This window comes from Rattus norvegicus, chromosome 7 (genome assembly GCF_021556685.1).
Source record: "Rattus norvegicus strain SHRSP/BbbUtx chromosome 7, alternate assembly SHRSP_T2T, whole genome shotgun sequence".
In the NCBI taxonomy this organism is placed as follows: domain Eukaryota; kingdom Metazoa; phylum Chordata; class Mammalia; order Rodentia; family Muridae; genus Rattus; species Rattus norvegicus.
In genome coordinates this window covers 10572673-10644761 of record NC_141540.1, presented here as the reverse complement: position 1 = coordinate 10644761, position 72089 = coordinate 10572673, and the positions used below count along the sequence as shown (strand labels likewise).

Sequence of the window (72089 nt, the reverse complement as noted above, 5' to 3'; positions counted from 1 at the left end):
CCAATGCTTTAAAATACTTATACTATACTTTTAGACATATTATATGTACATTAGAATAATTTAAAAATTATCAAGTTACCTAATGAAGAGTGGAAAATAGTATAACTGATCTCTCTTTCCTCAACATTGTAAAAATAAGTCTAGAACATTTTTTACTCTAAACACATAGTTCAAAAGATTTTAGAGGTAATATTGACTTAGCTTCAGATTTACATTTTGTAAAACTATGTGCATTGTGGTTTAGGAAACTCAAAACTTCCAAAAAATTGGCTCTGATGACTATATCATTGGAGATGCAACCTGCATACTTATAGACATATTCAGGTATTCTCTTAATATTTCATATTTCAGGGTCTTTACATAATGATATTCTTCTCCCCATGTGAATTTCTTTTAAAATACAAAGACCAGAGAATAAGAAAAGAAAATCTTTTTTGAAATACTAAGGGGTTAGCTAGAAAAATTTAATTTACAAAATGGCTAATTTTTAATACAACAGTGCTATACAAACAAATAGATTGTAAAAGTAGCATTTACAGGGAAGGAGCTATCCTTTGCAATAACTGAAAATGTCGTTTAAAGGCTCTGTTTCTATCAGAGTATAACATTAAACATAGGGTAGGAGAACAATCCAGTACTTACTGTTCGCTTTCTGTTTTAGGTGTCTAATTAATAGTGACTTTTGTGACAACATTTATTCTATTTCTTTGTTAAAGGAACTATAAATACACCAAATATATATATAAAATATTTTTACTTGGCATGCAGTAGAGTGGGTTTCATTCTGACATTTTCATGGATATACATTATTGTATATTGCAATATCCATAGATCCTGCTTCATCATCTCTCCTCTTTCCTTTTCCTTGGTCTCCTTCTTACTCTCTATTTGCTTTTATCTCACACACACAAACACACACACACACACACACAAGAGACAGAGACAGACAGAGACAGAGAGAGAAATACAGAGACAGACAGAGACATATGGACAACCAGAAACACAGACAGAGACACATACATACAGAGAGACAGAGAGAGAAACGTACACAGAGAGGGCACACACACACACACACACACACACACACACACACACACACTTAAATCTAGATTCTGAATATGAGAGTGTGATATTCAGGCTCTTTCCCATCACACTCCTTCCTTCCTTATTTCCTCCATACCCCTCATAAGAACCCCTTCAGTTTTCACATTCTCAATATGTTATTGCAAATGACATTGTAAATGCTTGAGTAAATTGGAATATTTCCAAATATATGGAGATAACAAACTTACTTCTGAGCTCATCTTGAAAATGAAGTTTGATATCGTACTTTTTTAAATAGTTGTGATTTCAGAGCTAGCAAGTTGGTTCAGTAACATTTGGTTTCATCTTGTCAGAGACAAACAAGATGAATAAAATTTGTGGTATCTCTTCAGATTATATTTCTTTTTTCTTAGAAACTAGTAATATTAAACTTACAGTATGCTGAATTTCAGTTACTCTAAGAACTTTGAGACCAATTGTCAGATTGCAATAGAGAGCCATGATTTTCTGTTCCACCTTGGGCAAACAGAGGAAACCCTGTGCTGATGGGGTCTTCTTCCATTAGCTTCTTCATATAGCACAATGAACTTCCTAAAACATTTTTCTTTATTTACACTGACATTTTAGGTGAAGATTTTGTAGCAAAAGAACTCTAAAATAAGTAATATTTTGTTTAGGCTTAAAAGAATTTTGTTGTCATTGCTGTTGCAAACGATGGCTTGAATAATCAAAAATAAGGAAGATTTCTTTCTGTGTACCTTAAAAAATGGATGTGGATCTGGCCTCACTTTATCTGTATCTCTCTGTCAGCCCATGGGAATTGGTGAAGAAAGCATGAGTCATTGATCTGTTCCTTTTTGTTAATATTAATAGGAAGTTCACAAAAAATTCAGAGACAATGAGGCAGGCATATGAATAATATGCTATGCAATTTAAATTTCTTTTAAAATATTTTATTTTACTTTTAATAATGTGAATGTCAGAGTTGTGTATGTATATGTGAGTGTGTGTGCCTATATGGTCCAGAGGCATTGGAGCCTTCAGGTTCAAATACTGAGAACTAAACTCAGATCCTATGGAAGAACAGGATATGCTCTTAACAACTAAGTAATCCATCCAGCCCTGAAGTTTATTTATTACTCTCTTTGATTGCATAAGTTCATACTTTCTTCTGGACATATCTTCAAGAGAGTTGTCATTCTTACATTCTTTGAACTTTAATACTCCAGGGAAGTTTTTTTGATGGAACACAATGTAATATTATTTTGATTTTTTGTATGACTTAAAGGTATTTTGAAATGCAGTGTTGGGGAACCAAGCATTTGTCTGTCTCTCAATTTTTATCATTCTGGAAAATCCTCTCAATGTTTTCCATGATAATATCACAGAGAAGTTTTCTTGAAGTTACGTTTACAGCCTTCTAGCTACTCCCGTCCACTATATCACTTATTTTAAATACATTTTTCCTATACTTATGTATATATAAATTTTATTTTAAAATTTTATTAGATATATTGATTTATTTACATTTTAAATATTTTTCCATTTCCTGGTTTCCTCTCCACAAGCCCCCATCACCTCCCTGTCCTCCATACAGGTATTACTCCCCTCCTATCAACCCTCCTTACTGTGCCCCACCCCTGACATCCTCCTGTACTGGGGGTTCAAACTTGGCAGAACCAAGGGCTTTCCCTTCCACTGGTGCCCCCAAAAGTCTATTCTCTGCTACATATGCGACACCTGCCTTGGTCAGTCCATGGGTGTGGTTTAGTGATTTAGTCTCTGGAAGCTCTAGTTCGTTGGCATTATTGTTCTTTTGGGGTTGTGAGCCCCTTCAACTCTTTCAGTCCTTCTTCTAATTCCTCCATAGGGGGTCCTGTTCTCAGTTCAGTGGTTTGCTGCTAGCATTCACCTCTGTATTTGACATGTTCTGGATGTGTCTCTCAGGAGAAATCTATATACAGTTCCTTTCAGCATGCACTTTTTAGCTTCATTTTAGTTTTGTTGGAGATATATATATGGGCCACATGTAGGACAGGCACTGAATGGCCGTTCCTTCAGTCTCTGCTCTAACCTTTGCCTCCATATCTCCTCCTATGCATATTTTTGTTCCCCCTTTTAGGAAGTGGGGGCATCTGCATTTTGGTCATCCTTCTTCTTGAGCTTCCTGTGGTCTATGGATTACATTTTGGGTAATTCGAGCTTTGGGGCTAATATCCACTTATCAATGAGTACATACCATGTGTGTTTTCCTATGATTGGATAACCTCACTCAGGATGATATTTTCAAGTTCATTCCATTTGCCTATGAATTTCATGAAGTCATTTTTGACAGCTGTGTAGTACTCCATTGTGTAGATGTACTACATTTTTTGAATCCATTCCTCTGTTGAAGGGCATAGACGTTCTTTCCAGCTTCTCCATATTATGAATAAGGCTGCTATGAACATAGTGGAGCATGTGTCTTTGTTGTATGTTGGAGCATCTATGTACCCAGGAGAGGTATGCCAGTGTCCTCAGGTAGTGGAATGTTCAGTTTCTGAAGAACCTCTAGACTGATTTCCAGAGTGTTTGTACCAGTTTGCAGTCCCAACAACAGTGGAAGAGTGTTCCTCTTTCTCCACATCTTCACCAGCATCTGCTCTCTCCTGAGTTTGATCTTAGCCATTCTGACTGCTGTAAAGTGGAATCTCAGGGTTGTTTTGATTTGCATTTTCCTGATAACTAAGGTTGTTGAACATTTCTCTAGGTGCTTTCTAGCCATTTGATATTCCTCAGCTGTTTTTTGTTTTTAGCTCTGTACCCCATTTTAATATGCTTATTTGACTCTCTGAAGTCTACCTTGTTGAATTCTTTGCATATTTTTGATATTAGCCCTCTATCAGATGTAGGATTGGTAAAGTTCATCTCCCAATCTCTAGGTTGCTGTTTTTTCCTAATGACAGTTTCCTTTGATTCACAGCAGCTTTGCAATTTTATGAGGTCCCATTTGTCAATTATTTGTCTTAGAGCATAAGCGGTTTTCCCCAGTTCCCATGTGTTCGAGATTCTTCCCTACATTTTTTCTATTAGATTGAGTGTATTTGGTTTAATGTGGAGGTCCTTGATTCACTTGGATTTAAGCTTTGTACATGGTGATAAGAATGGATTAATTTGCATTGAACAGCACCATTTTTTGAAAATTCTATCTTTTTCCATTGAATGGTTTTAGCTCCTCTGTCAAAGATCAAGTGACCATAGGTGTGTGGATTCATTTCTGGGTCTTCATTTCTGTTCCACTGATATATCTGCCTGCTTCTGTACCAATAACATACAGTTTTTTTGACTATTGCTCTGTAATACTGCTTGAGGTCTGGGATCGTGATTCCCCCAGAAGCTTTTTCATTGTTGAGTATAGATTTTGCTATTCTGGGTTTTTTTTGTTATTCCAAATGAATTTGCAAATTGCTCTTTCTCTCTCTATAAAGAATTGGGTGGGAATTTTGATGGGGATTGCATTGAATTTGTAGATTTCTTTTGGCAAAATGGTTATTTTTATTATATTAATCCCGCCAATCCATGAGTATGAATTCTCTATTTGAGAAAATAATTATGAACTGGATGCTGAAAATGTTGTATTTTCAATTTACATTACACTTCATAATTACTCCTTATGTTCTTTTCAGATACAAATAAAACATAAAACGTGTGCATTTAATTTATTAAGGGCTGGTGTTTGAAAGGTTTTAAAGCTAGAAATAATTGTCAATGCAAACTAAATTAAGGATTAAAAAAATCCCCTGAATTAAAATGTAAGATACATTATATGAGAATATTAGTGATACATTATATAAGAATAAGTCATATATTCATATATTCAATATTCATGTAGGAATATTGAAAATTCAGTTCATGTTCATGAAATTATTTTTCCTCTGCCTTTGTTTTGGGGATATTTCCCTATTTTATTCCATTAACCCACTAATTAAGATAAGTGTAGCAATGACACTCTGAATAAACTACCTCAAAAGGAACAAAACTGTATGAGATCCCACATATTAATATAGGGATAATTCATATAAAAGGTTGAGGAAGGAAAAACTTGATTTGATATTTTCTCTGATCATATCTATAATTGTGAACAGTATGGTTCTTATTAATTTTTATAAGGAAAATGGAAAACATCTATGAGCAAAGCAGCATTTTTGAAAATTCCTATCATGTACCTTTCTCCTCCATAATATATAGTTCTCTCTTTACTAAATCAAGGTGATTTCTTAAGCAGATGCTGCCCTGCGGCTATTTTCTTTTAGTGATGGTAAAACGCACTACAAAATAGGATTTATGAGATCTACAACTTTTTCAATATTTTTTGATTCTTTGTGAATTTCACACCATGTACCCTAATGCCACTTATCTCCCCTTCAAACTTGCAACTCCTCCCTGCAAAAAAAATAAATAAATAAATAAATAAATAAAACAACAAAAATATTCCAGCATGGAAACTGCAGTATATCGCCCTTTTGCTTAAACATCTTTACTTGCAATGAGTCATTGGTCTTGTTCAAGGCCTCTTGCTTCTGCTACACTGCTAACTGGGTATTAATACTTATCGGAATTCCTTTCAGATAATCTGTTGTTGCCTTGTGCCATGGAGATCCCACAGCCTTAGACCTGCAGTGTAGTGAGACATATTGGATTTGGGCCTGGCCACCTTGTGACTGCATAGCTCAAGGTGGCTATGTGACTCTGGGCTGCATGGCCACAGAGGTTCAACCTTGAAATGACTGCCATACAGACATGAGATTGATGAACTAAAGCCTCTCCCAGGAAGACCCTGGGAGGAATGACAGGATGTTTCAACCTGAGCAAAACACCGGATGTCCCTGAGCAGATTCCTGAGAAGGGTTCGACATTTTCGAAGAACATGTCCCTGGAAGACTGTTGCCTCTTTGTTATAGGAGGATATCTTGCAGTGTAGTGATTCACCTTGGGCACTTCCCAAACTCCCCCACCCTAAGCTTCAGTTCCTGCTTCTATTCCTGCCTCAGAGCTTTAAATGCTGTACATTTCTCTCAATAAACGAGACCTTGACAACAGAATCTTGCTTGGTCTCCTTCTTCTCTTCACCCTCATTTGGCACACAGGTAGAAAGCCTCTTCGGGACCCTGAGTAACTGGGTCCCCGCTGGTGGGGACACTGCAGAACCAGCCCTCTTTATGTGCTCCAGAATTTCATAGTTGGTGTTGATGTTGGGGTGGGCCAACTCAGAACCCTGGATCTAAGCCTGAGTGAAAACTGAGTTGGTCAACCCTCCAGCACTCCCACACCAGAAACACCAGGTTTAGTTCTCTAGCATTTCCCAGGTGAGGAGGGGTGGGAACTCTCAGGTTCTAGGAGCTGTCTCAACTGCCTGCTTCAAGTGGAGGAGAGGAGGCATAATATTTTTTTAAATATTTTACATAGTGACTTGCTCAGATCTCTTTATCCCTTTCTCCTGACATTTGTGGCTCTTCTTCATTCCTAGTTTTTATTAACTCTCTTTTTTTTTGCTATCTAATGTTTCAAATTTAATTCGAGGGGGTTATGTATATTATACACTCTACTCATAAGTTGATGGAACACTTCTCAATAATGTATCCAGTTCTTTTTTTTTCCAGGATACTCAGAGAGTGACTGGTATCATGTTTTAAAACAGTGAAATATAGTTGGGCTGCAAAGTTTTATATTTTTTCAATGTACACGGAGAGTTTTTGGATTGTCAAACAACATTCCAGTATGAATAGCTCTATAGAAACAGTATATGAACAATGATCCATACATGATTAACTTTATAATCGGTAAGGCAAAGAAACTTGATCTTTGTGACATCAGATCATGCTCCACATTGTCTGGTTTCATTGGCTTTCTGAGACATTATTTCCTGTGACTAATAAATCTTGTGATCTGAAGAGTCAGATCAACATGGTCACCAGTGTCATGTTCTCCTGCCCAGCTCAAGATGCATGCTGGATTTTTCAAACAACCTTGGTGACCCCTTGCTCCCCCTGCTCCTATGAAGGTGCACCCCAACACTCCCTGCCTTGGAATTCCCTTACACTGGTGCATCAAGCCTTCCCAGGACCAAGGAACTCTCTTCCTATTGATGTCCGACAAGGCAATCCACAGCTGGAGTCATGGGTCCCCTCCAAGTGTACTCTTTGGTTGGTAGTTTAGTCTCTGGGTTCTCTGGGGTTTCTGGTTGGTTGATATTGTTATTCACCTACTCCTTAATACTAATCATTGATATTTTTCATCATTGTGACATCTAAAACATAAGAAGATTTTATTTTGTCTTACAGTTTAAGGTGATATATTTCTTAATAGAAGGGAAGGAATAGTTGGGGATTAGCTCAAGGCTGTGGTATCAAGGATATGAACTGTGTAGATACTTATGTCAGCAGTCAGGAATCAGAGACAATCAAACCTAGGCTAATCCATAGTATACAAAGTCTGCCTCTGATAATCTCTTTCTTCCAGGAACATCTAACTCTTAAACATCTTGAAGACTTCCAGAGCAGTAATACTAGCAGGTGCCAAGTGCACAAACACACAAGCCTATAGGAGACATTTCATATATAAACTATAATACTCTGATGCACAGGAATCCATAATTCCATCCTAAATTCAACTTGACATCTATGTAACAACCAACATACTGAAGTGATCTTCCTTTAGACAAAAATCTTGAATGGAAGTCCACAGAGTTGTTGATCTTCATGTTCCCTCAACATTACACTTGATTTAGTAGCTGATTTCACTCTGGTCTTGAGTCAGACTTGGAGGCTAGCATAATGTATTTCATCCTGCTCTGTTTGTAGTAACCCTGGGTTAAGTTTTCCACTTGTATTGAAACTACTTGCTGTACTTAGGAGCATGATCATGTTATGGGTTTCACCCAGAATTACTTGAGAGACCTACTGTTATGAGATGATCCCAGTCAACACCAAGCTAAAAAAAAAAACACGTAACTTCTTCAAAATAGAGATTATTACACAATCACAAGTCACAAAAATAACCAGGAAGCCATGATATTGCCCAATACATAAAAATAATATCATACAGTTGGCTCAAAAGAGAGGAGTATGAACTGCTTGCCAACACAGTCAAAATAGATGTCTTAGTATATGTTCATTAAACTTAAATACAGTATTCGTGTATGAAATTATGAAATATAAAAATATAAGTACAGATAAAAATTTAGAAATTTATGAGAGAAATTTAGAATTTACATAAATTTAAATATTCGAAGTACTAATGACATGAAATATGGTAGAAAACAGCATCATCAGAACTCAATAGCCCAAAGAAAGAATGTGTTAATCTGATAGTAAGTTATTTGAAAATAAACACTCATAGGGAAAAAAGAACAAAATGAAAATAGCACACAGATGTTTTATGAGTTTCCAAAGAAAAGATGAATGCCTCCTTAACTTTCAAGACAGAGATAGACAAATGTATTTAAAGTAATTACAAAAATTTAATTTTTTCATTTCTTATAGATTAAGCTAAAATATATGGGGACAGGAACAGTAAAACTTTCAAGCAAGATTATTTCGAGTAAAGTTACCTCAAGGCTTAGGGTAATCAAACTGTCGAGGCCTAAGAAGAATAGGAGATTCTAAGAGTAGCAAGAGAAAAGGAGATAATTCACAGGAGACCCAATGTGCCTGTCAGAAGAGATCTTAATAGAAATCTTATATACTGGAAAGAATGGGATTGAACATTCAAAATGAGGGAGAAAAAAAGACAACTTCTTCCAGCATTCCTTTAGAAATAAAACAGAGATCAGCTTTCTGGGAACTAAATCTATTTTCAATTTTCTGAGGATTTGCCATATGAATTTCAAAGTAGTATTAATTTTTATTTCCCTGGATGGTTAAGTATATTGAGTATTAGAATTTTTCTAAGTCATTTGTGATTTATCATTTGGCAATTTTCTGTTTAGTTTAATGTCCCATGTTTTGTTTAGTTTTTTGTTTAGCTTGGGTTTGATTTCTTTGTATATTCTAGCTACAAAATATTTGTCAGATGTATATCTGGTAAAAAAATTTTCTGTTCTTTTACCTGCCTTTTCAGTTAAATGATGGTATACTTTTCTGAACATATTTTTTTTTTTAATTTCATGAGATCTGATTAGTCCTACTGCCTCACAAATTAAGTATGGGGGGTAACAACAAAAATCTCATGGAAAACTCACTTGGAACACCATTACTATAAAACTTCTTAAAATCTATACATATCCATTTATAAAAAGTGTTTAAATGAAGTTACGTTATAATAGGGTGACAATGTTCATACCAGATACACACGTTAGTAAATAAAAGGCCCAATGTAAGGACCAGGTTACCTTTTATAGAGTTGTTGGCCAGAGTGGATACATAGACTACCCAAATATTGCAGGTTATTGTTACTGCTTTTGGTTATCCTCAGGATTTGGTGGCAAGTCACTATCCCAGAAACCAACACACACTTGAATCACAACACAGAGAAATGAAGATGGTCCTCAGGCTTGTTAGGTTTCCAGTACTAAAGGTGTTAATGCATGCTAGTTCTCAAGCAGGTTAGGTTTCTAGTGCTAAAGGTGTTAATGTATGCTGGTCCTCTGGCAGGCTTGGCTTCTTTTTAATTTTTTTACTGTATATTTTCATGTACATTTCAAAAGTTATTCCCTTTCCCAGTTTCCAGATATAAGCCTCTTAGGCTTCTTGTGCTAAATGTATTAATTCCTGCTAGTCTTCCAGCAGTCTGGATTTCATAGTGCTAAATGTTAAGATATAAAAAACATGATCTGAGCAAGAAATGTTCACTGGTATAGGAGTAGATGAATGTTATGATAATAAACATTTATTTTTTGTTAGATTTAAGTTCTGCTCCTGCAATGGAATATACGTATGACAGCATTGCTAGTGCAAAAAGTCTTCCATAGAAAAGTCATAAGCCCCAGGGGAGTCCCTCTGATAAATAGACATAATAAAGTGATTTATAATGACTTAATTTTATACCTAGAAATTAGTGTGCCTCTCACCACCTACTAGAGAATTTTCTTTTTCTAGTAAATGGCAGTTAATATGAAAACCCACAACTGGTCATCCTGCAGAGAATAAAAGCTAGCAGAATGCTCAGCCCTAAATAGGATATTTACATAATAGTCTGACCTCTAAAGGCACAAGGGTCACTGTGGAAAGGGGAAAGAAAAATTGTAAGAGCTAGAGGAGGTTTTCGAGATACAACAGGAACGTTGCACATATGGACCCACAGTGGCAGAAAAAACATTCTGAAGAGCTGTGGAAGGTTAAGCCAAACAAAATTCCTGCTGACTACAAAGATAAAGCCACAATGTGCCACATCACACTTAGCTGAGAAGATGTTGACCATTGGTAGCTCTTGGGAGAGGGAGAGTAAGCAATTTTTTCTTTTTTATTTTAAGGATGTGATCCCTGGTATGTTTTCTACATTCCACGGGAATTCTTCCACCAAGGATATTTGGATACAATGGATTTTAAATGTATATAATGTATTTAAAAATAAAAATGACATTGGGAGATGGGGATGGATCTGGAATGGGTTGAAGAATGGGGTAAATATGATAAAACACAATTTATAGTATCTTAGAGAATTAATAAAGAAACAAATGTCATGCTTTTCCATGATTGATATAAATGAACTGTTTTGATTACCATTCTTTTAAAATGTGAAAATAATGCTATTGCTTCATCCTGAGAAGTCTAGATACTTCTGTGCCTTGTTTTAAGAAGTCATCATTTGAAATTTGATATTAATTTCTCATTTTATTTATTAATTATGTTAGTAAAAGAATGATTTATAACAAGAGGTCAAGTGATAAAATCAATTATAACAGTTTTAAGAAATGTGGTAGATTTCTGAAGAATGCCTATTTCATATGAATTTTAGTTAATATATTATTTTAAAATAATTTCTTCTAAGTTTTTGAAATATACAGTACATTAGCTTTGTCTATAATTATCCTGCTTTTTGTAGCATACCAGGAACTCTTGTTTTTGTTTAACTGCTCCTTAATATGCACTGATCAACGTCACCCAACCCATTCTCTTCTTCTTTACTTTCCTCTATAAATTCAAGTACACATGGGAGTACAACTAATGCTTGACTTTCCAGGCTTATTTTATTTCAATTACCATGATTTTCATTTCCTTCCATGTTATTACATGAAATAAGGTTCATACTTTTCCATGGCTGAATAATTATTCTATATAAATGTTAATTTATCTTAGTTTTTCTTTTAGATGGAAAGTGATATTCTTTCCATTTTATTGGCTATTCAGCATGTTGACTTCACTTCACATTTACTTAATAGTTGAATTAAATAGCATTTCTATATTTAATATTTTTAGGAAAATCCATACAAAATTGCTACACAATTTCATATTTCTACCAACAATATGCAAGAATTTTATGAGTACCTTTTTTTAAAAAAAAATCTTCTTCAGCTCAAGAAGAAGGATGACCAAAGTGTGGATGCTTCAGTCCTTCTTGAAAGAGAGAACAAAAATATTCATATGAGAAGATATGGAGACAAAGTTTGGAGCAGAGACTGAAGGAATAGTCATTCATCGACTGCCCCATCTAGGGATGCAGCCCATGTATATAGAGCCACCAAACCTAGACAATATTGATGAAGCCAAGAAGTGCATGATGACAGGAACCTGATATTGTCATTTCCTGAGAGGCTTAACCAGAGTTTGAGAAATAGAAAGACAAATACTAGCTGCAAAATATTGAATTGAGAATGGGCTCCCCATTGGAAAAGTTAGAGAAAGGACTGATGTAGCCGAAGAAGAACAACAACAACCAACCAGAGCTCCAAGGGACTAAACCAGTACCCAAAGAATACACATGGACAGACCCATGGTTCCACCTGCATATGTAGCAGAGAAAGGCTTTGTTGGGCACCAATGAAAGGAGAAACACTTGTCCCTCCCAAGGCTGGACCCCCCACCCAAGTGCAGGGGAATGTCAGTGTAGGAAGGGGGATGTGGTTGGGGAGGGGAACGCTGATATAGATGTGGGAGGGGAATAGGATAGGGGGCTTATGGACAGAAACCAGGAACGGGAATAACATTTGAAATGTCAATAAATATATTCAATAAAAAACAAAGAAAAAACTACATGATGATCTCATTAGATGCTGAGAAAGCATTTGACAAAATTCAACACCCGTTCATGTTATATGTCTTGGAAAAAATCTTCAGCATTTTATTATAAATTATTTTTCCTAATATCTGTTAATTCTGAAATAGGAAGATATTTCCTTCGGGTTGTGATTTGCACTTCTGTGTTATTAAGCTCATACTAAAGTAATAACAAACTTTAGTATTAGCCTCAAAATGCTAGTGTGTCTAAGTTGTCTTGAATTTTAACTTAGGACATGTTGCAATTTAGGTCTCAGACACACAGACCTTTATACAGACTAAGTAGATTGTATTTAAATGTATATAATAGTGATCAATGGTGAAATGTGAGGTTTGAAAAGATTTATTTATTTATTATATATAAGTGCACTGTATAGACACACCAGAAGAGGGCATCAGATCTCATTACAGCATGTGGTTACTAGGATTTGAACACAGGACTTCTCTAAGAGCAGTTGGAGCTTTTAACCACCGAGCCATCTTTCCAGCCCTTGGAATGTGATTTTGAGAGAGAGAGAGAGAGAGAGAGAGAGAGAGAGAGAGAGAGAGAGAGAGAGAGTAGCAAAAAAAAAGACAGAAAGAGAAATAGAGAAATGGAAGGGGAAATGTTATAAACACATCATAACATCACAACACAAAATTATTTTTAAAATTAAACCAACAATGTTTCACATTTAGACAAAAAATAAAATACCTGGCTAATAATATGTTTTCCAACTATAATGAATCCATAAATGGACAGTATTTGAACAGACATCAAATACACTTACACAAACAGTAAAAGTTTCGTTCAAACCTTTTTTAAAGGAGTTGCATATAACAAATATTATACCAGAGGGAAATTTTCAGATTAGCGGTTAGAATGGCAGTCTTGTTTACATAGCACTTCAACTTCAAAAGAAAAAAAAAGTGTTGTATCACTTTTGTTACATTGTATTGATAAACTGTTTAGTGACAGTAAAAAATAATATTTCTTTATACCTCATAAGCTCCACTCTACAGCTTATCTTAGATGGTTCTTAGATATCAAGCAGTTGCTGTTTATTATGGGTATGTCTGTTCACCTGAGACTTTGTGATATGTGTATTTCCTCACCACATTTCTCTTTCAAGGCTACTTGCTATTCCTGAGTAAGAAAAATAACAATGGCAGCTTTATTCTCTCCTTGGTATAATGAATACATTGTTGATAATATTCTTGTTTATTATTTAGGTTTCAATATCATCACTAATTTGTACAACCTAATGTGCTAAAATTTATAAAAATACCTGTGGTGGCATACATTTTATACACTTGGGTTTTTCTCTTTTATAACTATATCGGGACAAGACAAATCTTTTATTTTACTGACTCATTTAATTTTTTTTTTAGTTTGCATAGCTTTTTAAATTATTTATTTATTTTGACACTCCAGATTTTATTCCTCTCCTGGTCTACTCTCCAACTGTTCTACATCCCATACCTCCCCCCTCATCTCCACAAAGATGTCCCCACTCCACCCACCCCACCAGATCTCTAAGCTTCCTGGGGCCTCCAGTCTCTTGAGGATTGAGTGCATCTTTTCTGACTGGAATCAGATGCAGGAGTTGTGTGGATATAAGATGTGTTGGAGACCTCATCTCGTCTGGTGTATGCTGCATGGTTGGTGACCCAGTGTGTAAGAAATCTCACGGGTCCAGGTTAATTGAGACCTCTGGTCCTGGTACAGGGTTGCCCTCCTCCTCAGCTTGTCCATCTTTTCCCTAATTCAAACAGAAGGGGTAGGAGCTTCAGTTCATTGGTAGATTGCACATATCTGCATCTGACTCTTTCAGCTGCTTGTTGGGTCTTTTGGAGGAATGATTAGATGAAGAGAGGAGTAGTAAGAAGCATTTGAAAATACTTAATTAGAGGGCCAATATTTAGAATACTAAAATGACCCTGAAACATTAAATTCCCCTGAGATATGTCATTTTCTCACAGTGGAATGCTTTGGCTTTCGGAGCCAGGAAGGTAGTTAAGATTTAAAATCTAAAAATTCCTTCCTAAATGCATTAAAATTGGTTAAAATACTTTTATTAATTTTCACATTTCAGTTTGTAGGTTATGTTGTTCTACACACAGAAATAAATTATATGAGAAATAACATTTTCTACTCTGAGTTAGTTGCGAAAATGAAAAAGAAAGAAATGTACTCTCACACAGTGTAACTATTAATGAGCAACAGACACCTCAAGGCAGAAGACAGGTTATTGAATTGATGCCCACATGGTTGAAACGATTAGAGGGCATCCCCAAATTACCTTTTCTATTTAAAAACATAACTCACTTAATTTACAGAGAAAGCAAGTGTGGCACAGTTTAAAATCTACAAAACATAAACTTGCATTTCACATAAATTGAAATAGATCCTATTGCGCATAAGGAATGAATATATAGAACATAGACAATCTTAAATGTCAATAATCTTGAAAATATGTAAAATAAAATCTGTAAGATTTTTGGATTATTTTGATGACAGAATATACATAAATTATGGATATATAAACAGAATTAAAACTGTTATATGATACCCTCCCATAGAACATTTCTATAAAATACATAACATTTTCAAAAAATCTGTGCAAAACATACAGTTTATTGCTTCTATTAGTTTTTTGGTAATTGTGTACAACATAGTTTGGTCACATTCATCTTTGCACAATTCTTCCCAGAGCTGTCCCCTTCCTTCTCAATCAACTCTGTGTCTTTGTCTATTTTTTACTACCAAGGCCAATTTGTGCTGCCCAAATATTCTTAGGTGTGTGGCCTTCCATTAGAATGTGAACAATCTATCCAGATTTATACACTGGAAGAAACAAACTTTTTTCCTGGCATCCAAGAATTACCAAGAGCTCCTAGGCTAGGGGTGTAACTTTCTGCTTCAGTTTCCTCTCAGTACTGGGAATTGATCTGGCTTTGGATTTTTCCATCCTGTCAATATTTTTAAAGATTTCCAAACAGTGAAATATATATATATATATATATATATATATACATGATTGTAAAGATAAGAGAAGAAACTCTGAAACTATATAAGTTACTACAATGCAAGACACAAAGAAAATATCAGAGAATACACTAACAATTTCAAAATTATAATTCATTATATCTTAGTAGAGTTCTTTATTTTTAAAGTGCTTTTAATTTCATTTGCTTACAGAAAATACTAGTTTGTGTACTACACCTTTGAATGCTTGCTTTACTTCCTGGTTCCTTAGGGTATAAATGAAGGGGTTTAACATGGTGAAGTACTGAGAATTTTCACACCTTTGGTCAATGAGGCTTTTCTTTTGCAGAACGATTGTCATACATGAATATGCAGCTTCCATAAGAGAGGGAGATGACAATCATGTGAGAGGAACAGGTGGAGAAAGCCTTTTTCCTCTGACTGGTAGATGGAATTCTTAAAATAGTCCTGATAATGTACATGTAAGATAAAATCACCAATGTCAACGTGAACAGCAGAGCAACCAGAGCAACATAGAAACCAGTCACTTCTAGAAACAATGTATCTGAGTAAGAGCGTTGCAAGAGGGGAAAAAAGTCACAGCAAAATGATCAATTACATTAGAAGCACAGTAATTCTGTGGTGGCAAAAGAATAAGGGGTGGGAAAACAGTCAGAAAACCACCAATCCAGACACACAATACAAACAAGGTGCAGATTTTCCTGTTCATGATGGTTGTGTAGTGAAGGTGTTTACAGAAGGCAACAAAGAGGTCAAAGGACATGGCAGTTAGAATGTAAAATTCACACACCCCCATGAAGATGAAGAAAAAGAGCTGGGCAACACAGTGACAATACACCCCAGAAATCTAGGGATACATACAATTGTAAATGAGACTTTCAAGAAAACAAAATTCCAGAGGAAGAAATACATTGATGTTTGTAGATGCGAGTCTACGAAGGTCAAAGCGATGATAGTCAGGTCTCCAGTGACACTTAATATATATGTGATTAATAAAATGAGGAAAATCAATCTAAAGTTCAGGGTGATCAGAAAGGCCTGAGGGTAGATTGTGTAATCTCTGTGTGATTCATATTCTCTCTATTTTCCCTTTCCTGATGCTGCATCCTCTTCTATTTCCTCTTTTAAAGATATTTTGTGTAAAAAAGAAATATTTTAGATGAATTGAAAGATATGGTTCATGATTAATATCATTTTGACAAATAGTTTTAAAATATTTTCTATACTTCATAACAAGTAGATATGAACTATTATTTTTTTATTAGATATATTTCTTTACTTTCATTTCAAAGGTTATTTCCCCATCCTGGTTTCCTGTTCATAAGCCCCCATTCCGTTTCCTTCCCCACCCTCATAATTACATTGAAACACGCTCATCAGTATTCAAGCATTGCAGGATCTGGATCATGACAAAAGAATTCTTTAGTGTTGATTTCTATTGAACTAGATAAAACAAAGACTCCTCATGAGAGGTCACTGAGTGTTTAGAAGATTTTATTGATTTTTTTACTATTTCCACAATTATTTTACATAACTTTTCTAGAAAAATATTAATCATATATTATTGATTTCAGTAATGAGGGTATTTAATTGTGAGTACTAACGCAAGTATTAGTATAAATAAATCAAAGAAAGATAGAGATCAGTACATCCCATTAAATAACAAATTAACAAATGGTAGCAATCATTACTATCAAGGATCCTACTACAGAAAAGCTTTAATGCGTCTTGAGAGGGAGAGCATAAGCTTACAATGCGGAGATGGAGAGTGAGGAATAACAGTCCCTTATATAGGAAACTATCCTCGCCTAGGACGTGTCACTCTCTGACTGGTCGCTGCCAATTATGCCAGATGACGTACCAAAACGTACGTGTCCCTTTGAGTAGGGACGTTACCAGGCGCCTGCGTATTGCCCTTTTTACTAGGTGCGTTCTGCCGGATGCCGGTGCCATCTTGTAATGGAGTTTGTGAGGACAGCTCCTCACATATGTGAGGACAGCTCCTCGGACAGCTCCTCACATCTCTGTGAGGACAGCTCCTCGGACAGCTCCTCACATCTCCCCCCTTTCTGTTTTTTTTTTTTTGTTTTTTAAGCAAACAGGACACCCAGATATAGGAGGGTGAAGACAGAGGTCATATCCTCGTACGAAGTTGGCGAACCTGTACAAGAGAGATACCCTTAGGCTGTTGTTGGGACCCAGGGCACTCCCGACCCGTCGCACTGCCATTTTTCGAGGGAGGGAAAACTGGGGCAGAAACCCTCATGTAATATGACATGCCTTCCAGGGAGCATATTTGGTAGAACTTCCCTGTGCGATGCTAAGCTCGTCACCCCTCATGGGCTGCTCAAGCCGGACACTCTAATCCTGTGCAATGAACCGAGGTTCTAGGAGTGCAAGAGCTGTCCAGCCGGCGACCTGTTGCTTGAGCATGGTCAACCAGATATCAGCTGACGCTCCTTGTTCAAGGGCTACAAGCGCCTGGGCGATCACTACTTTGTCCTTTCTTGTTTGAGATCTCAATTTGCAAAGCAACCAGAGGAGTAACACTAATCCACAGCAGAGGATCACTCCAAAAAGTCCCACTCCCACCCATTCCTTGAAATAAGAGACTGCTGAGGTGATCCAGGACGACAATCCCTCCGTCAAAGACAGGTCCAGTCGGGTAGAATTTATTTGAATGATGGTCGCTCTCAGCTCCCGAAGTGTCTGTTCAAACTCTGAGGTCCAATTCTGTAACAGATGCTGTGAAAGACTCTTAGACAGATTAGCAGCTCGGGTAAATTTGTCATATTATATGGAGGTGACACAAAGGCCTGGGAGTTTTTGCTCACAGCCAAGCTGGGCCAGTTGCCATAGAATGTCTAATTGCTCTCGGACCAGATCTATACGTTGGTTGACAAGCATAAGGCCTCCCTATATCTGAGTATTGGCTGAGGCCTGTCTGTTGATAGTTTGGGTTGTCTGTACTGAATTTGACAAGGCCAATGCCGAGGCAGTAACCGAGGGAGCGACTGCTGTCGTAGCAATAATGCCAGCAATAATTGCAGAAGTCCTCTAAATAAGGTCATGGTCCCCGGGGCATCAACAGGGATCGGGATAAAGCGAGGCATGCGGGTAACTACTGCGATATTTTATATGAGTAGCTGTCCAGACAGAGGCAGCAGGTTTGATGTTCCCCGTCCAGGAAAATGACAACCGTCCCTTTTCGCCCTTTCCTCCAAGTAGCATCGCTATGGGCATAAGATCAGTGCAGCTACCATTAACCCAATGTAAGGCCACCACCATAGAGAACTGTGGCGTTAGCCACAATGTCCTCCTCACCAGTTCCCCATGTGGCCTCCCTTAACCAAGCAGAAGATTGATTATATAACATAATGCAAGGGAGATCAAAAGATGTTTTGTTGAATATGCCAAAACAAAGGCTCTCCTTAAGGGGAATAGTCCTATTTTCTTTTAGTCGTTCAACCTGTGGATCCTTAGGTAAATAGGCCAACCCTAAATCCCTGTTAGTGGTACATCACCGGCATCGGGAGTGGAAAGGTTGACATTATTCCCCATCGTAGCTTGCCCTGCACCGTTGCTGGCATCCATGGAAGAAGAGTGAGGAGGTGCAGGAGTCCCAGTCCCTTCTTGATCACTTGCTGTGATGCTCCTAGTAAGTCGTCCTGGGATCCATATGGGATTTTCATTGTCCTGTGGAAAAACACAGACAGCTCCCCTGGATCTTATTAAAACAGGATCCGGGCCTTTCCATTCATTTGTTAATACATCCTTCCATTTGACTAATTCTTTTGTCCTCTTGGGCTCTGAGCAATGTCGCTCAGCCGCTGTTTGTCCAGCTTCATCAAGATTTAAAAAATTTAAGGTAAAAAGGGCCAGAGCAGTGGCCTTAAACCCTTTTTAAGAGTTCGAAAGTCCATTCTTGTTGCTCAGGTATTAAGGCCGTAGCATTTGCTCTGGCCTGTGTTTGGGCTGCCTCATACCAGAGCGCTTTCCATTCCATGTATTGGCCCATGCTGGCAAGGGCTGCCTTAGCAATCATCTGCCAATCAGCTGGTGTCAATGCTGTCATGGCCAACCTGTCGAGTTGTGTTAGAGTAAAGTTGGCCGTGACTCCATACTTTCTAACTGATTCCGCTAATTCCTTAATCTGATTATATTCAACAGGGGCATGGACCCGTCCTCCCTCCGGAGTCTCAAAGATAGGAAATTTCATACTCAGCTTTCTTCTCACCCTCTCGGGGACTAGTGAGAAGGCGCGTGAGCGTGTCTCATATGGAGGAGGCGCCGTTGGTGGCGGCCGCGCTAGAAGGCTTCTATTACTTCCCCTACATTCATCTGGGTAATATCTTTCCTCCTCATATTTAGCTGCTTCCTCATCTAACTCAGCCTCCTCCTCTGAGTCTAAGGTTTTATTTTCAGAGCTTTCAGAACTGTCGAGGTTCAGCGCTTCTAGCTCTTTCACAGGGTATAGGCTGGCTCCCCCTCCTGGTTTATGTGTAGAGGAGGAAGTGCTGGAATCTGAAAATTTCAACGCTCCCTTGTCTTTGGACTTACCGGGAGGGCACCTTTTCTTTCTTAGGACGTCTTTTTTCTTGCGCGCGCCCAACCTCTCACTACGTTCGGTTTCTGACAGACTTTCCCGGACTACCTCGAGAGTGGCCTGTCCTTCTACTACTGCTGCCTTACACGTTTCATCCTTTAAACAATTCTTAACCAGCTTCCATATAGCTTTGGTCCCTAGGCGCAGATCATCTTCCGCCAATTTTCTGTCAAGGTCTTTTCCAAGTTTGTTCCATGAGGCAATCGTAAACGAGCCTGAACAGGCAAACCAAGGCGCCACCCTCTCCACCTCCTTCACAAAGTTTTTAAGTGTTCCTCCTCCAATTTTGATGTTCCTCTGCTTTAACACTGTTTCCAAGGCCGTGACCACAGACTGTGAGGATCCCATGATGGGCCAGGAACGCCGGCGGCTTATCTACGTCCGTCTGACAAGGCGTGAGGTGAAAGGGTAGAGACGGACACGCTGCTCTCTTATGTACGGGAGTCTTACACGCGCCTCCCCGGACGGTGCCGCTTATCTACGTCGGCCTTATCGCGTCCTTGTTCCTCAACAGTCAAAATCGAAGGTAAAAGGGAGCTGCGCGAAGCTCACTTATATACGAGAGACTGAGACGCGCCTTCAGCTGCTGTGATCGTCCTTTTAACAGCGAAAACGGTGAAAACAGAACATAAAGAATAGTGTGGCTCCCAGGACAAATACTATAGCCTCAAAAAATCCTTCCCAAGGCGGTGACAACCCCAGACCAAAGTCCAAGAGAGGGCTGCCTCTCCGAACGTATCTACCTGCAGTTTTGAATCCTCCTTGTCGCCAAGGGATCTCCGAAGGTGCTGACGATGGTGAGGTCTTTCCCGGGTTTTCGGCACCAGATGTCCCGCGCTACGTCTCGCCAGCAGGAACGACGCGGCACACACAGGATCCTACTACAGAAAAGCTTTAATGCGTCTTGAGAGGGAGAGCATAAGCTTACAATGCGGAGACGGAGAGTGAGGAATAACAGTCCCTTATATAGGAAACTATCCTCGCCTAGGACGTGTCACTCTCTGACTGGTCGCTGCCAATTATGCCAGATGACGTACCAAAACGTACGTGTCCCTTTGAGTAGGGACGTTACCAGGCGCCTGCGTATTGCCCTTTTTACTAGGTGCGTTCTGCCGGATGCCGGTGCCATCTTGTAATGGAGTTTGTGAGGACAGCTCCTCACATATGTGAGGACAGCTCCTCGGACAGCTCCTCACATCTCTGTGAGGACAGCTCCTCGGACAGCTCCTCACAGGTAGCAATCATTACTATCAAGGTGTATGGCAAATATTTATTCAAAACCTCATACTTTCAATTCATTAACTAGCCTCTATAATTAAACAGAGGTGAAAAGGAAATAGCAATATTATTATGTTGAAATGCAGTTTATTTGCTATTAAGAATGTTAGAGGATAACTTTGATTTCACAAAAAATATACATGCTTTGCCATCAGATAGACCTAGAAAAAAAAAAGCACAAGCAGTCATTAAAGAGACTTGTGATAGTGTACAGATGGCTTAATGTCCTTAAAGTTCAGTTTCTCTTCTTAACATGGAGATGTGATTACAAGAAATATATTTTAATTATTTTATTAAGTAAATAATTGTTTTCCATAAATGTGTGGCTCTTAGACTCCAAGAATAACTAACAGTACTGATTATTTCCTATTTAATTTCAGTTGGAATTATTCTCAACTTTCTGAGGGTTATTCATAGCATCTGTGGTTTTTTTAAAGCATTATTTTTCTAGTTAGTACAAATGTTTTAAAAATAGTTAATTTTTTACTGTATTTTTTTAAGTCAAATCTCCCTTAATTTCCATTATTTGTTAAGGAAAAGGAGGTCAACCAGTTGGTGCAGGGAAGGGCCATTTCTACACAAAACTGGACAAGTAGAGTTCAACAGTAATTGAACTGAGAAGCTGGCAGTATGGGAGGGAATACAAGCCAAAGGTGAGGAGGGGAGTCCTTAGAAAGATATAGCCCACTCCTATGCCCTCACAAAATAGGTACCTGAGGGTATTTTGGTTTGTTTTAAATAAAGGTTAATAAAGGACCAAATGTAATTGTTGGACAGAGGTGGACAGTCGAGGGTGTAGAAGAGACATCTGTCAGTTGCGGTAAAATGATTATCCTTCATCTGCTTGTATCTCCTCAGCAACTCTGCCAAAAAGATGGTAGCCTGCAAAACACATAAAGAATTAGGAGATTCCTATGTACTTCAGGCAAGAGGCTGGAGAAGACTAAAATGTTTGCTCTCTGAGATGAGAAGTTGTCTAGTTTCACTGAAATGGTGTGCCTTCTCCTATTTTCCTTCTAATTCATGCTTGTGCTTGATTCCTGTAAGTTTCTTCTTGATGCCATTTTTTGGAGCTGGTATTGGTCATTTTCTTCTTAAACATTGTATTCCCTGGTACAGCAGCATCTTCTGAAGCAAGTTTAGGATCAACTCTTTGTCCCCGAAAATGTAGTTAGGTCACCATGTCCTCCTATCTGATACTCAGGCAGAAAGCACTACCTCTGGTACTTTCTGCGTTGACAACTTGAGCACCATCCTGTTGATGGCACCATAAGAGAAAACCACACCTGAGGCCATGCTTCCAGAAGCAAAAGAACGTAAGAGATCTACAGAACTGAGTCATCATACCTGCTGCTGGGATCCAGCCGAACTGAAACTTTTCAGCTCATTTGCACTTTGAAAACTATGGTTATTAACAAATGAAGTATTATTATTCAGAGAAACTCCATTGTACACATTAATTCACACAGCTAGCATTCCTCATACACCTAGCCATTACGAATACAATCTCTGATAACCCTTAAAAACAGTCCTACATACCCTATAATAAGCCCCTTTCCTGTTATAATTACCTTTATTTTTAATAGGGTTCATTTTAAAAGACCATGGAGAAACACATTTACAACATGATAGTAATGGACTAAATGAGCTTTGCTTGTAAAAATACAGTTTTGTCTAGGATCAAGTGCAGTATTTGTTCTTATCAATATCTTAATCTGTGGAATTGAAAACAAATCAAGAGATTAGCTACAATATAGAGATCGGTAATTTATCTATTATAGTGGAATATGTTTTTTTCATTTTTATATTAATTTACTACAATCACTTGCCATTTCTTTAAAATTTTTCTGAGTGCAGAAAAGAACATTTAAAGTACTTTCTAAATCTCGAAGTAGAACATTGCTTATTGTTTTAAGGACTGATCAGAATATATAATTTTTATATAGGTTTTACCTTATTTAAACTACAAAGAGTTAACCTATGCCATCCTGACTTCAGTCTCTCCTACTACTTAACAAACATTATAACACCTGTAAATTATGTTCTCAACCATATTCACTCTGTTATTTTTTTTATAGAGCAACACATCATGTGGTAGACATTAAAGATAATGATTGGCATTATTTATTTCTTACTGTTTTATATTCTATAAAAAATTGGTCATTACTAATTCACCTCACTGTTTATGATGCTGCAGTGCTTCTGACTTTTTACACACATGTGACAACTATTGGTACAATTTAAGTACAACTTTTTGATAGATACTTCATTTCCTTCCAACAGGTTACATTAGTGATGGGACTACATGGTACCATGGAGGAATTTTAAATCATGGTGTCCTAGTGAATTGAGAGAAATACTATTGCCCTAGATAGTTTTCTCCTTTTCAATTTTATCCCATATATATTTATCTATGAACATTGCAGCCAATATTGGGGATGAGCCATCCCTACCACATAATCCCCTTGAGAAATGTCTTCACAGTATTAATAAAAATGTGTTGTGTAGAGGAATTTTAATCCAGCCACATGGCTACTCTGACCACATTCAAAGGCCTTTTAGGTCTGTGTGAACTGACTTGTCACAGACAACCTTTTAGTGCACACCTTTACTCCCTCTGACTGGAACCGTTTAATACACAACTTTAATTACCACAAAACTGATACCTTGGGGTTGGGGATTTAGCTCAGTGGTAGAGCGCTTGCCTAGGAAGCGCAAGGCCCTGGGTTCGGTCCCCAGCTCCGAAAAAAAAAAAAAAAAAAAAAAAGAACCAAAACTGATACCTTGTTCTCTGATTTGACAAAATCTATTTGGAAGGGCAGGAAAGGGTTTATTTCATATTATTTCTTTATATTGTAGTCTATAATTTAAGGAAGTCAGGGCAGGAAGTGGAGGCAGGAAGTGATATAAAGGGCATGTACGGGTGTAGCTTACTAGATTACTACTCACGAATTAGCCTTCTTTCTTTTTGTTTTATTCAATGGGCTGATCTTAATTTTCTTCTCTTATATAGAAACATTTTTCCTTTTTTGGATTTTTTGATTTACATTTAAAATGTTATTTCCTTTCTAGGTTTCCCATCCATAAACCCCCTATTCTAAACTCCTCCCCCTTCTTCTATGAGAGTGTAACCCCTCTTCAACCACTCACCCATTCCTAACTCCCAACCCTGACATTCCCCTACACTGGGAGGTTCAGCCTTGGCAGGACCAAGAGCTTCTCCTCCTAATGGTGCCCAAGAAGGCCATTCTCGGTTACATAGGCAGCTAGAATCATAGGTCTGTCCATGTGTAGTCTTTGGGTAGTCGTTTAGTCCCTGGGAGCTCTGCTTGATTGGTATTGCTGTTCTCAGGGGTTACAAATCACTTCAGTTCCATCAATCCTTTCTCTAACTTCTCAAATGGAGACCCTGTTCTCAGTTCAATGGTTTGCTGCTAACATTCAACTCTGTACTTTTCATACTCTGGCTGGGACTCACTGGAGATAAGTTATATTGTGCTCCTGTCAGCATGTACTTCTTGGCATCAGCGATATTGCCTGGGTTTGGTGGCAGTATGTTTATAGGCTGGATCCCCAGACGAAGCAGCTATTCCTTCAGTCTCTGCTCCAAATTTTGTCTCTATATTTCCTCCTATGAATATTTTTGTTCCCACTTTTAAGAAGGACTGAAGCATCTACACTTTGGTCATCCTTTTTGAGCTTCATGCGGTCTCTGGATTGTATATTGGGATAATTCGAACTTTGGGGCTAATATTCAATTACAACTGATTGCATATTTTGTGTTTTTCTGTGACAGGCTTACCTAATTCAGGATGTTTTCTACTTAAATCCATTTGCCATTGGATTTCATGAAGTCATTGTTTTTGATAGCTGAGTAGTACTCTATTGTGTAGATGCACCACATTTTGTGTATCCATATCCCTGTTGAGGGACATCTGGATTCTTTCCAGCTTCTGGCTATTATAAATAAGGCTGCTATGAACATAGGGAAGCATGTGTCCTTGTTTTATAGTGGAGCATCATTTGGGTATATGCCAAGAAGTGGTATAGCTGGGCCCTTAGGTAGTACTACATTCAATTTTCTGACGAACCACCAGAATGATTTGCAGAGTGGTGGTATCAGCTTACAATTCCACCAACAGTGGAGGAGTGGTCTTCTTTCTCTACAACCTTGCCAACATCTGCTGTCACCTTAGTTTTTGATCATAGCCATTAAGACTGGTGTGAGGTGAAATCTCAGAGTTGTTTTGATTAGCATTTCTCTGATGATTAAGGATGTTGAACATTTCTTTAGGTACTTCTCAGCTACTAGATATTCCTCAGTTGAGAATTCTTTCTTTAGCTCTGTATTCCAATTTTAATGGGGTTATTTGATTCTCTGAAGTCTAACTTCTTGAGGTCTTTGCATATTTTGGATATTAGCCCTCTATCAGTTGTAGGATTGGTAAAGATGTTTTCCCAATCTGTTCATTGCCATTTTGTCTTAATGATGGTGTCATATGCCTTGCAACATCTTTGCAATTTTATGAAATTCTCATAATTGTCAATTCTTGATCTTAGATCACAAGCCACTGGTTTTCTTTTCAGGAAATTTTCTCCACTGCCCATGTATTTGAGGAATTTCCCACTTTTTCTTCTATAAGTTTGAGTATATCTGTTTTGAGGTGGAGGTCCTTGATCTACTTTTGTTGGGCTTTGTACTGAGTGATAAGCGTGGATTGATTCATATTCTCCTACATGCTGACCTCCAGTTGAATCAGCACCATTGGGTGAAAATGCTACCTTTCTTCACTGGATAGTTTTAGCACCTTTCTCAAAAAATTAAGTGATCATATCTCTGTGGGTTCATGTCTGAGTCTTCAATTCTATTGCATTGATGTACATGCCTGTCTCTGTACAAATACCTTACAGTTTTTATCACTATTTTTCTGTAACACAACTTGATGTCAGGAATGGTGATTCCCCTAGAAGTTCTTTTTTGTTGATGGTATTTTTTGCTATCCTGCTTTTTTTTTTATTCCAAATACATTTGAAAATTGCTCTTTATATCTCTATCATGAATTGAGTTGCAATTTTGGTGGGGATTGCATGAAACCTGTAGATGGCTTTTTTTTTTTTTTGGTTCTTTTTTCCGGAGCTGGGGACCGAACCCTGGGCCTTGCGCTTCCTAGGCAAGCGCTCTACCACTGAGCTAAATCGCCAACCCCAAGATGGCTTTTGACAAAAACGGCCTTTTATACTATATTAATCCTCCCAATCAATAAGCATAAAAGATCTTTCCATCTTCTGAGATCTTTAATTTCCTTTTTCAGAGACTTGAATTTCTTGTCATACAGATCTTTCACATGCTTGGTTAGAGTATTTTATGTTATTTGGGACTATTGTGAAGGCTGTCATTTCCCTAATTTCTTTCTCAGCCTGTTTTTCCTTTGAGTAGAGGAAGGCTACTGATTTGTTTCAGTTAATTTTACACCTAGTAACCTTGCTAAATTTGTTTATCAAACTTAGTAGTTGTCTCAGTAGTTGTAACTTTTGGGGTCCATTAAGTATACGGTCATTTCTTCAGCAAATAACCTCTTTTTGTTGTCTGATTGCTCTGGCTAGAACTTCAAGTACTATATTTAATAAATAGAGAGTGGGTAGACTTGTCTAGTCCCTCATTTTAGTGAGATTGCTTCAAGTTTTTCTCCATTTAGTTTAATGTTATCTACTGGTTTGCAGTATATGACTTTTACTATGTTTAGGTATGGGTCTTTAATTCCTGAGCTTTCCAAGATATTTAAGATGAAGGGGAATTGAATTTTGTCAAATGCTCTTTCAGCATCTAATGATGATCATCTTTTATTATAATTATTATTTTAGTTTGTTAATATAGTGGATTAAATTGATAGATTTCTATATATTAAACCATCCCTGGGAAAAAACCTGCTTTATCATGATGGATGGTTATTTTGATGTGTTCTTGGATTCATTTTATGAGAATTTAATTGAGTATTCTTGCATCGATATTCATAAACTAAATTTGTCTGAAGACTTTCTTCTTTTTTGCGGTCTTTGTGTGATTTAGGTATAAGCATGATTATGGCTTCATAGAAGGAATTTAGTAATGTTCCTTCTATTTCTACTTTGTGGTATAGGTTGGACAGTATTGGTGTTAGGTCTTCTATGATGAACTAATAGAATTCTCCAGTAATCCAAACTGGTCATGGGCCTTTTTTGTTGGGAGACTTTTAATAACTACTTCTATTTCTGTAGGAGCTATGGAATTGTTTTGATGGTTTATCTGATCCTGATTTAACTTTGGTACCTGGTATCTGTCTAGAAAATTGCCCATTTCACCCATATTTTCCAGTTTTGTTAAATGTAAGCTTTTGTAGTAGGATCTGATGAAGATATTTTTTTATAATTTCCTCAAATTTTGTTGTTATTTCTCCATTTTCATTTCTGATTTTGTTAATTTTGATATTCTCTCTGTATCCTCTGTTGAGTCTGGCTAAGGGTTTATCTGTCTTGTTGATTTTCTTCAAGAACCATCTCCTTGTTTTGTTGATTTTTGTACAATTATTTTGTTTCTACTTGGTTGATTTCATCAAAGAGTTTGATTATTTCCTGCCTTCTACTCCTCCTGGGTGTATTTGCTTCTTTTTGTTCTAGAGCTTTTAGGTGCACTGTCAAGCTGCTAGTATATGCTCTCTCCATTTTTATTTTGGAGGCACTCAGAGCTATGAGTTTTCTTCTTAGCAATGCTTTATGTCTCATAAGTTTGGGTATTTTGTGCTTTCATTTTCATTAAATTCTAAAAAGTATTTTATTTCTTTCTTTATTTTTTCTTTGACCATGTTACAAATAAGTAGGCATTTTTCAACTTCTACATGAATGGATCTTCTGTTTTTCTTTCTTATTATTGAAGACCAGCCTTAGTTTATGTTGATCTCATAAAATTCATCGGATTATTTTAAACTTCTTGTATCTTTTGAGGCCTATTTTGTGATCAATTTTGGAAAAGGCACCAAGAGGTACTAAGAAGATCTTATAGCATCCAGAACTACTTGCCCAGTTGTGTCCCCATCCACAATAGGCTGGGTACTTTCACAGAAATCATTAATCAAAACAATACCCCTCACAAATGCCTACAGACCAAACTAGTGGGGACAATTTCTTAATTGATATTCTATTTTTCCCAAATGACTTACTTGTGTCAAGTTGATATAAAACTAGCCAGAAGTGTTCTTTTAATAATTCTCCCCACTATATTAGCACTGGTCTATTTTCTTAATATAAAACTTGTTCTGGAACTATGACAATTTAAATTAAAGGTGATGTAGACATGTGCAAAGTTATGCATAGAAACTAATTTGGGATTTAAGAGAATAACTTCATAATTGTGTCCCATAAATCAGAAACATATCTAGCAAATCTAAATTCTACTGAAGTAGCTCTCTGTAGTACTAAAGTGTTTCAGACTGAGGTAAACCTTAGGTGAATGGGCTACATGACTTCAAAGTTTCAAGACCATTCTAACCAGGGACGAAGGTTCTCCCTAACCCAGTCATCCATAAGCACGCCTTCAGGACTGCTGACACACAGGCTCACAGAAGGGTCAAGCCACCATCAGAAACAGCAAGAGAAGCTAACACCAAAGACAATCTGATGGTAAAAGGCAAGCACAGGAACCCAAGCAACAGAAACCAAGACTAATTGACATCATCAGAGTCCATTTCTCCCGCCAAAACAAACACTGGATATCCTAACACATAAAAAAAGCAATATCAAGATTTAAAATCACATTCTATCATGATGAAGGAGAACTTGAAGAAGGTCATAAATAACTTCCTTAAGGAAATGCAGGACAACAAAAGCAAACAACTAGAAGACCTTAAAGAAGAAACACAAAAATGTCTTAAAGAACTACTAAAAAAGACAACCAAACAGGAAAAGAAAATGAACAAATCCATTCAGGAGTTAAAGTTGAAAATAGAAACAAAAAAAAGAAAGCAAAAAGAGAGACAACCCTGGAGCAAGAAAACATAGGGAAGAGATCAGGAGACAGAGATGCAATAGAATACAAGAGATACAAAAGATAGTAGACAGAATCTCGGGAGCAGAAGATACCATAGAAAACATTGACACAACTGTCCAAGATAATGTAAAATGGAAAGAGCTACAGGCCCAGAATATACAGAAAATCTAGGACCCAATGACAAGATCAAACCTAAGTATAATAGGTATAGAAGAGAGTGAAGACTTCCAACAAGGGCCAGTAAATATCTTCAACAAAAACATAGAAGAAAACTTCCTTAACCTAAAGAAAGAGATGCCCATAAACATAAAAGGAGCCTACAGAACTCTAAATAGATTGGACCAGAAAAGAAATTCATCCAGTCACATAATAGTCAAAACACCAAATGCACAACACAAAGAAAGAACATTAAGAGCAGTAGGGGAAAAATATCAAGCAACATATGAAGGCAGACCTATCAGAATCACACCAGACTTCTCACCAGAGACTTTGAAAGACAGAAGATCCTGGACAGATATCATACAGACCTGAAGAGAACACTAATGCTAGGAAAGAGAATAACATTTGAAATGTAAATAAGAAATACCCCAGTTAATAAAAAGGAAGAAAAAAAAAACTAGTGCAACACAGATCACAATGGTAGTTATTTATAATATGAAGATATTATATATATTTCTTTAATTACATTTGAAACATTATTCCGCTTCTGGTTTCCTGTCCATAAGCACCTATTCCTTCCCCTTCCTCCATACGGGTATTCCACCTATACATCCCTCTTATTGCCCCCATATTTCCCTGTCCTGGTGTTCCAACCTTGGCAGGACCAAGGGCTTCCCCTTCCACTGGTGCCCCAACAAGGCTATTCTCTGCTACATATGCAGTTGGAGCCCTGGGTCAGTCCATGTATAGTCTTTCTGTAGTGGTTTAATCCCTGGAAGTCCTGGTTGTTTTTATCGGGTTGAACGCTCCTTTAATTCTTTCAATACTTCCTCTAATTCCCCCAAAGGGGTTCCTATTCTCAGTTTGGTGTTTTGCTGATAGCATTGACCTCTGTATTGGACATGTTCTGGATGTGTCTCTCAGGAGAGATCTGTATCTGGTCCTTTTCAGCATGCATTTTCTAGCTTCATCAGTCCTATCTAGTAAGTTTTGGTGGCTGTATATATATGGACCACATGTGGGTCAGGCTTTGAATGGCCATGCCTTAAGTTGCTGCTCTGAACTTTGCTTCCATATCCCCTCCTATGGATATTTTCCCCCTTTAAGTAGGATTGGCAGCATCTGCATTTTGGTCATCTTTCTTCTTGATATTCCTGTGGTCTGTGGATAGCATCTTGGGTAATTTAAGCTTTTTGGCTAATATTCACTTATCAATGAGTGCATACCAAGTGTGTTTTTCTGTGATTAAGTTACCCCACTCAGGAAGATATTTTCTAGTTCATTCCATTTCCTTATGAATTTCATGAAGTCATTGTTTTTGATAGCTGAGTAATACTCCATTGTGTAGATCCATTCCTCTGTTGAAGGGCATCTGGGTTCTTTCTAGCTTCTGGCTATTATAATTAAGTCTGCTATGAAAATAGTGGAACATGTGACTATGTTGTATGTTGGATAATCTTTTGGTTATATTACCAAGAGAGGTGTAACTGTGTCCTTAGGTATTGAAATGTCCAATTTCCTGAGGAAACTCAAGACAGATTTCCAGAGTGGTTGTACCAGTTTGCAATTCCACCAACAATGGAGGAGTGTTCCTCTTTCTCCACATCCTTGCCAGCATCTGCTCTCACCTGAGATTTTATCTTAGCCATTCTGACTGGTATGAGGTGAAATCTCAGTGTTGTTTTGATTTGTATTTCCTGATGACTAAAGATGTTTAACATTTCTTTAGGTGTTTTTTGCCATTCAGTAATCCTCAGCTGAGAATATTTTATTTATCTCTGTACCCCATTTTCATAGGGTTATTTGGCCCTCTTGAGTCTAACTTCTTGAATTCTCTGTATTTTTTTAGATATTTGCCCTCTATCAGATGTAGGACTGGTAAAGATCTTTTCCCAATCTGTTGGTTTCCATTTTGTCCTAATGACAACGTCTTTTGCTTTACAAAAGCTTTGCAGTATTACGAGGTCCCATTTGTTCATTCTTGATCTTAGAGCATGAGCCACTGGTGTTTTTTTTCAAAAATATTTCCCCAGTACCCATGTATTTGAGACTCTTCCCCACTTGTTCTTCTATTAGTTTGAGTGTATCTGGTTTGATGTCGAGGACCTTGATCCACTTAGACTTAAGCTTTTAAATGGTGATACAAATGGATTGATTTGCATTCTTCTACATGCTGACCTCCAGTTGAACCAGGACCATCTATTGAAAATGCTATCTTTCTTCCACTGGATGGTTTAGCTCCTTTGTCAAAGATCAAGTGATTATAGGTGTGAGGGCTCATTTCTGGGTCTTCAATTCTGTTCCACTGATCGACCTGCCTGTCTCTGTAATAATACCTTACTGTTTTTATGACTATTGCTCTGTAAAACTGCTTGAAGTCATGGAGGGAAATTCCCCAGAAATTCTTTTATTGTTGAGTATTGTTTTCACTATTCTGGGTTTTTTGTTATGCCACATGAATTTGCAAATTTCTCTTTTTATCTCTATATAGAATTGAGTAGGAATTTTGATAGGGATTGCATTGAATCTGTAGATTCCTTTTGGCAAAATGGCCATCTTTACTATTTTAATCCTGCCAATCCATGAGCATGGAAGATCTTTCCATCTTCTGAGACCTTCCTCAATTTCTTTCTTCAGAGATTTGAAGTTCTTGTCATACTGCTTAGTCACGTTTTTAGAAATTCTTAATGATTTAAGTATAATATAGTAAATGGTGACTTTAGCAAACAAAATCTTGTTACTGTTCAACTATTATGACAAAATAATTGAGGAAATAGTTTGAAGGAAGAAGAATTTATTTTGGCTGATTCTTTCATCTCTTAACTCCACTGCTATGAGATGGGAGCTAGATGCCATGAAGGAACATGGCAATAGCATACAGCTAATTTATGGCAGACAGAAAGCAGATGCCTTGAGAGGAAGGGTCTGAGAACAGCACAAACTGCCACAAATCACATCTCTCTTGTTACCATTCATCCAAACATGGTGCACAGTTTTGCAGGCTGTGAAGTCAGCTGCCTGATAGCAATCCATTCATAGACCAAGCTTTCAGTAAATGCAAGATTTTTAGAAAATTCATGCCCACACTATAGCACTAACTTTGTATACTAAATCTTCCTTTGAGATTACATTCTATAGAAAATACATCATCTCTACAATAAATTTTTTTTCAAAATTGATCAAAAGTTGAGAAGAAAAAAGTTATCTCTGTAGCAAACACATAAATATTAAATCTATATTGCATACATGACTACATACACATACATACACACACATACACACATGTATATATATGTGTGTATATATATACATACATATATATTAAAATTTTCAACAGAGTATGAACTATAAATATACATATTAAATACATGTTGTTTGGCTACTGATATTGATAAAGAACATTTTCTTAGTGGAATTACAAAGTACAAAATAGTCTCAATTTTTGTTTATTCACTCATATACTAACTTACATATGAATATGTACAGATCAATATATATATATGTATATATGTAATGATATTTGTATATAAAATGTTCAACAAACACATAGCTTATGTATATTTTATCAATTATGCTCATTCCTTATGTACAAATAAATTACATGAATGTATCAAACTTTTGCAAAGAGCAAGTAATATTATTTAGGTTTTTAAGTGAATTAAGAAGTGATGCAATATTTCATTTGATTTCAATGCATTTTAATATACATCCTAGAATGCCTACCCAACCATAAAGAGAAGTAATGTAAAAAATTTGTGAAAATTGACAAATGCATTTCCAGTATATATTGAGTAACATACATGAATGTTTACAATATTTCTTTCACATTTCTTGGGGGACATTTTCTAGAATAAAACCCAAACTGTAATATTATGTGTATGATAATTACAACTTAGAAACTGATATTATGAAATATCAGGAGAATGTTCTAGCAGAACGACCTAAGAAGGTGATTGTTGACTAAGACATGCAATAGACAGATAGGCTGGTAAGTTGTTAACAAAAATGAAAGAATAAACAAGGAAGGTGGGGAGTAGTACACTGATATAACTGCATCCAGTGATGCACTTGCATTTAAATTATTAATTTAATTTATTCACAGTCCATATGATTTCATGCACTTGTGAAAAACATCATCTTCCTTACCATGTTCATAAAGGCTTGCTTGACTTGCTGATTCCTCTGGATATAAATGAAGGGGTTTAACATGGGCACTACTGAGGTATTTAATATGGCAACTCCTTTGGTCAGTGATGCTCTATCTGCAACTGAAGTTTTAATGTACATAAAAATGCAACTCCCATAAGAGATGGAGATGACAATCATGTGGGAAGAACATCTAGAAAAGGCTTTTGACCTGTGACTAGCAGAAGGAATCTTCACAATTGCTCCAATGATGTATGTGTAGGACAGAAATATTAACACCAGAGTTAACATTAGGATGAAGACAGCACAAGAAAACCCCATTTTCTACAGAAACATTGTATTTGAACATGAAGAAGTGGGTAATATTCAGAGCTATAGTGATCAATGACATAGGTCCCACAATAATCAAGCTGTAGAAGTAATATCAGTGTGGAGAAGAGGATTAGGAAAGAAACCAATCAGCAATGAAGACCAACATTGTGCAGACCTTCTGACTCATGATAGTCAGGTAACGCAGGGGCTTTCAGATAGCAATGTAAGAGTCATGGGACATGGCAGCTAGAAGCTAAAATTCAGTGATGCCAAATAGAATAAAAAAACAAAAAACAAATACTGAGCTAAGCATTTGTTGAAGGAAAGGTTTTATCTCCTGAGATAATGGTGCCCAAGAACCTTGGTATACATACAGTTGTGAAGGAAACTTCTAAAACAAAGAAATTCCTGAGGAAGAAATATATGGGGGTCTGGAACTGAGAATCCAGCAAGGTGAGAGTGATGTTGTCAGGTTACTTGTGATGCTGAGTATGTAAGTGATGAAAAGAAAGAGAAAAATCAAAACTTGGAGCTTATGGTCATCTGACAATCCCAGAAGAATAAACTCTTTGGATTCAGTATGGTTTCTCATTCAGAACCCACTTCAAAAAAAAAACTTTAAACAGAAATATTAACAAAAACACAGGTAACCAATCTGAAGAACAGAGCAATAAATTTCTTACAGTACAGAGCTAGAATTTTCAGAAATAAGCTTCCTCTATATCCATGCATGTTGGAACCCACACAATAATAGCAATGGTTCATTAATTCCTCTCATTTTGTAGGGAATAAACTTTATTGAAATCAAACTTTTAACCTAAATTAATTGCCAAATACAACATGAGATAGAGATGGGAGGCATATAAATTAGTACACTCACTATAGAGGACAATAAGGCATCTTTCCAGTGCTTACTATGGAACTATTCCAAGATTCACTGATCTCCTTTCTAAGAATATATACAAAAGAATTTATGTTCAAATACTAACACTTCTATGTTGTGACATTGTTCTAATAAATTCAATATGGAATACAATGTTTTGACATATTAACAAATAATGTATCAGAAAATATTTTTCTTAGCAAGAGAAATGTCTGAAATTGTAGAATTTCAAGCAAAAAATATATAATTGAAGAACATTATATTGAACAAAATAAGACAAACATGGAAAGACAAGTCCAAATGTTTCATTCATATATGAAAAGTTTGAAATGCTCACCCAAAATTCCAAATTGTTAATAGAATATTTAAAGGGCTTGGACTAGCCCAGGTTACTGTATCCTGCAAAACTCTCAATTAACATAGATGGAGAAACCAAGATATTCCATGACAAACCAAATTTACACAATATCTTTCTACAAATCCAGCACTACAAATGATAATAAAGGGTAAAGCCCAACATAAGGAGGCAAGCTATACCCTAGAAGAAGCAAGAAACTAATCATCTTTGCAACAAAACAAAGAGAAGAAAAGCACACAAACATAAACTCACATCCAAATATGAATATAAAAGGAAGCAATAATCACTATTCCTTAATATCTCTCAACATCAATGGCCTCAACTCCTCCATAAAAAGACATAGATTAACAAACTGGATACGCAATGAGGACCCTGCATTCTGCTGCCTACAGGAAACACACCTCAGAGACAAAGACAGACACTACCTCAGAGGGAAAGGCTGGAAAACAACTTTCCAAGCAAATGGTCAGAAGAAGCAAGCTGGAGTAGCCATTCTAATAACAAATAAAATCAATTTTCAATTAAAAGTCATCAAAAAAAAAAGATAAGGAAGGACACTTCCTATTCATCATAGGAAAAATCCACCAAGATGAACTCTCAATCCTCATCTTCAGTTGGTTTATATATAAGTGTGCAATTTCTAGGCTTGAAAGTAAAATGATGCTATCTGGTGCTGGATAGAGGAGCGTTATTTTTTTTTATTATGGCAGCTTGCTATTATTGTAACATGGTGATTTGGTTGAACACAATAAAGTACAGTAGTAACTGAAAAAAAAAAGGAAAAAAATCAGCTGTAACAAAAAAACAATGACTTTATGAAATTCGTAGGCAAATGGTTGGAACTGGAAAATATCATCCTGAGTGAGCTAACCCAATCACAGAAAAACACACATGGTATGCACTCATTGATAAGTGGCTATTAGCCCAAATGCTTGAATTACCCTAGATGCCTAGAACACATGAAACTCAAGACGGATGATCAAAATGTGAATGCTGCACTCCTTCTTTAAAAGGGGAACAAGAATACCCTTGGCAGGGAATAGAGTGGCAAAGATTAAAACAGAGACTGAAGGAGCACCCATTCAGAGCCTGCCCCACATGTGGCCCATACATATACAGCCACCCTATTAGACAAGATGGATGAAGCAAAGAAGTGCAGACTGACAGGAGCCGGATGTAGATCGCTCCTGAGAGACACAGCCAGAATACAGCAAACACAGAGGCGAATGCCAGCAGCAAACCACTGAACTGAGAATAGGACCCTCGTTGAAGGAATCAGAGAAAGAACTGGAAGAGCTTGAAGGGGCTCGAGACCCCATATGTACAACAATGCCAAGCAACCAGAGCTTCCAGGGACTAAGCCACTACCTAAAGACTATACATGGACTGACCCTGGACTCTGACCTCATAGGTAGCAATGAATATCCTAGTAAGAGCACCAGTGGAAGGGGAAGCCCTGGGTCCTGCTAAGACTGAACCCCCAGTGAACTAGACTGTTTTGGGGAGGGCAGCAATGGGGGGAGGATGGGGAGGGGAACACCCATAGGGAAGGGGAGGGGGGAGGGGGATGTTTGCCGGGAAAGGGAATAACACTCGAAATGTATATAAGAAATACTCAAGTTAATAAAAAAAAAAGTTTGAAAAAAAATAAAGGGCTTGGACTTTCTGGGCAGAAGTATGAAGGGATGATATTTACATACGATGAATATTTGCTTTACTTATGGATTACTATCATGTATTTACTCTAACATAAACAATAAATGAGAATTAATGATAAAAACAATTTAAAGAGAACCAAATTGATGTGTCATATACTCTGAAGTGGGAAGACAGGGGTTGTCGATAAAGTTCTGAACCCAGATACTTTATATCTTTTAGAGATGCCTCCAAAATTATCACAAATAGGACAACCTTTGTGTCCTTGTTCCAAAATCCTTACAAATTTTCCTACATATAAATGTTTACTTTAAGAATTACAAAAAATGAGAAAGCTATTTTATTTTTAAAAGGAACTGTTGCCTCCTTAGTCATCTATCAGTGTTTAAAACATCACTTTTCTAATTACTCTATTGACTATTTCAGAAATTAGATATGCCCAAACCATTTTCCCATTTTCTCTCAGTAATCTTTTAATATTTTTCATTTTTCATTTTGATTATCTTCTGTCATTCAACACATTGCAACAGCAGTGTCCCCCTTTCCCTTCCTCCCAGTCACACACACATGCACACACACACACACACACACACACACACACACACACACACACCTCCCTTCTTGCTCAGATCCATTGCTCCTCCATTTCCCTTCTGAAAAGAGCAAGCCTCCCATTGATATGAGCTGAACTGGGCATAACATGATATAGTAAGACTAGGCATATACCTTCATATCAAGACTGAACAAAACAACCCGGTAGGAAGAAACAGGTTCCACAAGCAGGTAAATGAATCGAAGACAAACCTAACCCCATTGTCCAACAAAAACCCCAAGTTAAGAACCATATCATGTATTCAGAGAGTCTGGTGCAGACCCATACAGATTCCATGATGTCTGTTTCAGTGTCTGTGAGCCTCTATTTGCCCTGCTCTGTTGATTCTCTGGGCTATCTTCTCCTTATTGTACTGACTCCTCCTGTGTCCTATAACCCTCCCACTTTTCCTGCAGGATTCACCAAGCTCTGCCTAATGTTTGACTCTGGGATTTTGTATCTGCTTCTGTTAGCTACTGGAGGAAACCTTTCTGAATATGATTGGGCTAGACATCAATACTATGAATATAGCAGAATATAGTTAAAATGATTTTGTTGCCTTGTTATCAGTCTTGTTTGGTTCTACACTATGTCACTGAGCCAACCATCTTCTCATTTTGGAACTTGGACCTCTATACAATGTTGGTCATTGGCTCCCTCTCATAATATGGGCACCAGTCGTTGCTTGGTCATTCCCACCATTGATCCAGTGTATCTTGAAGGTGAGGAAGGTTGTGGTTTGTAGATTTTGTAGTAGGGTTGGTGACCCAGACCCATCCCTGGGATCCTAGCCTGGTTACAGAATGTGGCTGCTTCAGGCTCCATATCTTTAATTACCAGAAGTATTAACTAAGGTGAATCTCATAGGTTTCAGTAAGTTTCTACAGCATTAGGCTTCTCTATTGCCCTCTAAATGCCCATAGATTTCCTTGGTCTCTCACTATATTCTCTTCCCCCTTCTGTCCCTCCCCAACATGATCCTTTATTTTCCCATCTTCATCCACCTCCAGCCTACTCACAAAAATCTATTATTTCCCCCATCCCAAGAAGAACCATGTGTTCTCCTACCCCAGAACTGTCCACTTAGTCTAATTTATCTATATCTGAGGATTGAAGTATGACTATCCTATACTTATCAGCTAATATCCACCTAAAAGTGAGTAAATATCAAGGTTGTCTTCAACTCTACATTGGATAGAGTACTTATACAAAATAAATAAATAACTCAAGAAACTAGACATCAACCACACTAATAATTCAATTAAAGATGGGATATAGACTTGTCATCAGAGACTCTAAAAGCCAGAAGGGCCTGGGCAGATGCCTTACAGTCACTAAGACACCACAGATGTCAGCTCACACAACTCTACCCAGCAAAACTTTCAAAAAAACATACATATAGAAACAATATATTCCGTGACAAAACCAAATTTAAACAATATCTATTTACAAAACTAGCCCTACAGAAGATACGGAAAGGAAAATTGCAACCCGAGAAGATTAACTGCAACCAAGAAAACACAGAAAATATATATTTCCAATCAAAGCCAAAAAAAAGGGAGCATACATACACTCATACCCACATGCATGCATGCATGCACGCATGCATACATACATACACACATGAACAAATATACTCACTATCAACAACAACATTAAAACAACAGGAATTAACAGTCATTGATGATTAATATTTTTCAATATAAATGGATTCAATTCCCCCAAGAAAGACAAATATTAACAGAATGGATATGAAGGCAGGATCCATCATTCTCCTGCATATAAGACACACATCTCAGCATCAACAATAGATATTACCTCAGAGGAAAGGGTTCGGAAAATATTTTCTAAAAAAAGGACCCGAAGCAAGCTGAAGTAGTCATTCTAATATCGAATAAAATAGACTTTCAACCGAAATTAATCAAAGGAGTTAGGGAAGTACATTTCATATTCATCAAAGGAAAAATCCACCAAGATGATGTCTCAATTATACCTATCTAGGCCACAAATGCAAAGGCAGCCCCATTCACAAAAGAAGCATTACTAAAGCTTAAAGCACACACTGAACATCACACATTAATATTGGGAGACTTCACCACCTCACTAGTAGACAAGTTATCGTGGCAACTAAACAGAAAAATAATGAAACGAACTGAAGTTTGTGAATCAAATGGATCTAACAAATATTTATATTACATTTCACCCAAATATAGAAGAATATACCTTGTTCTCTGGACTTTACAGAACATTTTCCAAAATTTACCTTATCCTGAGTCCCAAGCCAAGTCTAAACAGATACAAGAAAATTGAAATAGCCTTCTGTACCTTATCCAACCACAATAGATTTAAGTTGAACTTCAAAAACAAGAAGCCTACAAACTCATGGAAACTGAACAGCTGTCTACTCAGTGATCACTGAGTCAAGGAAGAAATAAGAAAGAAATTACTTTCTAGATTTCTATGAAAATCAAAACTCAATATTCCCAAATTTAAGTTTCACAATGAAAGCAGTGCTAAAAGGAAAATTCATAAAACTAAATACCTTCATAAAGAAATTAGAGAAATTTTATACTATATACTTAACAGCACACCTGAAAACTCTAGAACAAATAGAAAACACTGCATGTAAGACTGCAGTAAATAATTAAACTTGGGGCTGAAATGAATAAATTAGAAGCAAAGAGAAAAATGCAAAGATTCAAAAAAAATCAAGAGTTGGTTCTTGAGAAAATCAACAAGGTAGACAAACCCATGGCCAAACGTCTTAGATGGGGTTTCCATTGCTGTAAAGAGACACCATGATGAAGGCCAGTTATAAAGGACAATATTTAGGGCTGGGGATTTAGCTCAGTGGTAGAGCGCTTACCTAGGAAGCGCAAGACCCTGGGTTCGGTCCCCAGCTCCGGAAAAAAAGAACCAAAAAAAAAATATTTAATTGTGGTTGGCCTACTGGTTCTGAAGTTCAGTCCATAATTATCATAGAAGGAAGCATGGCAGCATCCAGAAAGGCATAGGACTGGAGGAGCTCAGAGTTCTCCATCTTGATCCACCTTCTTCCAGAAGAAGACTGAACCTAACATGTAGCTAGTAGGAGGGTCCCAAAGCCCACCTCCACAATGACACACTTCCTCCAACAAAGTTATTCCTCCTAATAGTACCACTCCCTGGGCCAAACATATTCAAACCACCCACTAAACTAACAAGGCAGAGAGAATATCTATAGTAAAAAACTCAGAAATTAAAAGTGAACAAAACAGCAAACATTGAGAAAATCCAAAGAATTATTCAATCTTACTTCAAAAACTTTTACTTCATAAAACTGAAAATTTTAAGTAAAATGTACTGTTTTCTTGCTAGATTTATCTTGCCAGAATTAAATTAAGACCAAGTAAACAATTTAAATAGACATATACCCTTTAAGAAAATAGGAAAAATATTAAAAGTCTCCATAAAATATTTTGTGGAATGATTGAAGGATTCAAAGACAATGGGGACTCTACAATAAGACCAAAAGTGTTAACTAACCTGGACACTTGAGGGCTCCCAGAGACTAAACCATCAATCAAAGAGTAAGCATGGGCTGGATCTAGAACCCCTGCACATATGTAGTAGACAAGAAGCTTGGTCTCCATGTGGGTTCCCCAACAAGAGGAACAGGAGATGTCCCTGAAGCTGCTGCCTGACTCCTTATTCCCCTAACTGGGCCACTTTGTGTGGCTTCAGTGGGAAAGGATGCTGCTGGTCCTCCAGTGACTTGATGAACAGGAGGTGGATTGGGATAAGGATGTGATACCTAGAAGTGGAGCTCCCCCTTCTCAAGGAGAAGGGGAAGGAGGAATAATGAAAGATCAGTGAGGAGTACTGGGAGGAGAGGGGACTGATACCGGGATGTTAAGCGAATAATTAGATTTAATGAAATACTTTAAAACAAATTCTCCCAACCAAGGAAAGCACAGAAGCAGATGGAAAATTTCAACAAACTTTCAAAGAATAGCTAATATCAATGCTCCTCAAACTATTCCATAAAATAGAAATAGAAGAAACAGAGTCTAACCCATCCCATGAGGCTACAGTCAGCCTAATAACAAAATCAATAAAGAAAGAGAATTTCAGACCAATTCCCCTATGAACACTGACATAATAATACTCAATAACATACAAAACGAATCCAAGGGCACATCCAAAATATCATCCTCCATGATCAAGTAGGCTTCATCCCAGGGAGATAGGGATGGTTTGACATACAAAAATACATCAACATAATCCACAATATAAACATACTGAAAGAAAAAATCACATGATCATCCCATTAGATGCTGAAATAGCCTTTGACAAAATCCAGCACCCCTTTATGATAAAAGTCTTGTAGAAATCAGGGAAACAAGGCCTATACCAATATACAATACAGTAAACCAACAGGCAAGATCACATTAAATGGAGAGAATTTTTTTTAAAAAATCCAACTAAAATCATGGACAAGACAAGGCTGTTCACTCTCTCCATATACACTCAGTATAGTACTTGAAGTTCTAGCTGTATTAATAGGACAACTAAAGAACATCAAGTGGATACAAATTGGAAAGTAAGAAGTCAAGGTATTACTATTCACAGATGATATTGTAGTATATATAAGTGACACAAAATTATACCAAAGAACTCCTACAGCTGATAAACAACTTCAGTGCAGTGACTGGATGAAAAATTTACTCAAAAAAAAAAATCAGTAGCTCTCCTTTATGCAAATGATAAGTGGATCGAGGAGGAAATTAGGGAAACAACACACTTTACAATAGCCTCAAATAATATAAAATATCTTAGTGTAACTCTAACCAAGCATATGAAAGACCTATGTAATAGTACCTCGGGTCTTTGAAGAAAGAAATTGAAGTAGATATCAGTAGATGGAAAAATCTCCCCTGCTCATGAATCAGTAGAACTAACGTAGTGAAATTGGCCATCTTACCAAAAACAATCTACAGATTCAATGCAATTCCCATCAAAATTCTAGCACAATTCTTTAGAAACCATAAAGGAACTCATGTTCCATATGAAAAAGCAAAAATCCCAAGGATCTCTAAAACTATCATGTATAATAAAAGTCCTTCTGGAGTTATCACTGTTTCTGATGTGAAGCTGCATTATAAAACAATAGTGATTAAAAACTCCATGGTAACGGCATGTATTGGACTGTATTACCATAATTACATACTTCCAAATATATGTTATTACTTGTTCCAAACTCCCTCAGTTTAGCCTATTTAAATGGAAAAACATATGAGAATACTGGAATACTAGTTTTTATTACACACACACACACACACACACACACACACACACATAATAGAAAGGGTTTTCTATAGCAGTGGTAAGTCACAATGAACTGTTTATCAGATAAAGCATAATTCAATACTGGAATATATCCAATTATTTCAAACTTTCTGGATTCATCATCTATCTATATTCTTAAACTTCTTGTAAATTTTAATATTTTTCTAAGCAATAATGATACTGTTCATTCCTCTTTTGTTTTTGAGTAAAGTTATGGAAAGATGTAAGAAAATCTTTGTGGAAAGCTATGAGTGGGCAACAGAGGGATGATGAGAAGGAGCACAGGACAAAAGACTTCTACAGAAAATCTGTTAAATCTAGGAATACAATATTTAATATTCTAGCAGTAGGAGATCCACTATCAAGGAGCAGAAGTACAAAATTATGCTTTTATGTATAAATACTTATGAAAAGTCAATGGATTATGGATATGTTAAACTACAGTAATTTAATGAGAATCATGGGTATTCACAGTCCTTTCAATTTAACCTCAATTTTAATAAAAGTACACATGATACCTGATCTTCAACTACTACATAGGTGTAATTGTAGACTGTGAAGAATGCCTTAATACATTTATCTCTTCATCTGAGCTTTTTCTTTATAAATTCAGATCCTTATTTTTTCTCTTCAGAGAGCTTGGCATAAGTAATTAATCTTTCATTCCCTCTATGCACCTAATCAAAATTATTGTGATACTTTATCCAAAACATAGCAACAGATTTTTGCCATGGGAATAAAACATGACACAGATTATTAATATTTATTAAGCACAATGACCAAAGTGTAATTTGTGGGGCATTTAACTGGGAACAGCCCCATATTTTGTCCTGTTAAATCTCTGACACCAAGCATGTACTTATAGGAATCCTCCAGGTAATCAAGAGTACACGAGAGAAACAAAATTCTTATCTATTAACGTGTGCATTGTGCTCAGTTCTCAGAAGATGCTCTTTGAGAAACTGATGAAGAGATTTTGAAGAGTTCAATTTTATTTCTTATCTTCATGTTTTATGTTAATAATGTTATATTGTCTGCCAAATTAATATTTCCTTTACTAATACCACTTATTTTTCAACATTTTCTGTTTAATAAATTTTCTATTTTTCAATTATAAAATGAACACATTTAAAAGGTGAACTTTCATGATCATGTCAGAAGTTTTCTTTCTAGTTCATAAATTTAAAGACTTATTCAGAATTCAGGTACCACATTACACAAAGAATAGTTATGTAAATTAAGCTGGGGACAATATCTGGTTCAGTCTCTAGTCATAAAGCAGTAAGTATGGTTCAATGTCTCAGAAGCTAACTCACAATATAAGATTAGAGACTTTTTATTAGCTTCAGTGAAGTAATGACTTCTCAGGAGACACTATTCAATTATTAGCAAACTTATAACATTATAATTTCTTTTGCCTCAAAAAATAAAAATAAGAACAGTGCAATGCACAGTGCACCAGCAATTATAGCAAACTCTCATTGTTTCTTATTTTGTGATGAACTTAGATGGTTTCGTGTAGAGAAGTGTAAACAAGTGATATTATTTAACTTCAAGAATGATGGACACATTCGGTTATCAGAATTATCACCACTGACTATAGAAAGAAATCAGAGGAGAGATCATCTGATCCCATCACTTTATAAATTAATAAAAAGTGAATTTCCATATTTGTAAGTGTTCATGGCAAATGTCTATTCAGAATCTAATAGTTTCAGGTCATTATTATTCATGTATAATCAAGCAAGAGTATAAAAGAAATGTTAGTAAAAATCATCACATAAAAAGATTAAATTTCTTGACGATCATAAAGTCAATTTAGAATCATGGAAAGTATACCCTTTTACAGATCAAGGAGAAGTTGATTTAAACACAAATAGAATATTTATGCATATATGACATCAGATTAGTTAATTAGTTCAAATATAGCTTTTTCTGCTAAAGGTTGACTTAAACTGTCAACAGAAGTTCTAAATATTTAACAAAATTATGCAAATAATTGTGTTTTTAAATCATGTGGGATTCAGGCTATAAAAATAGCTCTACTAATATTTTATTTTCCTTTGGATTTTTACTAAGTTTAAAGTTTGGGGAGGATAGTCAAAGTACATGTGAATAACTATAAGTACTGTTGAAGCAGTGAATAAACACTATGGTGATTCTCATTTAATTTAATGCAGTATGGAAGCTTGTAAAATACACATTAAATTCTATAGTCAGCACATATATATACAATTTCTGAATACCTCTAGAAACACTGTCTACACAGACTTTGATTAAATTACAGACACAGGTTACTTTTTATTTTAAAACAATTAATAAATTGATATGATAGGAAACATTCTAAAATCTTGCTCATTTAAGTAACAAATCATTTAGAAACTGAGAGTTTTCTGGCTGTCTTAATGTTTATTTTGCCTCTAGTGCTTAAAAAGGTTTTGAGGCACTGGGAATGGTTACAATGTGTTGACGACATCAGTGTACACTAGAGCTATATAGTCCAGGAAAAATAGAATTTTAAAAAGACTCCATTTTCTTTACTGTACTCAATTATACGTTGCCAAAGTTTCTCTTTTAATTGAACCATTTTTATCAAGAACAGATATACCTCATTGACTAAAAGAGGAACAATCAAGAAACACTAGGTAAAAAATTATTTTATGTTTGAAAAAAAGGAAAATGATAGCATGTTTTCATGAATCTGTTTTACCTAATCTCCACAACCAGCTCAAGGGAATAATTCAGGGGATCATAATTGCTGGAAGTGGATGAATGGACATACAACACAAAGGAATATCAACTACAGCAGACACTAGTGTTGAAGTTGATAATGATCCTTGAGGGACAGTGCCCAGTGACACAAAAGAGAAAATACATCAAGAAAATAACAACATTTCATGCAAATGTGTTTCGCCTATGTCATTATCATTTTTGAAATAACTGATGCAAGTGACTGTGAAATATTAATTTTATTAACTTTTAAGAATGTGTTTTTTCAAACTGAAAGAACAAAACCACATGATATTTCATTAGATGCTGAGAAAGCATTTAACAAAATTCAACACCCCTTCATGATAAAAGTCCTGGAAAGAATAGGAATTTAAGGCCCATACCTAAAAACAGTAAAAGCCATATACAGCAAACCAGTTGTTAACATTAAACTAAATGGAGAGATACTTGAAGCAATCCCACTAAAATCAGGGACTAGACAAGGCTGCCCACTCTCTCCCTACTTATTCAATATAATTCTTGAAGTTCTAGCCAGAGCAATCAGAAAACAAAAGGAGGTCAAGGGATACAGATCGGAAAAGAAGAAGTCAAAATATCACTATTTGTAGATGATATGATAGTATATTTAAGTGATCCCAAAAGTTCCACCAGAGAACTACTAAAGCTGATAAACAACTTCAGCAAAGTGGCTTGGTATAAAATTAACTCAAATAAATCAGTAGCCTTCCTCTACACAAAAGAGAAACAAGCCAAGAAAGAAATTAGGGAAACGACACCCTTCATAATAGACCCAAATAATATAAAGTACCTCGGTGTGACTTTAACCAAGCAAGTAAAAGATCTGTACAATAAGAACTTCAAGACTCTGAAGAAAGAAATTGAAGAAGACCTCAGAAGATGGAAAGATCTCCCATGCTCATGAATTGGCAGGATTAATATAGTAAAAATGGCCATTTTGCCAAAAGCGATCTACAGATTCAATGCAATCCCCATCAAAATACCAATCCATTTCTTCAAAGAATAAGACAGAACAATTTGCAAATTCACCTGGAATAACAGAAAACCCAGGATAGCTAAAACTATCCTCAACAATAAAAGGACTTCAGGGGGAATCACTATCCCTGAACTCAAGCAGTATTACAGAGCAATAGTGATAAAAAACTGCATGGTATTGGTACAGAGACAGACAGATAGACCAATGGAACAGAATTGAAGACCCAGAAATGAACCCACACACCTATGGGCACTTGATTTTTGACAAAGGAACCAAAACCATCAAATGGAAAAAAAGATAGCATTTTCAGCAAATGGTGCTGGTTCAACTGGAGGTCAACATGGTGAAGAATGCAGATTGATCCATGCTTATCACCATGTACATCCAAGTGGATCAAGGACCTCCACATCAAACCAGATACACTCAAACTAATAGAAGAAAAACTAGGGCAGCATCTGGAACACATGGGTACTGGAAAAACTTTCCTGAACAAAAGACCAATGGATTATGCTCTAAGATCCAGAATCGACAAATGGGATCTCATAAAATTGCAAAGCTTCTGTAAGGCAAAGGACACTGTGGTTAGGACAAAACAGCAACCAACAGACTGGGAAAAGATCTTTACCAATCCTACAACAGATAGAGGCCTTATATCCAAAGAACTCAAGAAGTTGGACCGCAGGGAGACAAATAACACTATTAAAAATGGGGTTCAGAGCTAAATAAAGAATTTACATCTGAGGAATGCTGAATGTCTGAGAAACACCTAAAGAAATGTTCAACATCTTGAGTCATACGGGAAATACAAATCAAAATAACCCTGAGATTTTACCTCACACCAGTGAGAATGGCTAAGATCAAAAACTCAGGTGACAGCAGATGCTGGTGAGGATGTGGAGAAAGAGGAACACTCCTCTATTGTTGGTGGGATTGCAGACTGGTACAACCATTCTGAAAATCAGTCAGGAGTTTCCTCAGAAAATTGGACATTGAACTGCCTGAGGATCCAGCTATACCTCTCTTGGGCATATACCCAAAAGATGCCCCAACATATAACAAAGACACATGCTCGACTATGTTCATAGCAGCCTTATTTATAATAGCCAGAAGCTGGAAAGAACCCAGATGTTCTTCAACAGAGGAATGGATACAGAAAATGTGGTACATCTACACAATGGAATATTACTCAGCTATCAAAAACAATGCCTTTATGAAATTCGTAGGCAAATGGTTGGAACTGGAAAATATCATTCTGAGTGAAGTAACCCAATCACAGAAAAACACACAAGGTATGCACTCATTGATAAGTGGCTATTAGCCCAACTGCTTGAATTACCCTAGATGCCTAGAACAAATGAAACTCAAGACGGATGATCAAAATGTGAATGCTTCACTCCTTCTTTAAAAGGGGAACAAGAATACCCTTGGCAGGGAAGAGAGAGGCAAAGATTAAAACAGAGATAGAAGGAACACCCATTCAGAGCCTGCCCCACATGTGGCCCATACAAATACAGCCACCCAATTAGACAAGATGGATGAAGCAAAGAAGTGCAGGCTATCAGGAGCCAGATATAGATCTCTCCTGAGAGACACAGCCAGAGTACAGCAAATACAGAGGTGAATGCCAGCGGCAAACCACTGAAATGAGAAGAGGACCCCCGTTGAAGGAATCAGGGAAGGAACTGGAAGAGCTCGAGGGGCTTGAGACCCCTTGTGAACAACAATGCCAAGCAACCAGAGCTTCCAGTGACTAAGCCACTACCTAAAGACTATACATGGACTGACCCTGGACTGTGACCTCATAGGTAGCAATGTATATCCTAGTAAGAGCACCAGTGGAAGGGGTAGCCCTGGGTCCTGCTAAGACTGAACCCCCAGTGAACTAGATTGTTGGGGGAAGGGCGGCAATGGGGAGAGGATGGGGAGGGGAACACACATAAGGAAGGGGAGGGGAACACACATAAGGAAGGGGAGGGGGAGGGATTAGGAGGATGTTTTCCCGGAAGCCGGGAAAGGGAATAGCACTCGAAATGTAAATAAGAAATACTCAAGTTAATAAAAAAAAAGAATGTGTTTTTTACCAATTTATCATATTTTTATTTGTATACCATGATGAAAATAAAACAGTGAAATTCATGATCATGTTAAAGGAATTTTATCGAACTATCAATTTATCTGTTTCCATAAAGCAATATATTCATAATATTTCTTTTTATTGACATGTATTAATAGTATGAATTTCAAAACAGCAAACATTCTAGGACAATTAAAACAATTGATAGGAAACCATAGGTCTTGACTAAGTTAATTTTTTTATTGGATATTTCTTTATGTACATTTCAAATGTTATTTACTTTCCCGGTTTCCCAGACATAAGCCCCAATCAAATCCCACTTCCCTTATATAAGGATGTTACCCTCTCTATCGACCTACCCTTACGCTCCCCCAAAATTCCCCTACACTGGGGTCCAACGTTGCCAGGATCAACAGCTTCTCTTTCCATTGGTGCCCAGCAAGGCCATCCTCTGCTACTATGCAGTTGGAGCCATGGGTCAGTCAATGTATAGATTTTGGGTAGTGGTTTAGTCCCTGAAAGCTCTGGTTTGTTGGCATTGTTGTTCTTTATGGGTTGTAAATCCCTTCAACTCTTTCAATCCTTTCTCTAATTACTCCAATGGGGATCTCATTCTCAGTTCAGTGGTTTGCTGCTATCATTTGCCTCTGTATTTGACATGTTCTGACTGTGTCTCTCAGGAGAGAACTATATTTGGTTATTTTCAGCACGCACTTCTTAGCTTTATACATCTTATCTAGTTTTAGTGGCTGTGTATTTATGTGCCACATGTGGGGCAGTCCCTGAATGGCTGTTCCTTCTGTCTCTGCTCTAATCTTTGCCTCCTTATCCTCCCCTATGGATATTTTTTATTCCCCTTTTAAAGAAAGAGTGAAGCATCTGTATTTTGTTCATTCTTCTTGAGCTTCATGTGGTCTGTGGATTGCATCTTGGATAATTAGAGCTTTTGGGCTAATATCCACTTATCAGTTAGTCCATACCATGTGTGATTTTCTGTGATTGGGTTACCTAACTTAAGATGATATTTTCTAGTTCATTCCATTTGCCTATGAATTTCATGAAGTCATTGTTTTTAGTAGCTGAGTAGTACTGTATTGTGTAGATGTACCACAGAGTATGGTTTGACCATATTCACCCTGTCTTCCAAATCTTCCTAGTGATATGCATTCTTCCCTATTTACCTAACCTTGTGTTCTATTTTTCCCTTCAAATCGAATTTGTCCCTCCCATATAATCTTGGATTTATGGTTTTCTACTGCAACATGGTAAACTTACCATGGTTAGTCCTATTAGAGAAAGGCTCCTCTCTCAGAAGCTATCAATGGCTAGGAATTGGACTTCCTGCCATCTCCCCTCTCAGCTGGCATTTTGTCTGGCTTGATTTTGAGCAGGACTTGTGCATGCTGCCACAATTAGTGTGAATTCATGTGTACAGCTGCCACCGGGTCTTTCAGTTTTTCTTCCAAATATTAGTCTCAATGTGGATATCTACTAATATCTTATATTTTTCAGATTGTGAATAGGTGTATTCTTGACTCCATTATCCTCAGTATGCTTGCCTGAATAAGTGTTTATTGCCATGGTGATACTTATCTTTCTTCTGGCCCAGTATGCGTGCTTATAAGTGATTGACTTGTATGTATAAAAATTAATAAACACAGTTTCTTCTTTCAGATGACTGCAACCTAAGGCTGCTCCCCTTCAGAGACCTCCAACCTAGTCTAGCTAACCCAACTTCTCCTACTGTATCTAATAAATGTACCAAGGTTCTGGGTTGCTGTATAGTTTTTGCCATTCTTGAATAAGTGATCAGGCCCACCATATCTCACATTTTCTGTTCTGAGTATATGTGAGTCTGTCCTTTATTCCCTACTTCATCACATCAGTCATACATTCAGAACCAAACCATGTTGGGCATGGTGTTTCATTGTAATCCATGCCAATTTTGTTACAGTAAAACAAATAAAGACTATTGACAACCAACAACTCATCTATAAAGGATGAATAAGAAATTCTATATTGTTTAGAAATGACCCAACTATACTTCAAGTGGCAATCACCTATGGCAAGATCCCACAGAACATCCATGATGTACTTAGGAAATAGGCTGAGAGACAGCCTTGGAAATTCCTCAAGACATCACTTTTTCCTCCAAATATAGATAATATAAAATCAAAGTATTTTCACCAAGAGGAAGAACAAGGTAGCAAGTAAAGAAGATAGTTAAAACTCTGGCCTTCCCCATCCTCTTATGTTCACTGAACCAATCCAGAAAAATGAAAGTTTTGCAAGTGGGGACTGTCAAATAAACTTTACTCATATGCTTCCTTCCTGTGCCAATTTCAATTATATTTTGGTGTTTGTACATAACTTCACTGGCTGGAAAGACTCTTTTCCCACTAGAACTTAAAAGGACACTGAAGTGGTAAAGGCCTTGGACAAATATGCCCAGTGTTAGGCATCCTTCACTCATTCAAGAGTGTTAATTGACCTTCCTAAATTTCACAGGCAATCCATTTTATATCTAGGACACTATGAATAAAATATTACATACACTCTACTTAACAACTATTAGAGAAAGTTGAAAAATCAAACAAAACTATTAAATACATCCTAGTAAAATGTTGTCAAGAAAACTCTGACAAAAATAAAAAAAAATGATTACTCATCTCATCTAAAATCTTACTCTAAACTCAATTCCTATAAGTTGCTGTATACATGATCCTTATACAAGATTTCATCAGATAACTCAGTATATAATGAATACAAGTCAAGAAGGCCTAGAAGGATGAGAACTGTGCTATGCCAAGTCCAGAGACTGACACTACAAAGAATGTGGACCCAGAGGATGGGTTGACCTTAAAACCAGAAAAGAAGAACAAACAGAATGCTTTGAAAATCAACAGGTAAATATTTGTGGGTAGTTTTGAACATTTCCATAGCTGGGAAAATTCTGGGAATCAACAGCTGGTTTCATATCTTCTAAGGATTAAGACAAATATTTCGAATGAGGTAATCTTACCTGAAGACTCAGGGAAATACACCTGTGAGCTGATGGAAGTTCTTTAACTTCTCTTTAAAAATCCAAGTTTAGTGATACCCTGATGACTATTGACTCAGGTTTTCTGAATCATGCCTAATCTGACTCTTCCTGCCTCTCTTTAGTAATTCTATCCCCAAATAATGCATTAGAGATTTCCTGCACCTGAAAAATATTGAAACTCTTTGTCCTGCATTATTCTTCCTTCCTCTTTCTACAGAAATAAAACATCAATCTACTAGTTCCTATTCTAGACAAAGTGGGTGACTCCACCAATTCCTATGATTGCTGGATTCATTCTAAAATACAGCAACTGCATCAACTCCCCAAATTTGAATGCTGTCCATTCAGGATACATCTTTGAAGTAGATGGGAACATAAGTTTTCTTGAGAAAGGGAGTTTTCATTTTCTCAATTTAATTGAACTAGTCCATTCATAAGAGTGAGAACTATCTCCTTATGTGATTTCAGAGTATAATGAAGGCAAATAATGACCACATTGAGAACTAGAAGGTGAAAATAATTCAGACTATAAATACTATGAAATAACCAAGTTTCATCTTTGTTTTATAAAATGAATTTTCCTAATTATTTTCCTCATAATGCTTACATTTCTGTTCCAAGTTCTTTATATTGAACAATTATTAATGAAAGATATATAAGTGAATCCCTACTTTATTGACATATACATTTAAACAAACTTTTACAAACTACTGTTTGTGATTAGTTGTCAACACTTTTATATAACTCATTCTTTATAATCACTTTACTGCAAAACCAGCATCCAAATTTAATAAAAGAATGTTGTGTTTCTCATAAAAGCATGAAGTTAGCATATGCCTTTTCATTAAATAAGTGTACTTTACTTTCAATTTCTAAATTAAAATCTTGCGATATTTTTTCTTCCATTTTTTATTAAATTGGGCATTTCTTATTTACATTTAAAATGTTATTTCCTTTCCAAGTAACCCTTCCCCTTCCCCTTCTATTTGGGTGTTACTCTCCCTATACACCCTCCCTATTAAAGTCCCCAGCAATGCCCTACAGAGGAGGTCAAACCTTGGCCAGACCGAGGGCTTCCCCTTCCACTCATGCCCCAGCAAGGCTATTGACTGCTACCTATACAGTTGGATCCCAGGTTCAGTACATTAATCGTCTTTGGGTAGTGGTTTAGTCCCTGGAAGCTCTGGTTGGCTGGCATTGTTGTTCTTATGGAGTCACAAGCCCCTTTAGCACTTTCAGTCCTTGCTCTGATTCATCCAATGAGGATCCCATGCTCAGTTTACTGGTTTGCTGCTGGCATCTGCCTCTTTATTTGAAATGTTCTGGCTGTGTGTCTCAGAAGAGATCTATATCCGGTTCCAGTAAGCATATACTTCTTAGCTTCATCCCTCTTATTTAGTTTTGGTGGAGAATATATACATACATACATACATACATACATACATACATACATACATACACACACATTATATATATATATATATATATATATATATATATATATATATATATATATATATATATATATAATGTGGAGAATATATACATACATACATACATACATACACACACATTATATATATATAGTGGGCCAGACTCTGAATGGCCAATCCTTCAGGCACTACTGCTCGAAACTTTGCCTCCTTATCTCCTCGTATGGGTATTTTTGTTTCCCATTTTAAAGAAGGAGTGAAGCATACGAATTTTGGACATCCTTCTTGTATTTCATGTGGTCTGTACATTGCAGGTAACTCGAACATTTGGACTAATATCCACTTATCGATGACTGCATACCATGTGTGTATTTTTGTGACTGGGTTACCTCACTCAGAATGATATTATATAGTTCCAGCCATTTGTGTATGAATTTCATGAAGTTATTGTTTTTGATAGCAAAGTAGTACTCCACTGTGTAGCTGTACCACATTTTCTGTATCCTCTCTTCGGTTGAAGGGCATCTAGTACCTTTCCATGTTCTGGCTATTATATATAAAACTGCTATGAGCATAGTGGAACATGTGGCTTTGTTGTATGTTGTAGATTCTTTTGGGTATAAGCCCAGGAGCTAAATAGCTGGGTCCTCAGGTAGTTAAATGTTCAGTTTTCTGAGGAAACTCCAGACTGATTTCCAGAGCGATTTTACCAGTTTGCAATCCCACCAACAGTGGAGGAGTCTTCCTCTTTCTTCACATCATTGCTGGCATCTGCTCTTGCCTGCGTCATTGTTCTCCCACTGGTGGGAGGTAGAATCTCCGGGTTGTTTTGATTTGCACTTCCCTGATGACTAAGGATGTTCAACATTTCTATAGGTGCTTCTCAGCCATTCGATATTCCTCAGCTGTGAGTTCTTAATTTAGCTCTGTGCCACATTTTAATAGGGTTGTTGGCTTTCTGGAGTCTAACTTCATGAGCTCTTTGTATATTTTGGATATTAGCCCACTATCAGAGGAAGTATTGGTAAAGATCTTTTCCCAATCTGTTGATTGCCTTTTTGTCCTAAGGACAGTCTCCTTTGCTTTTTTTTTTTTTTTTTTTTTTTCCTTTCGGACCTGGGGACTGAACCCAGGGCCTTGCGCTTGCAAGGCAAGTGCTCTACCACTGCAGTCTCCTTTGCTTTAAAGAAGCTTTGCAGCCTATGAGATCCCATTTGTTCATTTTTGATCTCGGAGCATAAGACATTGGTTTTCTACTCAGGAAATTTCCCCCAGTGCTCAGGTTTTCTTTTCAAGACTCTTCCTCACTTTTTCTTCTGTTATTTCGAGTGTATCTTGTTTGATATGGAGGTCCTTAGTCCACTTCGACTTAAGGGTGATAACAGTTGATCAATTTGCATTCTTCTACTTGTTGACCTCCAGTTGAACCAGCACCATTTGATGAAAATACTATCCTTTTTTCCATTAGGTGGTTTTGGATCCTTTTTTTAAAATTCAAGTGACCATAGTTCTGTGAGTTCCTTTCTGGCTCTTCAGTTCTGTTCCAATGGGCTATCTCCCAGTCTATGTACCAATATTATACATTTCCATGACAATTACTCTGTAATACTGCTTGAGGTCAGGGGTGGTGATTCCCCCAAAAATCCTTTTATTGTTTAGGATAGTTTTAGCTATCCTGAGTTTTTATTCAAGAAGAATTGCAAATTGTTCTTTGTAACTATGAAAAATTAGAATGGAACTTTGATGAGGATTGCATGGAATCTGTAGATTAATTTTGGTAAAATGGACATTTTTAAAATATTAATTCTGCCAATCCATGAGCATGGTAGATCTTTCAATCTTCTGAGATCTTCTTCAATTTCTTTCTTCAGAGACTTGAAGTTTTTAATCATACAGATCTTCCTTTGCTTGATTCAAGTCACACCAATGTATTTTATATTATTTGGGACTATTAAAAAGGGTGTAGTTTCCCTAATTTCTTTCACAGTCTTTTGTGTAGGGGAAGGTTACTGATTTGTTTGAGTTAATTTTATACCCAGCCACTTTGCTGAATTTGTTTTTCAGACTTACTTCTCTGGTGGAACATTTGGGGTCACTTACGTACACTACCATTTCATCTGCAAATAGTGATAATTTGACATCTTTCTTTCCAACTATATCCCTTTGACCTGCTTTTGTTTTCTGATTGCTCTGGCTAGAACTTCGAGAACTGTATTGAACAAATAGGGAGAGAGTGGGCAGCCTTCTCTATCTCCTGATTTAAGTGGGATTCCCTCAAGTTTCTCTACATTTAGCTTGATGTTACATACTGGTTTGCAGTATATTATTTTTACTATGTTTAAGTATGGGGCTTGAATTCCTGATATATCCAAGACTGGTATCATGAAGCAGTGTTAAATTTATCAGATACTTTCACAGCAAATAATGAAATGATCATGTGGTTTTTATCTTTGAGTTTGTTTAGTTAGTGGATACTATTGGTGGATTTCTATATATACCATCCCTGCAACTCTGGGATGAACCCTACTTGATCATGTTGGATGTCATTTGGATGTTTTCTTGGATTCAATTTGCAAGAATTTTATTGAGTATTTTTGCATCCATATTCATAAGGGAAATTGGTCTGAAGTTCTCTTTCTTTGTTGGATCTTTGGTGGTTTAGTTATAACTAATTGTGGCTTCATAGAAGGAATTTGGTAGTTTTCCATCTATTTTGTGTAATAGTTTAGACAGTATTGGTATGAAGCCTTCTATGAAGGTCTGATAGAATTCTGCACTAAACCTGTCTGGTCCTGGGCTCCTTTTGGTTTGGAGACTTTTAATAACTTCTTCTATTTCTTTAGGAGTTATGGTGTTGGTTAGATGGTATATTTGTTCCTGATTTAACTTTGGTATCTGGTATGTGGCTAAAAACTTGTGGGACACATTCTTGTGTTCATGAAGTGTAAGTTGTTTTCAACTGCTCAAGGGATATACAGGCGGACAAAAAATTAGGGAAATGACACCTTTCACAATAGTCCCAAATAATATAAAATATCTTGGTGTGACTTTAACAAAGAAAGTGAAAGATCTATATGACAAGAACTTCAAGAGTCTGAAGAAAGAAATTGAGGAAGATCTCAGAAGATGAAAACATCTTCCGTGCTCATGGATTGGCAGTACTAATATAGTAAAGTAAAGATGGTCATGTTGCCGAAAGCAATGTACAGATTCGATGCAATTCCCATCAAATTTCCTACACAATTCTTTATACAGATAGAAAAATCAACTTGCAAATTCATCTGAAATAACAAAAAATGCTTAATAGCAAAAACTATACTCAAAAATAAAAGAACTTCTGGGGGAATCACCATCCCTGACTTCAAGCAGTATTATAGGGCAATAGTCATAAAGACGGTATGGTATTGGTACAGAGACAGGCAGATAGATCAATGGAATAGAATTGAAGAAATGAACCCACACACCTGTGGTCACTTGATGTTTGAGAAAGGGGTTAAAACCATCCAATGGAACAAAGATATATTCAACAAATCGCACTCATTCAACTGGAGGTCAGCATGTAGAAGAATGAAAATTGATCCATTTTTTTATCACCATGTACAAAGCTTAAGTCCAAGTGAATCAAGGACCTCCACATCAAACCAGATACACTCAAACTAATAGAAGGAAAATTGGGGAAGTGTCTCAAGCACATGGGTACTTGGGACATTTTCCTGAACAAAACGCCAATAATTTATGATCTAAGATCAAGAATCAACAAATGGGACCACATAAAACTGCAAAGCTCCTGTAAGGCAAAAGACACTATCATTAGGAAAAAACAGCAACCAACAGATTGGAAAAAGATCTTTCTGAATCCTAGATCTGATAGAGGACTGATATCGAAAACATACAAAGGACTCAAGAAGTTAGACTGCAGAGAGCCCAAATAACCTTATTAGCAAGTGGGGTAATAGTAAAACCAAACGTTCTCATCTGAGGAATATCAAATGGCTGAAAGGCACCTAAAGAAATCTTCAACATCCTTAGTCACCTGGGAAATGCCAATCAAAACAACCCTGAGACTCTTCCTACACCAGTCAGAATGGCTAAGATAAAATAGTCAGGTGACAGCAGATACTGGCAAGGATGTGGAGAAAGAGGAATATTCCTCCATTGTTGGTGGGATTGCAAACTGGTACAACCACTCTGGAAATCAGTCTGGAGGTGCCTCAGAAAATGGGACATTTTACTACCTCAGGACGCAGCTATACCTCTCCTGGGCATATATCCAAAAGCTGCTCAAATATATAACAAAGACACTTGCTCCACTATGTTCATAGCAGCCTTACTTATAAGGGCTGGAACCTGGATACCTTTCAACAGAGGAATGGATTAAAAAATGTGGTATATCTACACAATTGAGTACTTCTCAGCTATCAAAAACAATGATTTCATGAAAATCATAGGCAAATGGAATGAAATAGAAAATATCATCCTGAGTGAGGTAACCCAAACACAGAAAAACACACTTGTTACACACTCATTGATATGTGGACATTAGCACAAAAGCTCAAATTAGTCAAGATACAATTCATAGACCACAGGAAGCTCAAGAAGAAGGATGATAAAATGCGGATTCTCCCATTCCTTCTTAAAGCAGGAAACAAAAATACCCATAGGAGGGGATATGAAGGCAAATTTTACAGAAGACACTAAAGTAACGGCCATTCAGATCCTGCCCCACATGTGGGCCATGTATATACAACAACCAAAACTCGATAAGATTGATGAAGCTAAAAAGTGCATGCTGAAAGGGACTTAATTAAGATCTATCCTGAGAGACACATCCAGGGCATGTCAAATACAGAGGTCAATACTAGCACCAAACCACTGAACTAAGAATAGGAACCCCTTTGCGGTATTTAGAGGAATGATTGAAAGAGTTGAAGGAGCTTGCAACCCCATAAGAACAGCAATGCCAACCAACCAGAGCTTCCAGGGACTAAATCACTACCAAAACTATACATGGACTGAGCCAGAACTCCAACTGCATATCTAGCAGAGAATAGCCTTGTTGGAGCACCAGTGGAAGGGGAAGCCCTTGGTCCTGCCAAGGTTGGACCCCTAGTGTAGGAAAATGTCAGTGGGGGAAGGATGTGGATGGGCAGAATGCACATATGGGGAAGTGAGAGGTGATGTGGGCTTATGGACAGGAAACTGGGTAAGGGAATAACATTTGAAATGTAAACAAAGAAATATTTCTAATTAAAAATAAAGGAATATGAATGAATCTTATGGTTTCAATATTCATAATTGTCAAGTTACTTCAAGTGATTGTACATTCTTGGGGCAAATGATACAGGAAGATGCAGATGTCTACACTGACATCACTCACTGAGTAAAGAGATTGGCCATAGAACATAATTTCTAAGTGATTTTTATGGACTCTGCATTGAAACTGTATGCTGACACATCAATATGACATATGATGCTCCCTCTTTAGAAGAGGACAAATCAGAAAGCTATTTTTTCCTTTCTTTTCATTTTGCTGTGTCTCAGCAAGAGGATTTCTATGAAAAGTTCGGGAATGGAAGTTTAATATAACATTGTTCTTTACACAGAAAATGAAGAACATATATGACATTCATGGTGGTTTTTGAAAACACAATTGTTAATTTTTATTGTATGTATCTGAGTGTTTTGCCTGCATGTGTGTCTGTATTCCATGGGCAAGGACTTCCTACAATGACAAAAGGCATTGGATGATGGTGAGTCACCATGAGAGTACTGGATAGTTAACCTACATCCTTTGCAAAAATATGTTGTCTTAACTAAGCTACTGGTACACCCTTACATAATCCTTTTCTCTTTTCTCCAGAAAAGTATGTCAGACAGGTGTCTATGTCCAGTACACATCCTTAGCCATCTGTAACACGAGAGACCTCAAAATTTTATATGGAGCAAGAAAATCCAAAAATAAAGTACAAAGAGAGGGATGTATTTCACATGAAATTCCAGAAGAGAAATACTGCAACAAAACAGAAAATTCACCTGTAGATATTTGATTAAATTTCATATTAAAATGGTGTAGGGTGTATCAGAGAAATTACAGAAAGGAGGAAAGAGAGGCAGTAAGGAAGCTGGGATAAAAGTTAATAGAGGACATCAGACCTAAGCCTAGATAATAGGTGGCATACGTGGAAATTACATTAGCTCTTTGATTCGTGTTCCAGTTGCATGTTATTTAAACCTCAATCTTATTTCACTGTTTTGAGAATAACACAATTTGAGAAGCATCTGCTTGAAAGCATCCTTTACCTGCTGGTTCCTGAGGGTGTAAATGAAAGGGTTTAGCAAAGGGGTCACAGAGGTGTTGAGCGCAGCTACATCTTTATTTAAACCCACCCTCTCCTTGGCTGATGTTTTCATGTACATGATCATATATGGGTTAGGTTATTTATTTAGTTAAAGATTTACTTATTAGTTTATTTACTAACTTATTTCTATTTTATGTATATAAGTGTTCTGTCTGCATGTAAGCTCAGGATCTCTGGAAGAGAAACTAGTGTACTTAACCACAGAGTCATGTCTCTAGGACATAGGTTAGGTTATTAACAACTCATTTCCTTCCACCTATTTCATCAAAAGGACTTCTTATTTAATTTCTAAAGAATATGAAAAATTCAAAGAAAAATAAACAATGGCAATATTTGTTCAGTACAATATGCAATTAATATGCAGTTTCTGGGTTTCCACTATGAAAATATCTTGAAATCATGGCCTTTCCAAGTCTCTCCAATGATATAAGTAACAGCAATGACTCTTCAATAAACTAGGTAAAGTATGGGCAATTTATATAAAATTTATGGAACGAAACAATATTGAAAGACATATTAGGCTGAAAAGGTAAACAATGTTCTTTCGGAAGTTACATTAAGAAGTTGGACAAATTGCATTTTGGTTTTGCTCTGTGTGTGTTTGAATGTTGTTAGTAATATTACATGGTATAATGAATTATCATTTTACTTCATGATTTTGAAGGACCAGGCTTCTTTTATAGTATAGAATAGAGTTTATTCAGGGCATGGGGAGGGGAGTTAAGAGGGTAATAATGGAGAGAGAGAGAGAGAGAGAGAGAGAGAGAGAGAGAGAGAGAGAAGGAGGAGGAGGAGGAGGAGAAGGAGAGGAAGAGGATGAGGATTAGGACAAGGACGAGAAGGAGAATGAGGACAAGGAAGAAGAAGAAGAAGAGGAGGAGGAGGAGGAAGAGGAAGAAGAAGGAGGAGAAGGAGAGGAGAAGAAGAAGAAGGAGGAGGAGGAAGAGGAAGAAGAAGGAGGAGAAGGAGAAGGAGAAGGAGAAGGAGAAGAAGAAGGAGGAGGAGAAGGAGGAGGAGGAGGAGGAGGAGGAGGAGGAGGAGGAGGAGGAGGAGGAGAAGAAGAAGAAGTGGAGGGTAGAGGCCGAACATAAATACTTGGAGAGAAGGGCAGAAAGAATGGGGAGAGAAGGGAAAAAGGGGAAAGAGGGTAAGAGAAAGAGAGCAAGAGCAATAGGAAAGGTCAGCTTTCTTTTCTCAACTTTCCATACACACACACACACACACACACACACACACACACACACACACACACACACAAACAAACATATATTTTTTTCTTCAGTTAAACTTAGATAAGATTTATTAGAAAAATTACACACAGCACATCTCCAAACATATTTTGTTGGCCACATTGTCTTCATTATTTACACATTAAAATTTTAAAGAATTGTGAATATTTCTGGTAAATGGAAGATAGGAAGTAATAATTGTTTAATCAAGGTATGATTAATCAGCTTCAAATAACAAATTGTGAAAAAAGTACTCCATATACACGAAGTTGAATGAATAAGGAATTGGGAAGGATTTGGGGTAAGTTAGGGGGAGAGGAAAGAATATGATCACAACATATTATGAAAAAATCTTGAAACACTGAAACACATAAAAAATTAAAATATTCTTGTATATTCTCACTACAAGGTGTGAATCATGTCAAAAGGATTCTTTTGAGTTTTTTTTTCTCAGTTTGGATTTAGCAGACTCCTCAGAACTAACTGCATAATTAGACTTAATTTTACTTCTTCTATTTTAACTATTTCACCACTGTTTGTCTTTTTATTTCCAGGAAAATATAAATACAATACATTAATTTGTTTCAATAATAATGAACAGGATAAATTTCAACACTAAAAGTCATATTTCTCAAAATAAACTAAGAGAAATAAAGACTACTAAGTCACATTTATTACTTAAAACCCATACCTATAAGTGTTTATGAATATGAGAAAAGAGATCCTGATCCATTAGGAATAATGCTAATAATGGAAAGAGAACCTCTTTTTCCTGCCAAGGCTGGACTCCACCCCCAGTGTAGGGGGATATCCAGGGCGGGTAGAAAGGGGGTGGAGGGGGAGTGGAATACCCTTATAGAAGAAGGTGAGGCGGATGGGATAGGGGTTTATGTTTAGAAAACTGGGAAAGGGAATAACATTTGAAATTTAAATAAACATACAATAACAGGGAAAATTGAATAATGATAGTAGAGAAATGGTTCAAAAAACCAAGCTGGAGAAGCAAGAATTGAATTGTAAGGATAACTTTCACAGAAATGTTAGAAAAATAATAACTGATACCTCATGACAGTTTAAGTTCTACACCAATACACGGTAGATGCTTTATGTATACATTATTTAAAATGAATGAAATGTCAATTTTGACAGCATAGTCATATTAATAATAATTTATTAAAGGTCTTGTTCATTTCATGAATCAAAGCCTTCTATATTTTATTTCATTTAATCATTCTAATACATTCATAAAACTTTTATTCTTATTCTCTTTTGGAGCACTGAGGTCTAGAATTAGCAATTTTAATTAATTTATACAAATGTCAAATGTCAGATATCAACAGATTACCTAAAATTAAAGAATATTTTTTCAGACCCAAATCCCATGGGGAAGAGAGCTGAAGAGCCAGAAGGACAGACCATCTTGAGAACGGATGACAGACTTCCACTTCTGCCCACTGCAGCCCAAATCTCAAATCCCATGGGGGACAGAACTGGACTCTCAGAACTGGACTTGCAGACACTCCTGAGAAATGAGAGGAGACTACCATCTGCCCACATTCCCAAACCAAAAAGGAATGGCCTAAAGCCAGCTGTGCCCCCTGGGTGCAAGCGCCTAGGAGCAATCAGGGGCAGGACCCTTCTGATTTCTGCCCACACCAATTGCTGAAAGACAGTTACCCGTAGCTCCTATACACCTGAGAGCAGAGATAAGATCCTCTTTTCTGCTCCAAGTCCTGATTGGTTGACTCAGGACCCACAGAGTCAGAAGTCCTCTGGAACAAGGCCACTCCTGTTACTGGCTGTGCCCAGAACTGAACTGATACCATCCCACAGTTCCTTGCACCCAAATCCCATGAGGAAAACAGCTGAACACCCAGAAGTGCAGACCATCTTGAGACTGCAGGACAGACTGCCACTTCTGCCCACCTCTACCCACATCCCTGGTCTAAGAGGAAACTACATTCTGCCTCTGGACATAGGAATGTAGGAAGAGTCAGCTGCCATTACCTGCAGTTCTGGTCTGCATCCAGAACTGAACTGAAATGAAATTAATTGGTCAAACAGCTATGTCCAGTCAAATCCCATGGGAGAGAAGTGCAGACGCTCCTGACAAATCAGAGGAGATTCCCTCTGCCTATATTCCTGACCCAAGAGGGAATCACCTAGTGCCAGCTTTGCCCCTTGGGTGCAAGAACCTATGAGAAGTGAGGGGCCGGACCCACCTGATTCCTGCCTGTGCCAAGAGCTAAAAGACAGTCATTAGGGGAGCCTAAACACCTGAGAGCAGAGCACCTGTTCCCAGAAATGGATGAAAGGAAACAGGAAAACATTTCTACAAAAGGGCTGACACAGAGGCCTACAAGGGGGTCAAGCCACTTTCAGAAACAGCAAGAAAAGCAAACATCAGAGACAATCTGAGGGTAAGAGGCAAGCATAGGAGCCTAAGCAACAAAGATCAAGACTACTTTGCATCATCAGAGCCTAGAAATCCCACCAAAGAAAATACTGGATATCCAAACACATTGGAAAAGCAAGTTTTAGATTTAAAAAACACATTTTATGATGATAATAGGGAATTTAAGAAAGACATAAATGACTTCCTTAGAGAAATGCAAGACAGCACAGGTAAACAAATAGAAGCCCTTAAAGAGGAAATACTAAAAACCCTGAAAGAATTGCAGGAAAACATAAACAAAGAGGTGAAAGAATTAAACAAAATGTTTCAGATTTAAAAAGGGAAAGAGAAACAATAAAGAAAGCACAAAGGAAGACAGACCTAGAGATAGAAAACCTAAGGAAGTAGTCAGGAGTCATAGATACAAACATCATCAACAGAATACAAGAGACAGAAGAGAGAATCTCAGAGACAGAAGAAACCATAGAACACATTGACACAACCATCAAAGATAATGTAAAACACAAAATGCTCTTAGTCCAAAAAATTCAGGAAATTCAGGACACAATGAGAAGATCAAACCTAAGGAAAACAGGTATAGAGAGAGTGAAGACTCCCAACTGAAAGGGCCAGTATATATATTCAACAAAACTATAGAAGAAAACTTCCCTAACATAAAGAAAGAGATACCCATAAGCATACACAAAGCCTACAAATAGATTGGACCAGAAGAGAAATTCCTCCCATCACATAATAGTCAAAACACCAAGTGCACAAAACAAAGAAAGAATATTAAAAGCAGTAAGGGAAAAAGGTCAAGTGACATATAAAAGCAGACCTATAAGAATTACACCATACTTCTTACCAGAGACTATGAAAGCCAGAAGATCTTGGACAGATGTAACACAGATTCTAAGGGAGGACAAATGCCAGCCCAGTCTACCATATCCGACAAAACTCTCAATTAACATACACGGAGAAACCAAGATATTCCATGGCAAAACCAAATTTACCTAATAAATTTTGACAAATCTACCCTACAAAGGATAATACATGGAAAACTCTAACACACGTAGAGAAACTATTGCGTACCAAAAGCCAGAATGTAATGCTCTTGGAATGAAACCAAAAGAGAGACACACAAATATTATTCCACCTCTAACAATGAAAATAAGAGGACACAAAAATCACTATTCCTTAATATCTCTCTATATCAATGGACTCAATTACTCAATAAAAAGAGATAGACTGGGGGCGGGGGAAAAAAGACATAGACTAACAGACTGGATGCGTAAAGGGGACACAGCATTTTGCTGCATGCAGGACACACACCTCAGAGCCAAAGGCCAACACTACCTCAGGGTCAAAAGCTGGAAAACAACTTTCTAAGCAAATGGTTCAAAAAACCAAGCTGGAGTTTCCATTCTAATATCGAATATAATTGACTTTCAATCAAAACCCATCAAAAAAGATAAGGAAGGACACTTCATATTTATCAAAAGAAAAAATCCATGAAGATGTATTCTCAATCCTAAATATCTATGCTCCAAATGCAAGGGCACCTACATTCATAAAAGAAATCTTACTAAAGCTCAAATCACACATTCCAAATCACACAATAATAGTAGGACATTTCAACAGCCCACTCTCATCAATAAACAGATCATGAAAACAGAAATTAAACACAGACATAGAGAAACTAACAGAACTTATGAGACAAATGGATTTAACAGACATTGATAAAACATTCCATCCTAAAAAAAAGGATGTACCTTCTTCTAGTACTTCTTCTAGTACTTCTATATATATATATATATATATATATATATATATATATATATATATATGTTTCATGCATATATATATGAAAGTTGCACAATACTCAACTCAATGACAACTTGGTCAAGGAAAAATTAAGAAAGAAATTTAAGACTTCTTAGAATTTAATGAAAATGAAGATGCAACATACCAAACTTATGGGACAGAATGAAAGCAAGTCTAAGAGGAAAAAGCATAGCTCTGAGAGCCTACAAAAAACAGGAGAGAGCATATGTCAGCAGTTTGTCAACACAAAAAAAAGCTCTAGAACAAAAGAAACAAACACACCCGAGAGGAATAGAAGGCAAGAAATAATCAAAATGAGGGCTGAAATCAACCAAGTAGAAACAAAACTATAAAAAGAATCAACAAAACAAGGAGTGGTTTCTTTGAGAAAATCAACAAGATAGATAAACCCTTAGCCAGACTTTCCAGAGGGCACAAAGAATGTATCAAAATTAACAAAATCAGAAAGAAAAAGGGTGACATTACAAGAGAATCTGAAGAAATTAAAAAAATTGTCACATCCTACTATGAAAGCCTATATTCAACAAAATGGGAAAATCTGGAAGAAATGACCAATTGTTTAGACAGATACCAGGTACTAAAGTTAAATCAGGAACAAATAAACCATATAAACAACCCCATGACTCCTAAAGAAATATATAATCAGTTAATAGAGTCTCCCAACCAAAAAGAATACAGGACCAGAAGGTTTAGTGAAGAATTCTATCAGACCTTCATAGAAGACCTCATACCAATACTATCCAAATTATTCCACAAAATAGAAACAATCAGAGCACTACTAAATTAGTTCTATGAAGCCACAGTTACTCTTATCCCTAAATGGCACAAAGACCCGACAAAGAAAGATAACTTCATACCAATTCCCCTTATGAATATTGACGTAAAAAGACTCAGTAAAATTCTTGCCAATCAAATCCAAGAAGAGATCAAAATTATCATCCATCATGGTAAAGTAGGCTTCATCCCAGGGATGCAGGGATGCCATAATATACAGAATCACATCAACATTAGCCACTATCTAAACAAACTCAAAGATAAAAACCACATGATTATTTCATTACATGCTGAGAAAGCACCTGACAAAACTCAACACCCCTTCATGGTAAAAGTTTTGGGTATATCAGGAATTCAAGGCCCATACCTAAGCATACTAAAAACAGTATACTGCAAACCAGTAGCTAACATCAAACTAAATGTAGAGGAAATTGAAGCAATCCCATTAAAATCAGGGACAAGACAAAGCTGCCCACTCTCTCCCTACTTATTAAATATAGTACTCGAATTCCTAGCCAGTGCAATCAGACAATGAAAGGAGGCCAAAGGGATACAAATTGAAAAGGAAGAAGTGAAAAATATCACTATTTGCAGCTGATATGATAAATACTTAAGTGACCCCAAAAGTTCTGCCAGAGAACTACTAAACCTGATAAACAACTTCAGCAAAGTGGATGTGTATTAAATTAACTCAATAAAATGAGTGGTGTTCCTCTCCTGAAAGGATTAAACAGGCTGCGAAAGAAATTAGGGAAAGATCACACTTCACAAATCTGAAATAATATAAAATATGTTGGTGTGACGTTAACCAAGCAAGATCTGTATGACAAGAATTTCAAGTCCCTGAAAAAAAATTAAAGGAGATCTCAGAAGATGGAAAGATCTCCCATGCTCATGTATTGGCAGGATTAATATAGTAAAAAATGCCCATTTTGCCAAAAGCAATCAACCGATTCAATTCAATCCCCATCAAAATTCCTACTCAATTCTTTATAGAGATAGAAAAAAAAAAAACAAATTGCAAATTCATATGGAATAACACAAAACCCAGGATAGTGAGGACTATACTCAACAATAAAAGACCTTATGGAGGAATGACAATCCCTGATCTCAAGCAGTATTAAAGAGCAATAGTGATAAAAAGTGTATGGTATACAGACACAGCCCAAAAGATCAGTGGAGCAGAATTGAAGACCCAGAAATGAACCCACACACCTATGGTCACTTGACCTTTGACAAAGGAGTTAAAACCATTCAATGAAAAAAATAGAATTTTCAACACATGGTGCTGGTTCAACTGTAGGTCAGCATGTAGAAAAATACAAACTGATCCATTCTTATCATCCTGTACAAAGTTTAGTCCAAGTGGATCAAGCACCTCCACATCAAACCAGATACACTCAAACTAATAGAAAAAACATTGGGGAAGAGTCTCGAACACATGAACATTGGGGAAAATTTCCTGAACAAAACACCAACAGCTTATGCTCTAAGATCAAGAATCTACAAATGAAACCTCATAAAACTGCATAAATTCTGTAAGGGAAAGGACACTGTTATTAGGACTAAACAGCAACCAGCAGATCTGATAGAATGCTAATATCCAAAATATACAAAGAACTCATGAAGTTAGATTCCAGAGAGACAAATAATCCTATTAAAAAATGGGGTACATTGCTAAACAAAAAATTCTCAGCTGAGGAATATCAAAATGCTGAGAAGCACCTAAAGAAATATTTACTATTCTTAGTCAACTGGGAAATGCAAATCAAAACAACCCTGAAATTCCATTTCATATGAGTCACAATTGCTAAGAAAAAAAACTCAGATGTCAGCAAATGCTGGTGAGGATGTGGAAGAGAGGAACATTCCTCCATTCTTGGTGGGATTATCAACCTCAAACCACTCTTGAAATCAGTCTGGAGTTTCCTCAGAGAATTAGACATTCTACTAACTGAGGACCCAGCTATACGTCTACTGGTCATATATCCAAAACAATGCCCCAACACATAACAAGAATACATGCTCCACTATGTTCATAGCAGTCTTATTTGTAATAGCCAGAAGCTGGAAAGAATCCTGATGCCCTTCAACAGAGGAATGGATTCAAAAAATGTGGTACATCTACACAATGGAATGCTACTCAGCAATCGAAAACAATGATTTCATGAAATTCATAGTCAAAAGAAATGAATTAGAAAATTTCACCCTGAGTGAGGTAACCCAATCACAGAAAAACCACACACGGTGTACACCCACTGATAAGTGGATATTAGCCCAAAAGCTAGAATTACCCAAGATGTAATACACAGAAAGCTCAAGAAGGATGACCAAAATGCAAATGCTGCCACTCCTTGTTAAATGGGGGAACAAAAATATCCATAGGAGGAGATATGGAGGCAAAGTTTAGAGCAGAGACTGAAGGCGCGTCCATTCAGAGCCTGTCCCACATGTGTCACATATATATACAGCCACCAAAACCAGATAAGATTGATGAAGCTAAAAAGTGTATGCTGAAATGGATTGGATATACTTCTCTTCAGAGAGACACAACCAGAGCATGTCAAATACAGAGGTGACTGCCAGCAGCAAACAAATGAACTGAGAACAAGACCTTATGTGGGGGAATTAGAAGAAGGATTGAAAGAGCTGAAGGGACTTGAACCCCCATAAAAACAACAATGCCAACCACCCAGAGTCTCCAGTGAATAAACCAGTACCCAAAGACTATACATGAACTGACCCAGGGTTCCAAATGCAGATTTAGCAGATAATAGCCTTGTTTGGTAACCAGTGCAGAGGAATGTTAGGGGGGAGTAAAGGGTTATCAATGGGCAGGGACACACTTATGAAAGAGCGGGAAGTGAAAGGGGGCTCATGGAAAGGAAACCAGGAAAGGGAATGACGTTTGAAATGTAAATAAAGAAATATATCCAATAAAAAAGAATATTTCTTCAAAATAGCACTAAATACCTATCAAAAACAAAATGAAAACAGTGGAGATACTGAACCTTTACTTTTAACCAACAGAATATATATGGGCGTGAGCAGTCATTCCACATTTCAAAATACAATTACAGTAAATCTTAAATTTGACAATGTGTGCTCTGAATTGATGTTTATGTTTTAGAGCTGCTCCCTGCCCTTTTTAAGATCAACTTCCCTGCAATTACATACAGCTTCTCAGAACTGTTAGAAGAGCAGATGATTTTTCCATTGCTTTCTTAAAATACTCCTTCCCCAAAAAACAACTAAGACTTCATTTTAAATGTTTTCATCTACATTTTCTCAAGTAATCTAATGCTATTTCATTATTTTGATTGTTGTGTGATAAGAATACATTCTAGGAGATGTTTTAAAGTATTCACAGTTTGGTCACATATTTTGTCATGCAAGGGATACTTAAAGTTTTCTCCATTCAGTCTACTGCTGTCTCAAGGGACCAATTCACTGAGTAAAAATTGCCAGCAGAGGAATGTACACAAAACCTTAGGGAATATCAACCATAATATCATTGTTATCATAGCAGAAAAAAGCTTGGGGATACTGTCCAGTGAAGCAGAGTAAGATCACTCAGAAAGAAGAAAATCATGCTAATTTTTCATGCGGTTTAAAATCTGCCTATCTTTACTATTTTTTACTTCATTAAAAGACCTTACACTTTAGGCTCTTTTTTTTCTTGTTCACTCAATTACTCAAGGACAATGAATTAACGTTACATTTTATTTATATTAGGACTATCTTCCTTGAGGAGAGTATAATGATACTGTTATGCCAAAGTTGGACTGTGTCTTAGGTCTTTGTTTTGTGTTACCACTAAATTGAACACACAACTTGTCAGGTGAGATTCTGGTTGTGAAAGAGGAGTGATGTGGAATCCACTCCCCTTCATCTGTTTTTGGTGAGCTCACGGAAGCTCCCATCTGCATCAGTTTGGTTTTGTGGTGATCTTGCAGCGGCCAATTGTCTTTTGTTTTTGTGCGCACTTCTGTTTTTTTGTCTGTTAATCTTTTGATTGTCTTTCTGTGTGACTGAATGCTTTTGTCCTTTTTGGCGGACCTCTATTTTCTGGACTCTCTTCTTGTTTTCAAACCATCCCACTTGAGATGCTTGTTAATAGCTGTTACAGGAAATACTAGAGGCCAGAAAAAAAAATGTTCCAGACAAGGATGGAAGGCCCTCACTTCTGCCTGTTAGATTCAATACACCTGAAGGTAGGGAGTGCTCTGGGTCTGGCCCCAGGCTCCAAGGGTGGGTCTCCGAGGGGCTGGAAAATGCCCCACCAATCTGGCTAAGATAAGAAAAAGATATGAAGAGAAAGTTACAGAAATTTAAAGGGTTAAGAAGTTAGAGAGCTAAAGAGAGATAAAAGACAAGAGAGGAACATATACTTGCCACAGTAGTTAGGGAACATAAGAAGACAGTACCTGACAACAGAAGGGAATTCCTGGCTAAAGATCAGTGTGCCTAATACAAAGAAAAAGGACACTGGGTCAGGGACTGTCCCGCGCTACGTCTCGCCAGCAGGAACGACGCGGCACACACAGGATCCTACTACAGAAAAGCTTTAATGCGTCTTGAGAGGGAGAGCATAAGCTTACAATGCGGAGACGGAGAGTGAGGAATAACCGTCCCTTATATAGGAAACTATCCTCGCCTAGGACGTGTCACTCTCTGACTGGTCGCTGCCAATTATGCCAGATGACGTACCAAAACGTACGTGTCCCTTTGAGTAGGGACGTTACCAGGCGCCTGCGTATTGCCCTTTTTACTAGGTGCGTTCTGCCGGATGCCGGTGCCATCTTGTAATGGAGTTTGTGAGGACAGCTCCTCACATATGTGAGGACAGCTCCTCGGACAGCTCCTCACATCTCTGTGAGGACAGCTCCTCGGACAGCTCCTCACATCTCCCCCCTTTCTGTTTTTTTTTTTTTTTTTTTTTTAAGCAAACAGGACACCCAGATATAGGAGGGTGAAGACAGAGGTCATATCCTCGTACGAAGTTGGCGAACCTGTACAAGAGAGATACCCTTAGGCTGTTGTTGGGACCCAGGGCACTCCCGACCCGTCGCACTGCCATTTTTCGAGGGAGGGAAAACTGGGGCAGAAACCCTCATGTAATATGACATGCCTTCCAGGGAGCATATTTGGTAGAACTTCCCTGTGCGATGCTAAGCTCGTCACCCCTCATGGGCTGCTCAAGCCGGACACTCTAATCCTGTGCAATGAACCGAGGTTCTAGGAGTGCAAGAGCTGTCCAGCCGGCGACCTGTTGCTTGAGCATGGTCAACCAGATATCGGCTGACGCTCCTTGTTCAAGGGCTACAAGCGCCTGGGCGATCACTACTTTGTCCTTTCTTGTTTGAGATCTCAATTTGCAAAGCAACCAGAGGAGTAACACTAATCCACAGCAGAGGATCACTCCAAAAAGTCCCACTCCCACCCATTCCTTGAAATAAGAGACTGCTGAGGTGATCCAGGACGACAATCCCTCCGTCAAAGACAGGTCCAGTCGGGTAGAATTTATTTGAATGATGGTCGCTCTCAGCTCCCGAAGTGTCTGTTCAAACTCTGAGGTCCAATTCTGTAACAGATGCTGTGAAAGACTCTTAGACAGATTAGCAGCTCGGGTAAATTTGTCATATTATATGGAGGTGACACAAAGGCCTGGGAGTTTTTGCTCACAGCCAAGCTGGGCCGGTTGCCATAGAATGTCTAATTGCTCTCGGACCAGATCTATACGTTGGTTGACAAGCATAAGGCATCCCTATATCTGAGTATTGGCTGAGGCCTGTCTGTTGATAGTTTGGGTTGTCTGTACTGAATTTGACAAGGCCAATGCCGAGGCAGTAACCGAGGGAGCGACTGCTGTCGTAGCAATAATGCCAGCAATAATTGCAGAAGTCCTCTAAATAAGGTCATGGTCCCCGGGGCATCAACAGGGATCGGGATAAAGCGAGGCATGCGGGTAACTACTGCGATATTTTATATGAGTAGCTGTCCAGACAGAGGCAGCAGGTTTGATGTTCCCCGTCCAGGAAAATGACAACCGTCCCTTTTCGCCCTTTCCTCCAAGTAGCATCGCTATGGGCGTAAGATCAGTGCAGCTACCATTAACCCAATGTAAGGCCACCACCATAGAGAACTGTGGCGTTAGCCACAATGTCCTCCTCACCAGTTCCCCATGTGGCCTCCCTTAACCAAGCAGAAGATTGATTATATAACATAATGCAAGGGAGATCAAAAGATGTTTTGTTGAATATGCCAAAACAAAGGCTCTCCTTAAGGGGAATAGTCCTATTTTCTTTTAGTCGTTCAACCTGTGGATCCTTAGGTAAATAGGCCAACCCTAAATCCCTGTTAGTGGTACATCACCGGCATCGGGAGTGGAAAGGTTGACATTATTCCCCATCGTAGCTTGCCCTGCACCGTTGCTGGCATCCATGGAAGAAGAGTGAGGAGGTGCAGGAGTCCCAGTCCCTTCTTGATCACTTGCTGTGATGCTCCTAGTAAGTCGTCCTGGGATCCATATGGGATTTTCATTGTCCTGTGGAAAAACACAGACAGCTCCCCTGGATCTTATTAAAACAGGATCCGGGCCTTTCCATTCATTTGTTAATACATCCTTCCATTTGACTAATTCTTTTGTC

The 72089-nt window shown here is 37.2% G+C and overlaps 3 pseudogenes; all 3 read right to left on the bottom strand.

The window, feature by feature from the left end:
• Window positions 15404-16305, bottom strand: Or6c228-ps1 (olfactory receptor family 6 subfamily C member 228, pseudogene 1; annotated as a pseudogene).
• Window positions 33402-34338, bottom strand: Or6c227-ps1 (olfactory receptor family 6 subfamily C member 227, pseudogene 1; annotated as a pseudogene).
• Window positions 59060-59272, bottom strand: Olr1009-ps (olfactory receptor pseudogene 1009; annotated as a pseudogene).